This window comes from Oncorhynchus mykiss, chromosome 12, assembly GCF_013265735.2.
Source record: "Oncorhynchus mykiss isolate Arlee chromosome 12, USDA_OmykA_1.1, whole genome shotgun sequence".
NCBI classification, from domain to species: Eukaryota; Metazoa; Chordata; class Actinopteri; order Salmoniformes; family Salmonidae; genus Oncorhynchus; species Oncorhynchus mykiss.
The window spans coordinates 10,115,200-10,187,288 of record NC_048576.1 but is presented as its reverse complement, the minus strand read 5'-3'; the positions used below and the strand labels follow the sequence as shown (position 1 = coordinate 10,187,288).

Genomic DNA, 72,089 nt, shown 5'->3' with positions numbered 1-72,089 from the left:
TTGGAGTAACCCTGGGTAGTAAACTGTCATGGTCAAAACATATTGATGGAACAGTAGCTAAAATTGGGAGAAATCTGTCTATAATAAAGCACTGCTCTGCCTTCTTAACAACACTATCAACAAGGCAGGTCCTACAGGCCCTAGTTTCTACCTTCTTAACAACACTATCAACAAGGCAGGTCCTACAGGCCCTAGTTTTGTCGCACCTTGACCACTGTTTAGTCGTGTGGTCAGGTGTCACAGAATAGGACTTAGGAAAATAGCAATTGGCTCAGAACAGGGCAGCACGGTTGGCCCTTGGATGTACACAGAGAGCTAATATTAATAATATGCATGTCTCCTGGCTCAAAGAAGAGCTTGACTACATCTACTTGTATTTATGAGAGGATTTGACACACACAGCACACAGCTCGAACACCCATGCACACCCCACAAGACATACCACAAGAGGTCTCTTCACAGTCTCCAAGTCCAGAACAAACTATTGGAGACGCACAGTAATAAATAGAGCCACGACTACATGTAATTCCACATCAAGTAACTCATGCAACAGTGAAATTAGATATAAAAACCACCTTATGGATGCAGGGACTGTGAAGCAACACAAACATTGGCACAGACACATGCATACACACACACACACACACACACACACACGATAACATACGCACTATACATACATACACATGGATGTAGTACTGTAAATATGTGGTAGTGGTGGAGTAGGGGCCTGAGGGCACACAGTGTGTTGGGAAATCTGTGAATGTATTATAATGTTTTTGAAATTGTATAAACTGCCTTAATTTTGCTGGACCCCAGGAAGAGTAGCTGCTGCCTTGGCAGGAACTAATGGGGAGCTATAATAAATTCCAGGAAGAGAAGCTGCTGCCTTGGCAGGAACTAATGGGGAGCTATAATAAACTCCAGGAAGAGTAGCTGTTGCCTTGTCAGGAACTAATGGGGAGCTATAATAAACTCCAGGAAGAGTAGCTGTTGCCTTGGCAGGAACTAATGGGGAGCTATAATAAACCCCAGGAAGAGTAGCTGTTGCCTTGGCAGGAACTAATGGGGAGCTATAATAAACCCCAGGAAGAGTAGCTGTTGCCTTGGCAGGAACTAATGGGGATCCATAATAAACCCCAGGAAGAGTAGCTGTTGCCTTGGCAGGAACTAATGGGGAGCTATAATAAACTCCAGGAAGAGTAGCTGTTGCCTTGGCAGGAACTAATGGGGATCTATAATAAACCCCAGGAAGAGTAGCTGCTGCCTTGGCAGGAACTAATGGGGATCCATAATAAACCCCAGGAAGAGTAGCTACTGCCTTGGCAGGAACTAATGGGGATCCATAATAAACTCCAGGAAGAGTAGCTGCTGCCTTGGGAGGAACTAATGGGGATCCATAATAAACCCCAGGAAGAGTAGCTACTGCCTTGGCAGTAACTAATGGGGATCCATAATAAATACAAACATTTCCTCTTTCTTCCTGGTTATGTAACATGTTTGTCACATTGTATATCTAAATACTGTACATTAACTCCTCTTCATACATTCAAATAACTCCAGCCTGGTTGATATATTCTCTCTACCCCATGCAGTGACAGGGTTAAGTTGACAGAAGTGCTCCCTCCCTCCCTCCCTCCCTCCCTCCCTCCCTCCCTCCCTCCCTCCCTCCCTCCCTCCCTCCCTCCCTCCCTCCTGCAGCTGCCCACCCACCCACCCACCCACTCCCTCCTCCTGCTACAGGGTGGGTAGGATGTACAGTATGTTGAGAGAGGAGTTCTGTGAAACTGTGTAGGAGAGGCTAAGAAAAACATTCCGGCCTGGCAGCAATATCGTTGAAGAGGAGGAGTGGAGGAGGGGGAGAACAAGGGAGAGAGAGAGGGTCGAGTTGGTGGATGGAGGGGTGGGGGGGGGTGAGGCGAATGAGGGTGTGGGTGTGAGGTAATATATCTCTGGGAGAGAGCGTGTGGTTAGATCACATTCCTCTCCCTGTCTTCTCATGCCGTGGGTTGAGGGCCTGACTGGGAGGGAGGGAGGGGGGGAGAGAGCTGCTCGTGTGAACCAGTCCGACCGCTCCAGGGGCGTAGCCTTGGCATGGCCTCACTTAGAACCACGGACACGCAGCTCTATTTCGGCTCTATCTTACCTCTTGCTCTCTCCTTCCACCTCTCTCTCTCTCTCTCTCTCTCCCTCTCTCCCTCTCTCCCTCTCTCTCTCTCTCTCTCTCTCTCTCTCTCTCTCTCTCTCTCTCTCTCTCTCTCTCTCCCTCTACTTCTTTTGTGAGTGAGGTATTGGTTTCCTAGCCAGACTTTGCCTGTGGTGGGTGCCGGCTTTTGCAAGTTCTATGGAGTTTATGGTACATGGCACAATGTCTACGGTACATACCGATACATAGCGTTTCTTGGCAGAGATGTGAACTTGACTGGTTTCACCCCTACTCCAATAGCAACACACCCTGTAAAACGTTAGAGTTAACACCAAGTCACAGAACTCTCAGGGACAGGGAGTTCTTAGGGTGCGTTCCACTTGATTTGTGTATCGGTTAAGGAGGATTATGTGCTTTGTTATAACCAATACCAACTCATGAAAGACATAGCCTACCAACTTCAGAAAGACGGCCAACTTCTGAAAAACAACCCTGTTAACCTCTGAAAGACATTCTTAACAGACTGAAAAGTCTAAATCGTGTTTTTCATGAAATTGGATAAAATTTGGATGAAAAAAAGACCGAAGTGTGATGACTGTTGCTTCTACATTGATAAAGTTTGATCGTAAAGTGACTGGTCCCCTCCTCTGGGACAAACACTTAAGGAGACGGCATTATTAACCCCTGAGAATCGATTGGCGCACACACACAAAAAAAATCCATCAGTTTAAGCTAGAGATATCTGTCTCAATCCACAACATCCGTCAGTTTCACACTTCCGCATCTGTGGTGAAAGATGGCTAGAGTGGTGTTTGTCAGACCATGAGACATCCTGAAAATCGGTCTTCTCACGAAAAACGTCTGTACCGTCCAAACAGTTGAACCTACAATCTATTACTAACTATTACCACTCTATATACCACTATATTACCACTCTATATACCACTATATTACCACTCTATATACCACCCTATGGAAAGGAGAGACTCTCGTGAACACGACGGTGTTCTCCATTTTACTCTATGACCCCCACAGGGGTCACGGAACTTGTCTAACGGTAACCGGTACTGTTTTCTGTAACGAATGGAAGTATGAAGGTAGCTTTGTGCCTAGCCAAAAAAAAGGGGTTAATATGTGTAAATATATATATATAAATCTCTCTCTATATATATATACAGTACCAGTCAAAAGTTTCTACATTGTAGAATAATAGTGAATCAAATCAAATCAAATCAAATCTTATTTGTCACATACACATGGTTAGCAGATGTTAATGCGAGTGTAGCGAAATGCTTGAAGTGAAGACAACATAACTATGAAATAACACATATGAAATCATGTAAACTCAGCAAAAAAAGAAACGTCCCTTTTTCAGGACCCTGTCTTTCAAAGATAATTTGTAAAAATCCAAATAACTTCATAGATCTTTATTGTAAAGGGTTTAAACACTGTTTCCTATGCTTGTTCAATGAACCATAAACAATTAATGAACATGCACCTGTGGAGCGGTCGTTAAGACACTAACAGTTTACAGATGGTAGGAAATTAAGGTCACAGTTATGAAAACTCAGGACACGAAAGAGGCCTTTCTAATGAAACTGAAAAACACAAAAAGAAAGATGCCCAGGGTCCCTGCTCATCTGTGTGAATGTGCCTTAGGCATGCTGCAAGGAGGCATGAGTACTGCAGATGTGGTCAGGGCAATAAATTGCAATGTCCGTACTGTGAGATGCCTAAGACAGCGCTACAGAGAGTCAGGACGTACAGCTGATCGTCCTCACCGCATGTAACAACACCTGCACAGGATATGTACATCCGAACATCACACCTGCGGGACAGGTACAGGATGGCAACTAAAACAGCCCAAGTTACACCAGGAATGCACAATCCCTCCATTAGTGCTCAGGCTGTCCGCAATAGGCTGAGAGAGGCTGGACTGAGGGCTTGTAGGCCTGTTGTAAGGCAGGTCCTCACCAGACATCACCGGCAACAACGTCGCCTATGGGCACAAACCCACCGTCGCTGGACCAGACAGGACTGGCAAAAAGTGCTCTTCTCTGACGAGTCACAGTTTTGTCTCACCAGAGGTGATGGTTGGATTCGCGTTTATCGTCGAAGGAATGAGTGTTACACCGAGGCCTGTATTCTGGAGAGGGATCGATTTGGAGGTGGAGGGTCCGTCATGGTCTGGGGCGGTGTGTCACAGCATCATCGGACTGAGCTTGTTGTCATTGCAGGCAATCTCAACGCTGTGCGTTACAGGGAAGACATCCTCCTCCCTCATGTGGTACCCTTCCTGCAGGCTCATCCTGACGTTACCCTCCAGCATGACAAAGCCACCAGCCATACTGCTTGTTCTGTGTGTGATTTCCTGCAAGACAGGAATGTCACTGTTCTGCCATGGCCAGCGAAGAGCCCGGATCTCAATTCTATTGAGCACGTCTGGGACCTGTTGGATCTGAGGGTGAGGGCTAGGGCCATTTCCTCTAGAAATGTCCGGGAACTTGCAGGTGCCTTGGTGGAAGAATGGGGTAACAGCTCAAGAACTGGCAAATCTGGTACAGTCCACGAGGAGGAGATGCACTGCAGTACATAATGCAGCTGGTGGCCACACCAGATACTGACTGATTTGGACCTCCCCTTTGTTCAGGGACACATTATTCCACTTCTGTTAGTCACATGTCTGTGGAACTTGTTCAGTTTATTTCTCAGTTGTTGAATCTTGTTATGTCCATACAAATATTTACACATGTGAAACGCAGTTGACAGAGAGGACGTTTCTTTTTTTGCTGAGTTTAGTAACCAAAAAACTGTTCAACAAATTATAATATATTTTATATTTGAGATTCTTAAAAGTAGTCACCCTTTGCCTTGATGACAGATTTGCACACTCTTGGCATTCTCTCAACCAACTTCATGAGGTAGTCACCTGGAATGCATTTCAATTAACAGGTGTGGAATTTGTGGAATTTCTTTCCTTCTTAATGAGTTTGAGCCAATCGTTTGTGTTGTGACAAGGTAGGGTAGGTATACAGAAGATAGCTCATTTGGTAAAAGACCAAGTCCATATTAGGGCAAGAATAGTTCAAATAAGCAAAGAGAAACAACAGTCCATCATTACTTTAAGACATGGAACATTTTCAAGAACTTTGAAAGTTTCTTCAAGTGCAGTCGCAAAAACCATCAAGCGCTATGATAAAACTGGCTCTCATGAGGACCGCCACAGGAATGGAAGACCCAGAGTTACCTCTGCTGCAGAGGATGAGTTCATTAGAGTAACCAGCCTCAGAAATTGCAGCCCAAATAAATGCTTCAAGTAACAAACACATCTCAGCATCAACTGTTCAGAGAAGACTGTGTGAATCAGGCCTTCATGGTCGGATTGCTGCAAAGAAACCACTACTAAAGAACACCAATAAGAAGAAGAGACTTTCTTGGGCCAAGAAACACAAGCAATGGACATCAGACCGGTGGAAATCTATCCTTTGGTCTGATGAGTCCAAATTTGAGATTTTTGTTTCCAACTGTCGTGTCTTCGTGAGAGTCAGAGTGGGTGAACGGATGATCTCCGCATGTGTGGTTCCCACCATGAAGCATGGAGGAGAAGGTGTGATGTTGTGGGGGTGCTTTGCTGGTGACACTGTCAGGGATTTATTTAGAAATCAAGGCACACTTAACCAGCATGGCTACCACAGAATTTTGCAGCAATACGCCATCCCATCTGGTTTGGGCTTAGTGGGACTATCATTTGTTTTTCAACAGGACAATGACTCAACACACCTCCAGGCTGTGTAAGGGCTATTTGACCAAGAAGGAGAGTGATGGAGTGCTGCATCAGATGACCTGGCCTCCACAATCACCTGATCTCAACCCAATTGAAATGGTTTGTGATGAGTTGGACCGCAGAGTGAAGGAAAAGCAGCCAACAAGTGCTTTATCATATGTGGGAACTCCATTAAGACTTTTGGGAAAGCATTCCAGGTGAGGCTGGTTGAGAGAATGCCAAGAGTGTGCAAAGCTGTCATCAAGGCAAAGGGTGGTTACTTTGAAGGATCTAAAATATAAAATATATTCTGATTTCTTTAAAACTTCTTTGGTTACTACATGATTCCATATGTGTTATTTCATAGTTTTGATGTCTTCACTATTATTCTACAATGTAGAAAATAGTACAAATAAAGAAAAACCCTTGAATGAGTCTGTGTGTCCAAACTTTTAACTGGTACTGTAGGTGTTTCAAAGAGCTGCCAGTCAAGGCGAGCTCATGAATATAAGCTCCCCACCCACTCAGCCTCTCTATTCAAACTTTCTGGTCATTAAAACAATATATATGTTTTTCTCAAATGTTGAGCATTTATTTATTTATTTATTTATTAATATTGATATTGAATTACTCAAAAGGCTATTTTACATGGGAATCAGAATGCCTTTAGGGACCTTTAAACGTTTCCCAAACTTTTTGTTCAGTCTGTCATTTTACAAGTGTCTGTTGTGTGATCTCCAGAATTACTAAGTCTATAGAGAGGGAATAGTCAACCGTACCTGACCTGTATGTACACAACCATACTCTATTCCTCTCGGCTAACTGGACATTCCTTTCATATATACAGAGTTAGGTATATCAGCTTTTAGGGGGTGTTATGCCTCTTATTTGTGAAACAATCTTCAAAATGTTCTTAATTTTGATGTTTTGGTGCTTCTAGGACAATTCAGAAAGATGATTGAGGACCTTATTACTGATGAATGTGTTTGGTTTTATTGACTCTGTTTTTCTTTCTTTCTGTTTGCATTTTGTATTTCTATTTTGATTACCTAACCTGTGCCCCCACACATTGACTCAGTACCGGTACCACACTGTATATAGACTCTGTACCAGTACCCCCTGTATATAGCCTCCACATTGACTCAGTACCGGTACCACACTGTATATAGCCTCGCTATTGTTATTTTACTGCTGCTCTTTAATTATTTGTTACTTTTATTTGTTACTTTTCTTCAGGTATTTTTCTTAAAACTGCATTGTTGTTTAAGGGCTTGTAAAGTAAGCATTTCACTGTAAGGTGAATGAATACCTGTTGTATTCGGCGCATGTTACAAATACAATTAGATTTGATTTGATAAAATGACACGACACCTACAATCTTAACATAGTCAGACAGCCTGACACCACTTTAATTCACATAAACCTGGTTAATAGTTACAGTGAGACTAGATAAGAATGTAGGAATTAAAGTGGTGGCAGGCTGTCTGACTAGATAAGAATGTAGGCACAGCGCTTCACAGGTAATGCCATCCCAAAGGCCAGGTTGTCTGAATACAACCTGCAGTCAATATCAGGTAAGGCTAGGTGAGGAGGCAAGGTGGGACAATCTGCAGTCAGTCTCAGGTGAGGCCAGATGAGGCCAGGCGAAGGTGGGACAATCTTCAGGATCTCAGGTGAGGCTAGATGAGGCCAGGCGAAGGTGGAACAATCTGCAGAATCTCAGGTGAGGCCAGGGGAAGGTGGGACAGGAAAGCTGGCAGGTACAGTATGGGAATGAGGAAGGCAAGGAGCAGGATGTTTGCCTTGGGTGTGTCTGTCAGCTCGACAACCTCCTGAGGCTCAAGGGCCTAACCTCACCCACCCTTAACATATACCCTACAATGATCTACCCCTACGCTCTCCCTACCACTGACCCACCCTTAACATATACCCTAAAATGATCTACCCCTATGCTCTCCCTACCACTGACCCACCCTTACCTTATACCCTACCCTGACCCTACCCCTACGCTTTCCCTACCACTTACCGACCCATACCATATACCCTACCCTGACCCTCACCCTACCCCTACACTACCACTCAACCACTCTTACCGTATACCCTACCCTACCCCTACGCTCCTCCTACCCCTCACCCACCCTTACCTTATACCCTCACCCTAGCGGGGTGGGGGGGTATAACTGTGGCAACAAATCCCAAGCATGTGCAGACAATTAAAGAGTTTCTTTTCTCGTCTATAGGCTACACTCATTGCACAGAGTTAATAATAGTGTTCTTCACCAAGTAACATTAGCCTATGGAAAATGAACGATTACCCCTCTGAAATGAAATCAAAAGTTCAGTGCTATCTTACAACATTACAGAAAAACAGGCTTCATTTTTTTTATCAATATCATGCAAATCATTACATGTGGTAAAAGCTCATTGCTAGTGAAAATGTGGGTATTAGTGAATGCAAATCAAATGTTATTTGCACAGAATACAACAGGTGTAAACCTTAAGTGAAATGCAGAATACAACAGGTGTAGTAGACCTTACAGTGAAATGCTGAATACAACAGGTGTAGTAGACCTTACTGTGAAATGCAGAATACAACAGGTGTAGTAGACCTCACAGTGAAATGCTGAATACAACAGGTGTAGTAGACCTTACAGTGAAATGCTGAATACAACAGGTGTAGTAGACCTTACAGTGAAATACAGAATACAACAGGTGTAGTAGACCTTACAGTGAAATGCAGAATACAACAGGTGTAAACCTTACTGTGAAATGCTGAATAAAACAGGTGTAAACCTTACTGTGAAATGCTTACTTACAAGCACTTAACCAACAGGTGTAAACCTTACTGTGAAATGCTTACTTACAAGCACTTAACCAACAATGCTGTTCAAGAAATAAGGTAAAACTAAGGTAAAAAAAATATATATTTTTAAAAGTAACACAATAAAAAAATGACATAACAATAACGAGGTTATATACAGGGGGTACCGCCGGTCAATGTCAATGTGCGGGGTATAGGTTAGTCGAGGTCATTTGTAAATGTTGGTAGGGATGAAGTGACAATACATAGATAATAATCAGCGAGTAGCAGCAGTGTAAATCCATGGGGGGGTCAATGCAAAAAGTATGTGTGGCCATTTGATTAATTATGGCTTGGGACGTAGAAGCTTTTAAGGAGCCTTTTGGACCTAGATTTGTCGCTCCGGTACCGCTTGCCGTGCGGTAGCAGAGAGAACAGTCTATGACTTGGGTGACTGTAGTATTTGACCATTTTTGGGGCCCTCCTCTGACACCGCCTGGTATAGAGGTCCTGGATGGCAGGAAGCTTGGCCACAGTGATGTACTGGATCGTACGCACTTCCCTCTGTAGCGCCGTATGGTCAGATGCCGAGCAGTTTCCATACCAGGCGATGACGCAATCGGTCAGGATGCTCTCGATGGTGCAGCTGTAGACCTTTTTGAGGATCTGAGGACCGAAACCAAATCTTTTCAGTCTTCTGAGGGGGAAAGGTGTTGATGTGCCCTCTTCACTACTGTCTTGGTGTGTTTGGACCATGATAGTTTGTTGGTGATGTGGACCCAAGGAACATGTTCGGCTCTCATTTTCCTGTAGTCTGCAATCAGCTCCTTTGTCTTGCTCACATTGAGGGAGAGGTTGTTGTCCTGGCACCACACTGACATGTCTCTGACCTCCTCCCTATGGGCTGTCTCACCGTTGTCTGGGATTAGGCCTACCACTGATGGTGTTGGAGCCGTGTTTGGCCACACAGTCATGAGTGAACAGGAAGTACAGCAGGGGACTAAGCACGCACCCCTGCGGGGCCCCGGTGTTGAGGATCAGCGTGGCAGATGTGTTGTTGCCTACCCTTACCACCTGGGGGTGGCACGTCAGGAAGTTCAGGATCCAGTTGCAGAGGGAGGTGTTAAGTCCCAGAGTCCTTAGCTTAGTGATGAGGTTTGTGGGCACTATGGTGTTGAATGCTGAGCTGTAGTCAATGAACAGCATTCTCACATAGGTGTTCCTTTTTTCCAGGTGGGAAAGGGCAGTGTGGATTGAGATTGAGTTATCTGTGGATCTGTTGGGACGGTATGCGAATTGGAGTGGGTCTAGGGTTTCCGGGATGATGGTGTTGATGTGAGCCATGACCAGCCTTTCAAAGCACTTCATGGATACCGACGTGAGTGCTACGGGGCGGAACCACCAAGACTCTTTATAGAACTGGCTGCCCGGACAAAATGAGCAATCGTGGGAGAAGGACCTTGGTCAGGGAGGTGACCAAGAACCCGATGATTCCTCTGACAGAGCTCCAGAGTTCCTCTGCGGAGATGGGAGAACCTTCCAGAAGGACAACCAACTCTGCAGCACTCCATCAATCAGGCCTTTCTGGTAGAGTGGCCAGATGGAAGCCACTCCTCAGTAAAGGGCACGTGACAGCCCGCTTGGAGTTTGCCAAAAGGCACCTAGAGGACTCTCCATGAGAAAGAAGATTCTCTGGTCTGATGAAACCAAGATTGAACTCTTTGGCCTGAATGACAAGTGTCACATCTGGAGGAAACCTGGCACCACCCCTGAGGGGAAGCATCATGCTGTGGGATGTTTTTGAGCGGCAGCGACTGGGAGACTAGTCAGGATCGAGGGAAAGATGAACGGAGCAAAGTACAGAGAGATCCTTGATGTAAACCTGCTCCAGAGCGCTCAGGACCCCAGACTGGGGTGAAGGTTCACCTTCAAACAGGACAACGACCCTAAGCACACATCCAAGAAAACGCAAGAGTGGCATTTGGACAAGTCTCTAAATGTCCTTGAGTGTCCCAGTCAGAGCCCGAACTTGAACTCGATCGAACATCTCTGGAGAGACCTGAAATTAGCTGTGCAGCGATGCTCCCCATTCAACCAGACAGATCTTGAGAGGATCTGCAGAAAAGAATGGGAGACACTCCCCAAATAAAGGTGTGTCAAGCTTGTAGGGGCATACCCAAAAGACTCTAGGCTGTAATCACTACCAAAAGGTGCTTCAACAAAGTACTGAGTAAAAGGTCTGAATACTTATGTAAATGTGATATTTCGGAGCTCTATGGATAATTCCTTCGACTTCACGGCTTGGTTTTTGCTCTGACATGCACTGTCAACTGTGTGCCTTTCCAAATCATGTCCAATCAATTGAATTTACCACAGGTGGATTCCAATCAAATTGTAGAAACATCTCAACGATGTTCAACACAAAAAAGGATGAACCTGAGCTCAATTTCGAGAGCAAAGGGTCTAAATACTTATGTAAATAAGGTATTTCTGTTTATATTTTTAATAAATGTTTTCATTTTGTGTGTAGATGATGATGACATGTTTTCTTTATTTAATCCATTTAAAAATAAGACTGTAACGTTACAAAATGTGGAAAAGGGGAAGGGGTCTGAATACTTTCCGAATGCACTGTACATGTATACTTTCATATAATTATATGCTGCTACTGCACTGTACACTATTCCACTCCAGTCACATGGGAAAACAATGTCCATACAAAATTGTGGCTATTTTTTTAAAATGGTATTTTCAGTTATATGTTATATTTATATCTGCATGCCTCTTGTACTTGATTTAGTTCATGTTGTCCTTTTTATTAGGCCCTACGCTGTTATTAATTTACAATTTCACTTATTTGCTTGCTTTCCTGTGTTACTTATTTGATTACTTTGTCACCTTTGTCACCATTGCACTACTGTGTGAGAAGCCTGCAAGTACATGACAATAACATTTGATTTAGGTGGATTTGATTCGTCGTCACCAGTGGATCCACGTGACCAGGACTGGCCCTTGTTATCTGATATATTACACACATTAACAGTATTTTTCCACAAACCATTTTTAAATGGACATGGCATACAATGTATCTTAAATAATAAATATAAATATATAAGAAATAAGTGGTGTCAGGGTGTACGCATACCGCTGGCTTTGACGCTCCAACTGGCAGCTGTAGTGTACCCGGGAGAAGGGCGGCTGCCGCTTGACAAGTTGGCATATTCGCGGGCGCCCGGTGAACGTGAGGCGATGGGCAAAAAAACCTGGCGCCCGGCGCTCGACCACTTTGTTGGGATGCCGTTGTCCCGAGTGCTCATTGCAAATTGGGTCTTTGTCTGCTGTGTAAAGGGTTTTCATGTTTTCATCCTCCCAAGGGCCAGGAGTTTTTCCAGGAGTAAAAAAAAAACAACGTATGACCTGATTAGAAAAATTATCTGGTCCCATCATACATAGCCTAAATAAAACCTTTTTGTTTATTCCACTGATTTATGACTATGTCATAAGCTACAACTAGGGTCCAGAGTTGGTTTGGTTACCTTACTACCAGATCAGGAAAAACTCTGGGCACCAGGAAAATAATCCCCCCCACCGCTCTGGGACCTGTGGTACCACCTGTGAAATCAGAACACAATGTTTCAAATGAAAAAAACATATCCTATTTGTGATCTACATCAACAACAACAAAATGGTGGTGGAGATGGGCTTCCATAGTTCTACATGGCTCAGTGCAGCCAGCAGCTACTGCGACAATTTCAAAATGTAACAGGCTGTTACTGCAATTTCAGGTAAAAAAAACTAAATAAAACGAGTCTCAAATATCAAGAAAAGGTCCTTACATTCAGCTGTTTAAAAACACGACTCTACTATTTACCATTTACCATTACTTAGACATATATAGGTGCCCGGTAGCCTATTCATTTTAGGTGCCGGTAGGCTACTGTTTAAATGCACAGGAGCTCAAACAATACTTTTGAGGCTACAGTAATGGTCTATGAGGAACAGGAGCTCAGTAGAAAATTGGAGGTGCCGGTAGCCTACTCAGCTCTGGTAAACTCCGGCCTAAATCAAGCACTGCCATTTACGTATAGCCTACTGAGTGTTGGCTCAACATGACACAACTGTCGGGTGACACGACGAACTGTCGTGCGCTACCACAAGGTAGCGGTTGAGACCTAGCAAGTCCGCAAGTTTACATTTGAGTAATATGTGTAGCCGACGGTAGGCTATTTTTACGAAAAGTGTAGCAAGTGTGAAACGGCTCTGTCTTTCTGCCTCTCACCGCTGCGCATGCATATCAGCCAACCAGACCGAAAATTGATGATGTAGGCTAAATCAAGTGTTAATCGAACGTTATGCTGATGTGGCAGTACCGTTGATTTTTAAACTAGGTAGCTTGCTAGCTACACACACTCGACCGGTGACTGCATTTCTCAGACAATGCATGTTTGGATACCGGGCGCGCGCAATCTCCATACAAAGCAGACTGGGGAAAGGCGCAACCGGTCTCCCTGTCTCCGCAACCAACGGACTGGTGACATTTATACAACAACTATTATACCACCAACCAAAAGGGCACTTTGGAGACTGAAATTGCAATGGGGAATGTGCTCTGTACAGGTAAAGTCCAATCTGTGCACGTGCCTGCCCTACACCTACCCTCTCCCTACCCCTCACCCACCCACCCTTACCTTATACCCTACCCTGTCCCAACCCCCCACCTACCCTTACCATATATCCTCCACTAACCCTATGCCTACCCTCTTTCTGCACCTCTCCCACCCACCCTTACATTATACCCTATCATAATCCCCCTACCCCTGTTCTCTCCATACCCCTCACCCACCTTACCACTATCCTCACCCACCTTACCACTACCCTCACCCACTACCCTCACCCACCTTACCACTACCCTCACCCACCTTACCACTACCCTCACCCACCTTAACACTACCCTCACCCACCTTACCACTATCCTCACCCACCTTACCACTACCCTCACCCACCTTACCACTACCCTCACCCACCTTACCACTACCCTCACCCACCTTACAACTACCCTCACCCACCTTACCACTACCCTCACCCACCTTACCACTACCCTCACCCACCTTACCACTACCCTCACCCACCTTACCACTACCCCTCACCCACCTTACCACTACCCTCACCCACCTTACCACTACCCCTCACCCACCTTACCACTACCCCTCACCCACATTACCACTACCCTCACCCACCTTACCACTACCCCTCCCCACATTACCACTACCCTCACCCACCTTACCACTACCCCTCACCCACCTTACCACTACCCTCACCCACCTTACCACTACCCTCACCCACCTTACCACTACCCTCACCCACCTTAACACTACCCTCACCCACCTTACCACTATCCTCACCCACCTTACCACTACCCTCACCCACCTTACCACTACCCTCACCCACCTTACCACTACCCTCACCCACCTTACCACTACCCTCACCCACCTTACAACTACCCTCACCCACCTTACCACTACCCTCACCCACCTTACCACTACCCTCACCCACCTTACCACTACCCTCACCCACCTTACCACTACCCCTCACCCACCTTACCACTACCCTCACCCACCTTACCACTACCCTCACCCACCTTACCACTACCCCTCACCCACCTTACCACTACCCCTCACCCACCTTACCACTACCCTCACCCACCTTACCACTACCCCTCACCCACCTTACCACTACCCCTCACCCACATTACCACTACCCTCACCCACCTTACCACTACCCCTCCCCACATTACCACTACCCTCACCCACCTTACCACTACCCCTCACCCACCTTACCACTACCCTCACCCACCTTACCACTACCCTCACCCACCTTACCACTACCCTCACCCACCTTAACACTACCCTCACCCACCTTACCACTATCCTCACCCACCTTACCACTACCCTCACCCACCTTACCACTACCCTCACCCACCTTACCACTACCCTCACCCACCTTACCACTACCCTCACCCACCTTACAACTACCCTCACCCACCTTACCACTACCCTCACCCACCTTACCACTACCCTCACCCACCTTACCACTACCCTCACCCACCTTACCACTACCCCTCACCCACCTTACCACTACCCTCACCCACCTTACCACTACCCCTCACCCACATTACCACTACCCTCACCCACCTTACCACTACCCCTCCCCACATTACCACTACCCTCACCCACCTTACCACTACCCCTCACCCACCTTACCACTACCCCTCACCCACCTTACCACTACCCTCACCCACCTTACCACTACCCTCACCCACCTTACCACTACCCCTCACCCACCTTACCACTACCCTCACCCACCTTACCACTACCCTCACCCACCTTACCACTACCCTCACCCACCTTACCACTATCCTCACCCACCTTACCACTATCCTCACCCACCTTACCACTACCCTCACCCACCTTACCACTACCCTCACCCACCTTACCACTATCCTCACCCACCTTACCACTACCCTCACCCACCTTACCACTACCCTCACCCACCTTACCACTACCCCTCACCCACCTTACCACTAGCCCTCACCCACCTTACCACTACCCTCACCCACATTACCACTACCCTCACCCACCTTACCACTACCCTCACCCACCTTACCACTACCCTCACCCACATTACCACTACCCTCACCCACCTTACCACTACCCTCACCCACCTTACCACTACCCTCACCCACCTTACCACTATCCTCACCCACCTTACCACTACCCCTCACCCACCTTACCACTACCCTCACCCACATTACCACTACCCTCACCCACCTTACCACTACCCTCACCCACCTTACCACTACCCTCACCCACATTACCACTATCCTCACCCACCTTTTTTGTCTAAATGTTTTTATTGAACCTTTATTTAAGACATATAACACCCTCACCCAGGAAAAGGAGCTGCTTTATGTTCTGTGTGGACCCCAGGAAGAGTAGGTTCTTTATGTTCTGTGTGGACCCCAGGAAGAGTAGGTTCTTTATGTTCTGTGTGGACCCCAGGAAGAGTAGGTTCTTTATGTTCTGTGTGGACCCCAGGAAGAGTAGGTTCTTTATGTTCTCTGTGGACCCCAGGAAGAGTAGGTTCTTTATGTTCTCTGTGGACCCCAGGAAGAGTAGGTTCTTTATGTTCTGTGTGGACCCCAGGAAGAGTAGGTTCCTTATGTTCTGTGTGGACCCCAGGAAGAGTAGGTTCTTCAGGTTCTGTGTGTACCCCAGGAAGAGTAGGTTCTTTATGTTCTGTGTGTACCCCAGGAAGAGTAGGTTCTTTATGTTCTGTGTGGACCCCAGGAAGAGGAGCTGCTTTAGCAACAGTTAGTTGGGCTCCTAATAAAACACAGAAAAAAGTGAATGTCTTCCCTTTTAATGATCTATTCTCTTTCCAGTCATTGTCCTTGGTTTGTGATCAGAATGAAAAGGCCAACAGTAATTAGCCAGGCGTTTGAGACCTTGCTGAGGGGTTTTATGGTAATCAGTGTAGTAGTAGTGGCCACTGCTAATTGCATTGTTTTTAATCACTGTGTTGAGAGGGACTCATTACGTTTTCAATGATATTTCAAATTAAAATGACTCAACGTATGAATGTGTTTGTAGAAGTTAAAACAAGCAACAATTGTGTAACAGCATATTTCATTTGAAGCAGACATTCTTGTTTGTGTGCTATTCTATCACTAAGTATTTTAATAGTGCACAGCACACCTGTTTTCTAAGGCTGGTTCTTCACAAGCAATGAAAACCAAACATCCGATTTTGGGGCCATTTAATTGCAGTGCCCAACCTGATACTTGGGCCCCTCCCTTGTACGCCTCTGTGCTTTGGGAGGGTAATACTGGGAGACATAGATGTTGACAAATTTTCCAAAATAGTGGACACATTTACAAATTTGAGACAAAAATTAACAAGCAAGGAAACAAGAAAGATTTGTAGCTACTCTTTTAATACTGTACAGCTAAAAATAAGAAAAAAAACTCAGCAGGCCGTATGAGGTCTGAGGCCCGACCTTGATCGACCCAAAGAATATAGGTATGCAGTAGGTCTATACTTGGTAAGCATTGACATCACTGATTACACCTTTTCATTATGTTCTCAATACGAGTCTAAAGAGCCTTCACAATGATGTGTGTTTCTACCTGCCACCAGGTACCAACTGACACACACCAGCACACACCCAACGCGATCACACAATCAGATAGCCCACCACACCACAGCACACACCCTGACCCAACATAAAAAGAAAGATAGCCCACCACACCACAGCACACACCCTGACCCAACATAAAAAGATAGATAGCCCACTTATGTCATTGCCTTTCTTCACTGTTATTTGCCTTTGTAATATTATATGGCTTAATTCCTGGCAGCAAGGGCTTTGTATTGAGCCCCCACCACAACCCTAGACAACCCCAGTCCTAGCCCCAGTTCCAGAGCACCAATTTCAGCCTTAGCTCCAATCCCAAACCCAGTCCCAGTTCTAGAGACCCAGTCTCAGCTACTATTTCAGTTCCAGCCCCAGTCCAAACATACCCCAGTTCTATTCCCAGCCAAAGTCCCAGACCAAACCCACCTGGGTTTCAGAACCAGCCCTAGCCCCAGCTATTGTTTCAAACCTAAGCCACAGACCTGGCCAAAACAAATCCAGTTCTTGTCCCAGGCCCAGCCCCAATGCCATTACTGTGTGAGCAGGTTGATTTGTAGGCTTGGCCTGTGTGTGCGTCACTCTCCTACCCTCCACACAGCACAGGTGGACGTGTGGGGAACACTGCCAAATAGTTGGGCCTGGAGAGAGGGAGGGGTTTTGGTAGGTAGGTGGGTGGGTGTTCACGTTTTAACTGTTGGTAATGCTCAATTTCCCCACACTTCCTAAATCAGTGACACACCTTCAGAGCAAAGTCGAGCTCTTCTGTCTCTGTCTACCTCTCTTTGTTTCTCTCTCACTTTCGCATGCCTGCCACAGAGGACAGGACTCTGCTTCCTGACAGACAGGGACTGAGAGTAGCGTGAGAAGAAGAAACTGAAATCCAAAACGCCTATCTGCTAAAAGGTCAGTAACATCTTTCGTTCACACCAACTCATTAGTAAAGGTGTCTGTTGAAGTGAGTAGAGTTCAGTGTTCACATTATGATACATCCTCAGGGTTTATTTTACATTATAGGGTCTGCATGTACCCCACACTTACTGCCTAAACTGTGGCTGGTCTCATTTCAACAAGTCTCTCCTTTACTAGAAAGTCAAACTGTACAGAGGAAGCAGTACAATTGATGATGACTTGTTGACTAGATTGCAGTGCAGTCACTCTGTTGTGTGTTGGTAATTGTCAGAAGCATGTAATGTCTTAGTAATTACATCACAAAATCATACACATGAATGCACTTGTGGTAATATAATGCCTTGGCATGACAGTGACATCTCCTTGTTGTCTTGAGACTTCCTCAAGAGCATCTTCAATGGAATACTGGAACGGGTTTGAAAAAGGCTAACATAATAATAAAGTGACCGAATAGCACTTTCAAACAGTTATATCAGAAAATTATACAAAAACATTTTAGTAAATCTTACAGATTTTACATAACAGAAATGTATATATTTTTATTAACCACCCGCAACAACATTACACCCTCATAATCGTGTATAAATGTCATTATGCCCAGAAATAGAGACAATCCAGCGGGCCGGCTCTCAATGGACAAGGCTATATCAGGCTATATTAGGTTATATCATTCTATATCAGGTTATATCAGGCTATATTAGGTTATATCATTCTATATCAGGTTATATCAGGTTATATCAGGCTATATTAGGTTATATCATTCTATATCAGGTTATATCAGGTTATATCACGTTATATCAGGCTATATCAGGTTATATCAGGCTATATTAGGTTATATCATTCTATATCAGGTTATATCAGGTTATATCAGGTTATATCAGGTTATATCAGGTTATATTAGGTTATATCATTCTATATCAGGTTATATCAGGTTATATCAGGTTATATCAGGTTATATCAGGCTATATCAGGTTATATCAGGCTATATTAGGTTATATCATTCTATATCAGGTTATATCAGGTTATATCAAGTTATATCAGGTTATATCAGGCTATATCAGGCTATATTAGGTTATATCAGGTTATATCAGGTTATATCAGGCTATATCAGGTTATATCAGGTTATATCAGGTTATATCAGGCTATATCAGGCTATATTAGGTTATATCATTCTATATCAGGTTATATCAGGTTATATCAGGTTATATCAGGTTATATCAGGCTATATCAGGCTATATCAGGCTATATTAGGTTATATCATTCTATATCAGGTTATATCAGGTTATATCAGGCTATATCAGGCTATATTAGGTTATATCATTATATATCAGGTTATATCAGGCTATATTAGGTTATATAATTCTACATCAGGTTATATCAGGTTATATCAGGTTATATCAGGCAATATTAGGTTATATCAGGCTATATTAGGTTATATGATGTTAATTCAGGCTATATCAAGCTATATTAGGTTATATCAGGCTATATCAGGCTATATTAGGTTATATCATGCTATATCAGGTTATATCAGGCTATATCAGGCTATATCAGGTTATAGCAGGTTAATTCAGGCTATATCAGGCTATATCAGGCTATATCAGGTTATATCAGGCTATATCAGGCTATATCAGGTTATATCAGGCTATATCAGGCTATATCAGGTTATATCAGGCTATATCAGGCTATATTAGGTTATATCAGGCTATATCAGGTTATATCACTGACTGACAGATTCATATCAATGACTGACATATTCAATTATTCATCTAGCATTATTGTGCCCCCGTCACATTGCATAGACATCTGTTGTAGATGCACGCTAGTCTGAGATTTCCTTTCAAACCATAAGTGAGAATGGGTTTGGATCAGGGCTCCTTCATTCTCCCTACATGTCAGTCATTAGTCAATGATTGATATCTGATGATGATTACACCAGCAGACCCACCCTGCAGAGAAAGGTGTGTGTGTGTGTGTGTCAACACTCGAAAAGGGTTACTTAAGCAATATGGCCCGAGGGGGTGTGGTATATGGTCAATATACCACGGCTAAGGGCTGTTCTTATGAATGACACAACGCGGAGTGCCTGGATACAGCCCTTAGCCGTGGTATATTGACCATATACCACAAACCCCCGAGGTGCCTTATTGCTATTATAAACTGGTTACCAACTTAATTAGCGCAGTAAAAATACACGTTTTGTCATACCAATGGTATACGGTCTGATATACTACGGCTTTCAGCCAATCAGCATTCAGGGCTCGAACCACCCAGTTTATAATTGTGGATAGCCAACATGTGCCACCGTAGCGCACCACACCTCTGTCTATTGAATAAAACTACCAGGGCTCTTTAATTTCAGTCACTCACTGGGACAACAAGGTTTATCACAGTTGAACCTGATCCCAGAGGTTGTTTTGTTACAGCATTCCGGATACATTTACCCTGTGTGTTAACAATACAACCCAGGCACAGCCAGCCTCTTTCGCGTGTGTGTGCGCAGCAACAGGCAGTACAATGGGAATGCAACAGGTAGTACAATGCTCAGACAGGCATGTTTACAGTGGAGTACCAACATCCCACATGGCAACAACCCTGCCATGTCTCTTTCTACCCTCCCCTGCCTTTGACTCAAAACCACAAGTATGACCGCCGGGCACTTCAATCCATCCCGCAAGACATATATATATTTTTTAAATACTTATTTAATATATATATATATATATATATATTTTTTTTACACCTTTTTTCTCCCCAATTTCATGGTATCCAATTTGTAGTAGTTACAGTCTTGTCCCATCGCTGCAACTCCCGTACGGACTCGGGAGAGGCGATGGTCGAGAGCCGTGTGTCCTCCGAAACACAACCCAGCCAAGCCGCACTGCTTCTTGATAATGCCCATCCAACCCAGCCGCACCAATGTGTCGGAGGAAACACCGTACACCTGCCGACCGCGTCAGCGTGCATGTGCCTGGCCCGGCACAGGAGTAGCTAGAGCGCGGTGGGACAAGGAATTCTCAGCCTGCCAAACCCTCTCCTAACCCGGACGAAGCTGGGCCAATTGTGCGCCGCCTCATGGGTCTCCCGGTCACAGTCAGCTGTGACACAGCCTGGGATCGAACCCGGGTCTGTAGTGACGCCTCTAGACCGCTGCACTACTCGGGAGGCCCCTGCAAATTGATTTTAACTAACAATTGGTCCCCCAAAAAATGCGTCCCTCCGTTGAATTTCAAAATCCCAAAGTGGCCCTCGAGCCAAAATGTTTGTCCACCCTGATCTAGACGGTCATTTAACAATAACAGTACAAGCTACACGATAATCCATTCATACAATACTGAGGTGTAATAATAGCAGCTAAATTATCATCCATAGTCCCATAGTGGACAGATAAATTATCATCCATAGTCCCATAGTGGACAGATAAATTATCATCCATAGTCCCATAGTGGACAGATAAATTCTCATCCATAGTCTCATAGTGGACAGATAAATTATCATCCATAGTCCCATAGTGGACAGATAAATTATCATCCATAGTCCATAGTGTTATAATGCCTGCTGAGGCCCTGTCCCATAGTGTTTTAATGCCTGCTGAGGCCTTGTCCTATAGTGTTATAATGCCTGCTGAGGCCTTGTCCTATAGTGTTATAATGCCTGCTGAGGCCTTGTGGCCCTGTCCTATAGTGTTATAATGCCTGCTGAGGCCCTGTGGCCCTGTCCCATAGTGTTTTAATGCCTGCTGAGGCCTTGTCCTATAGTGTTATAATGCCTGCTGAGGCCTTGTCCTATAGTGTTATAATGCCTGCTGAGGCCCTGTCCTATAGTGTTATAATGCCTGCTGAGGCACTGTGGCCCTGTCCCATAGTGTTATAATGCCTGCTGAGGCCTTGTCCTATAGTGTTATAATGCCTGCTGAGGCCTTGTGGCCCTGTCCTATAGTGTTATAATGCCTGCTGAGGCCCTGTGGCCCTGTCCCATAGTGTTTTAATGCCTGCTGAGGCCTTGTCCTATAGTGTTATAATGCCTGCTGAGGCCTTGTCCTATAGTGTTATAATGCCTGCTGAGGCCTTGTCCTATAGTGTTATAATACCTGCTGAGGCCCTGTCCCATAGTGTTTATAATACCTGCTGAGGCCCTGTCCTATAGTGTTTTAATGCCTGCTGAGGCCCTGTGGCCCTGTCCCATAGTGTTATAATGCCTGCTGAGGCCCTGTCCCATAGCGTTATAATGCCTGCTGAGGCCCTGTCCCATAGTGTTATAATGCCTGCTGAGGCCCTGTGGCCCTGTCCTATAGTGTTATAATGCCTGCTGAGGCCCTGTGGCCCTGTCCTATAGTGTTATAATGCCTGCTGAGGCCCTGTGGCCCTGTCCTATAGTGTTATAATGCCTGCTGAGGCCCTGTGGCCCTGTCCTATAGTGTTATAATGCCTGCTGAGGCCGTGTGGCCCTGTCCTATAGCGTTATAATGCCTGCTGAGGTGTAGTGTTATAATGCCTGCTGAGGCCCTGTCCTATAGTGTTATAATGCCTGCTGAGGCCCTGTCCTATAGTGTTATAATGCCTGCTGAGGCCCTGTCCTATAGTGTTATAATGCCTGCTGAGGCCCTGTCCCATAGTGTTATAATGCCTGCTGAGGCCCTGTCCTATAGTGTTATAATGCCTGCTGAGGCCCTGTCCTATAGTGTTATAATGCCTGCTGAGGCCCTGTCCTATAGTGTTATAATGCCTGCTGAGGCCCTGTCCCATAGTGTTATAATGCCTTCTGAGGCCCTGTCCTATAGTGTTATAATGCCTGCTGAGGCCTTGTTCTATAGTGTTATAATGCCTGCTGAGGCCCTGTCCTATAGTGTTATAATGCCTGCTGAGGCCCTGTGGCCCTGTCCTATAGTGTTATAATGCCTGCTGAGGCACTGTGGCCCTGTCACAGTAACATGACGAGAAACTAGCTCATGGTCTGCGGGCTTTAAGGGGCTGTCTCTGCAGTGTGTGTGAGTGTGTGTGAGTGGTCATGTGTGAGTACCATCCTCTTCCACCTCCTCATCAGGTTGTGTTGTGTGTGAGTAAGCAGCCATCACAGAGCAAAGCAGCTGAACAGAGGAAGTAGGAGGATACTTGAAAAGGGTGGGAGGAGACTTGAAGAGGGTGGGAGGAGGCTTAAAGAGGGTGGGAGGAGGCTTGAAGAGGGTGTCGTGGGTGGGAGGTCTGATCACTGCCAAAAAAGCAAGTTTGGGGGATTTGTGTACTCTGTGTTACTCACGAACAAACGCTGTTTTCAAATCGTCAGGCATACACTCACACACCCAGAGGTCTCACCCTCCCTCTCTTTCTGTCCCTCTATCTATTTCTGCTCCTCACACACACACACACACACACACACACACACACACACACACACACACACACACACACACACACACACACACACACACACACACACACACACACAACCTATCTCTCTCCCCTTCTCTCTATTCAATTTAAATTTAGCTATCTTTCTCTCTCTCTCACTCTCACTCTCACGCTCTCCTTCTTGCCTCCTCTCTCTCTCTCTCTCTCTCTCTCTCCCTCTTGCCTTCTCTCTCTCTCTCTCTCTCTCTCCCTCTTGCCTTCTCTCTCTCTCTCTCTCTCTCTCTCTCTCTCTCTCTCTCTCCCTCCCTCTTGCCTCTTCTCTCTCTCTCTCCCTCTTGCCTACTCTCTCTCCTCAATTCAATTCAAATTGCCAAAGCAAGTGAAATAGATAATAAATAAGTGAAATAAACAATAAAACAATTAACAGTAAACATTACACTCACAAGTTTCAAAAGAATAGACACATTTCAAATGTCATCTCTCTCTCTCTTGCCTCTTCTCTCTCCCTCTCCATCTCACTCTCTCTCTCGCTCTCTCCTTGCTCTGAAGATTGAATAGACTGACATGCAATAGTGTATGGCTTAGTCAATCACTTGAGACAGTTTCCCTCCAATCCTGGTCCTCGACTCACACCGTCTTTCCCCCAATGCTAAAGGAATCTAAAATGACATACTGGTAATAGGCTAGTGTGAACCAAGTCTTTATACGGCCAAAAAACAACAACAAAAATATCATGGATCAGTTTAGGGATTTACAGTAAACTACTTATGATCATTTTATCTGAACTAGAATATCAAACCTCAAATATGAATGTTGTACAGTAATTGTCTTGAACACAAAGCATACTGTATGTGACATGATGGTGATAAAGTCCTTGAGAAGAGAATCTTTCTACTGTTAGTTATGTAGGAGTTTCCTGTGTGGACAAGCGAGCTCATCATAAATAGTCCTGGTAACCACTGGCAACCCCCTGAGCAGAGCTCACTTTCCACCTAGCCTCTCCTAGCCTGCACAGTCACGACTCTCAGACGATCAAGTGAAATGAACTCAAAGTAAATCAACAAGACAACAACAGACTGGAAGAACAGAAAATTAGACCACATCATTTGGTACGTCTTTCGAAGATCTGTGTTGAAGAAGTGGGTCTTACCAACCTGTGTGATGCGGGACATGGGGAGGGAAGGGATGTCCGTTTAAAGAAGACGTGAGTGTGTGGGCTGTAGTGTGTGCTGTACTTCGGAAGGCTGCAGTGATCTTCCCACCCACCCCAGACACACAGCAACTTGTATGGGTCTGGTTCATGAAAGCAGATTACTCTACAGTACATTCCCATGCTCAGAGAGACATGCTGACAAAACATTCCCATGATCAGAGAGACACAGTGACAGTCTGAAGATTGACACGGGACAAGGCTAGCCACTAGACTAGGATGGCCCAACCTGTACAGTATCTGATAGACACAGAGCACCTGCTACGGGCCAGACTGTGTGAGTGCATGTTTTAGAGTGTGGGTGGGGGCGCATTGTGCATACTTGTATACACGGATGTCTGTGTGTGACCATGTGTGTGCCTGTACTGTACTGTATGTGCCCACTTGTGTCTATCTCTGTCTGTGTGCATGTGTGTTTCTCGCTGTCTGTTGTGTACCGGTCTCTGTGTGCCTGCACTGTAAGTGTGTGTGTGCCTTGGCGTGACAAGCATCTGTCTGCCCTGCCCTACAGCCTGGCTGCTTTTAATTAGGAGGTGCCAGAGCGCCCCAGGGCAGACAGAGGCTCTCCGCCTCTCCCTCCTCTACTCTCGTCTCTCCTCCCTCCTCCCTCCTCTCCTCCCTCGTCTTCTCCTCTCTCTTCTACTCTCCTCCCTCCTTTCCTCTCTCCTTCCTCCTCTCTCCTCCCTCCTCTCCTCTCTCCTCCTCCCTCTCTTCTCTCCTCTCCTCCTCTCCTCTCTCCTCTCATCTCCCCTTGTCTCCCTCCCTTGTCTCCCTTTTCTGTCCTCTCCACTTCCTCCTCTATCCTCTCCCTTCCTCCTCTCTCCTCTCTCCTCTCATCTCCCACCTTTCATCTCTCCTTTCCTCTCCCCTCCACCCCCTTATCTCTCCTCCTCTTCTCTCGCTCCTCTCCTCTATCCTCCTCTCCATCCCTCCTCTCCCTACTCTCTCCTTTCTCCTCCTCTCCCTCCTCTATCATCCTCTCATCCCTCCTCTCCCTACTCTCTCCTCTCTCCTCCTCTCCCTCATCGCACTCTCTCTCTTCTCCTCCTGCCCCTCCCTCCTCTATTCCTCTCCCTCTTATCCTCCCCCTCCTCCTCCCCCTCTCCCTCATCCCACTCTCCCTCTTATCCTCCCACTCCTCCTCCCCCTCTCCCTCATCCCACTCTCTCTCTTCTCCTCCCCCTCCCCTCCCCCTCCCCTCTCTCCTCCCTCCATTCCTCAGCCTGGCCTCCCCCTCGTTATCATCAGCAGAGCCAGGAGATGTCCTCACTCACCCCACAGACCCACACACTGGAAGCACACACACACGCACGCACGCACACACACACACACACACACACACACACACACACACACACACACACACACACACACACACACACACACACACACACACACAACTACGACCACCTGTGAAATAAGCCAGCCAAAGTATAGCTATCTCTCTGTCTGGCTGGTTATACTCATATATGGTTGTGAATAGATTGTGTATTACAGTACATCTCTCCAGAACATGTATATTTCTGGTAATTAAAAAAAAACTCCCAACCAGATTAGGATGTTTAGAAACAGACAAAACAAGAGGAATAGTTTCAGTATGTCAGCAGAAAAACAGCTCTGAGCCTGAACTCATCCTGAATAGTGGGCTACTTAGAGGTGAGCTGGTCTAATGACCTTGCTGTGTGTGTGTCTACTGTACTGTACTGCCTGTAAGCTGTCCTTGGAGATGGTTTTTAAGGAGGTCTGTCTGTCTGGTCTGGCAGGTGGGAGATGCGGGGTCTATCTACAGTGGGCATAATAGCTGGCAGAGCTGAACTGTGTGGGGGGGGGGGGGGGGCTCTTCCCCCCCCCTGCCTCGGCCCACGTCTGCTTCTTTTCCACAGCAACCTTGTCCTCCAGACAACAAGAGCCACATGGTGTGGAGTGGGTTGGGAGGTTGTGGCAGGTGGGGTGGTGGGGGGCAAGATGGCTGGCCTCTGGGTTGGCCTACTCTTACCCATGAAACTGCACTAGCAGCAGAACAGCCCAAACCCACAAGCCTCATTGGTTTACTTTAAGTGGCTGTAGAACAGATTTCTTTCCCCTTTGACCCATACAGTACAAACAGTAACAACGCAAACAGAAACACACATTTAGGCCTAAAGGCCTTGTCTCCCTTCAAATCAGTTCAGCTGTCGATGATCGAGAGAGCCTTGTTTGCTTAACTAATTTTATGTAAGATCTATGCCAGTCTCTGTGCCAGTCTGCCCCTCCTCATGGGTAAGAGATTGAGAGCCGATCTGCTGCTGAGAGCTGAGTATGGCATGCTGGGAACACAGCGGGTGGAAGCAAACAGGTACTGCAGTGCCCAACACTTACTCAGACCCAGCCTCCTGTGCAGTGTGAACAGACTGCACGAACCCTTAAAGACAAGTCCAACTGAGATGGACCAGTATTTAACCCCTTGTTAGGGAAGCTCTTCAGAGATGGAGCAGTATTTAACCCCTTGTTAGGGAAGCTCTTCAGAGATGGACCAGTATTTAACCCCTTGTTAGGGAAGCTCTTCAGAGATGGACCAGTATTTAACCCCTTGTTAGGGGAGCTCTTCAGAGACTTGCGGAGAACAAACATTAGAAGATTATAGGAAATACTTGTTAAGTTTTTAAGCATTAAAACAAACCTCAGATATGTGTCGCTAGTAACTAATTTGACACATTTTAGTTATTTGTTTTAAAAATCTATACGCAGTGCCTTCAGAAAGTATTCACCCCTAACCATATTCAGCCTGAATTCAAAATGGATTAAATATACTTTTTATACTTTTATTATTTGTATTTATTTATTTTATTTAACCAGGAAGGGCTCATTGAGATTTAAAATCTATTTTTCAAGAGCGTCCTGGCCAAGATAAGGAGCACCAAGTCATTACAAAAATTACAGACAAACAACATGAAAAACTACAAGTAATCTAGTAAAAACCATAGAATTCTCACCCATCTACACACAATACCACATAATGATAAAGTGAAAACATGTTTTAGATTTTTTCGCAAATTTATTGAAAATGAAATACAGAAATATTGAATTTACTTAAGTATTCACACCCCTGAGTGTTAGCATCACCTTTGGCAGCGATTACAGCTGTGAGTCTTTCTGGGTAAGTCTCTAAGAGCTTTGCACATCTGGATTGTACAATACTTGCACATTATTATTATTTTTAAATTCTTCAACCTCTGTCAAGTTGATTGTTGATCATTGCTCGACAGCTATTTTCAAGTCTTGCCATAGATTTTCAAGCCGATTTAAGTCAAAACCGTAATTAGGCAACTCAGGAACATTCAACGTCATCTTGGTAAGCAACTCCAGTGCATATTTCTGTTTTAGGTTATTGTCCTGCTGAAAGGTGAATTTGTCTCCCAGTGTCTGTTGGAAAGCAGACTGAACCAGGTTTCCTCTAGTATTCTGCTTGTGCTTAGCTTTATTCCGTTTCATTTTTATTTTTCTTACTCCTGAGTCCTTGCCGATGACAAGCATACCCACAACACGATGCAGCCACCACCATACTTGAAAATATGAAGAGTGGTACTCAGTGATTTGTTGTGTTGGATTTGCCCCAACATAACGTTTTGTATTCAGGACATAAAGTGAATATATTTGCCACATTCTTTGCAGTATTTATTTAGTGCCTTGTTACAAACAGGATGTATGTTTTTGAGTATTTGTATTCTGTACAGGCTTCCTTCTTTTCACTCTGTCATTTACAGTAGGTTGGTATGATGGAGTAACTACAATGTTGTTATTCCATCCTCAGTTTTCTCCTCTACTCTGTAGCTTTTAAAGTCACCATTGGTCTCATGGTGAAATCTCTGAGCGGTTTCCTTCCTCTCCGGCAACTACCAATATTTGCCATTCTTTTCGAGGCATTGGAAAACTTCCCTGGCCTTTGTGGTTGAATCTGTATGTGTAATTCACTGCTCTACTGAGGGACCTTACAGATGTGTGGAGTACAGAGATGAGGTAGTCATTCATTATTGCACAGAGAGAGTTCATGGAACTTATTATTATGTTACACATTTTAAACTGCTGAACTTATTTAGGATTGTCATAACAATACTTATTGATTTAAAACATTTCAGCTTTTCATTTTTTATTAAAAAATAATAATAATTCTAAAAACATAATTCCACTTTGACATTATGGGGTATTGTGTGTTGGCCAGTGACACAAGATCTCAATGTAATTTTACATTCCGGCTGTAACAACAAAATGTGGAAAAAGTCAAGGGGTGTGAATACTTTCTGAATGCACTGTATGGCGTGATTATTCTACGTATATATTGATATACAGTTATCTAACAGAGAAATCTGCTGAGAGTTTATATGACAACAGCAGACAGAGAATTTGGATAAGCAGTCCTCCTGTGCAGGTTGTGATTGTTGCTTGACTCGCCGGCTGGTTGGTCTGCTAATATTTAGTGGCTTTCCTGTTTATATATACCAAGACTCCCTCTCTGTTTATATATACCAAGACTCCCTCTCTGTTTATATATACCAAGACTCCCGCTCTGTTTATATATACCAAGACCCCCTCTCTGTTTATATATACCAAGACTCCCTCTCTGTTTATATATACCAAGACTCCCTCTCTGTTTATATATACCAAGACTCCCTCTCTGTTTATATATACCAAGACTCCCTCTCTGTTTATATATACCAAGACTTCCTCTCTGTTTATATATACCAAGACTCCCTGTCTGTTTATATATACCAAGACTCCCTCTCTGTTTATATATACCAAGACTCCCTCTCTGTTTATATATACCAAGACTCCCTCTCTGTTTATATATACCAAGACTCCCTCTCTGTTTATATATACCAAGACTCCCTCTCTGTTTATATATACCAAGACTCCCTGTCTGTTTATATATACCAAGACTCCCTCTCAGTGTACTTAAACTCTCACAATGTGGGCTACAACACATTGCAACCACCAGGAATAAGGCTGTGGTCTCGCTAGACACTCCTAAGGGGACGTTGGCCTACGGTATGCATGAGGACAAGTCTATCTTGCTACAGAATGTGAGGAAGCATGTGAGCATTCAAGTACTAACATAACACATGTTCCTATAACGACACAATAATTCACTATAAACAGACCCATCTAGGTTTTGGCAAGAACATTTTGGGGATGTTGATTTGATTTAAACGATATAGGGTTGTTTAACAAGCTTTATTCTGCTATGCCAAACGCCAACTTGTACCATTTTAGTAGTGACCTTGACATGAGTAGAGGTCTATCATAGAGAATGGGGAGATCTGAGTTAAACATCCTTATGTAACTAACTCGTATTACTTGTTGTTATTGGCAGAGAGGTTTGAAACTCTCTTTCTTATTGGTCTACTAACTCATTTACCTCTTGGTGATGTCACCATGGAAGGCCGAAACTCCATCCCACCAAAACAGTCTGAAATTTCAAGCGGTCTTTTCAAACAGCTCTTACACTGAAAGGGCATTATCATCATTTTCACAATTTCACAGTATTATTCCAACCTCATAGTGTACATAAATCACAGGAAAATACATATTGTTTGACTGCACTGGGTCTATAATAACATAATAAACATATTTGTTTAACAAGATTCATTTGACTAAACCAAACTCTGGTACCACATAAAAACAACAACATTCAGAACCTGTTTAGATTCTAATTTTGATGAGCGAAATTGCAAGAATTGACCTAAATCCTATAATACTGGTCATTACATATTAAGCAATAGGGTTGATCTAGGAAATGATATCCTAATGGGCCAGTCTGTCAGTAACAGAAGCTATCCTGTGAAAGTGTCCTGTCATGGTAAAACAAGGGGCTTGTAAAATTCAGGAAACACTGGGAGAGAATGAGATCTACATTGTTATGTTTGTCCTGGCTGTGATGCCATAGACACCGAGCAGTGAGTTCATTGTTATGAGACAAGAAAAAATGACTTCCTTTGCCATCTCACTTTTTCTTTGCCTTAAAGTTCAGTGAAGCCCACCCCTCTGAGAGTGTGTGAGGTTTTTCAGTCTCTCTATTGCTCTCTTTCACTCTCTCTTGCCCACCTATCAAAGTCCACATGCCAGACAGATACTTTCCCTTTCTAAATTGAAGAAGCGGGTGACCACATCTTTTCTCTTTTTTTTCTGTTCTATGTCAACACCCTGGTCTTAGGAGTCTGTCCTCCACCTCTACAGACGGGCTGAGCAGTATAATATAGCTGAGCAGTATAATATAGCTGAGCAGTATAATATAGCAGAGCAGTATAATATAGCATATAGCTGAGCAGTATAATATAGCTGAGCAGTATAATATAGCTGAGCAGTATAATATAGCAGAGCAGTATAATATAGCAGAGCAGTATAATATAGCTGAGCAGTATAATATAGCTGAGCAGTATAATATAGCTGAGCAGTATAATATAGCAGAGCAGTGTAATATAGCATATAGCTGAGCAGTATAATATAGCTGAGCAGTATAATATAGCTGAGCAGTATAATATAGCTGAGCAGTATAATATAGCAGAGCAGTATAATATAGCTGAGCAGTATAATATAGCTGAGCAGTATAATATAGCTGAGCAGTATAATATAGCTGAGCAGTATAATATAGCAGAGCAGTATAATATGGCTGAGCAGTATAATATAGCTGAGCAGTATAATATAGCAGAGCAGTATAATATAGCTGAGCAGTATAATATGGCTGAGCAGTATAATATAGCAGAGCAGTATAATATAGCAGAGCAGTATAATATAGCAGAGCAGTATAATATAGCTGAGCAGTATAATATAGCAGAGCAGTATAATATAGCAGAGCAGTATAATATAGCAGAGCAGTATAATATAGCAGAGCAGTATAATATGGCTGAGCAGTATAATATAGCTGAGCAGTATAATATAGCTGAGCAGTATAATATAGCAGAGCAGTATAATATGGCTGAGCAGTATAATATGGCTGAGCAGTATAATATGGCTGAGCAGTATAATATGGCTGAGCAGTATAATATAGCTGAGCAGTATAATATAGCTGAGCAGTATAATATGGCTGAGCAGTATAATATAGCTGAGCAGTATAATATAGCAGAGCAGTATAATATGGCTGAGCAGTATAATATAGCTGAGCAGTATAATATAGCAGAGCAGTATAATATAGCAGAGCAGTATAATATGGCTGAGCAGTATAATATAGCTGAGCAGTATAATATGGCTGAGCAGTATAATATAGCTGAGCAGTATAATATAGCAGAGCAGTATAATATAGCTGAGCAGTATAATATGGCTGAGCAGTATAATATGGCTGAGCAGTATAATATGGCTGAGCAGTATAATATAGCAGAGCAGTATAATATGGCTGAGCAGTATAATATGGCTGAGCAGTATAATATGGCTGAGCAGTATAATATAGCAGAGCAGTATAATATAGCAGAGCAGTATAATATGGCTGAGCAGTATAATATGGCTGAGCAGTATAATATGGCTGAGCAGTATAATATAGCAGAGCAGTATAATATAGCATATAGCTGAGCAGTAAAATATAGCAGAGCAGTATAATATAGCATATAGCAGAGCAGTATAATATAGCTGAGCAGTATAATATGGCTGAGCAGTATAATATGGCTGAGCAGTATAATATGGCTGAGCAGTATAATATAGCAGAGCAGTATAATATAGCTGAGCAGTATAATATGGCTGAGCAGTATAATATGGCTGAGCAGTATAATATGGCTGAGCAGTATAATATAGCAGAGCAGTATAATATGGCTGAGCAGTATAATATAGCAGAGCAGTATAATATGGCTGAGCAGTATAATATGGCTGAGCAGTATAATATGGCTGAGCAGTATAATATAGCAGAGCAGTATAATATAGCAGAGCAGTATAATATAGCAGAGCAGTATAATATAGCAGAGCAGTATAATATAGCAGAGCAGTATAATATAGCAGAGCAGTATAATATAGCTGAGCAGTATAATATAGCAGAGCAGTATAATATGGCTGAGCAGTATAATATGGCTGAGCAGTATAATATGGCTGAGCAGTATAATATAGCAGAGCAGTATAATATAGCAGAGCAGTATAATATAGCAGAGCAGTATAATATAGCAGAGCAGTATAATATAGCAGAGCAGTATAATATGGCTGAGCAGTATAATATAGCAGAGCAGTATAATATGGCTGAGCAGTATAATATGGCTGAGCAGTATAATATGGCTGAGCAGTATAATATGGCTGAGCAGTATAAATAGCAGAGCAGTATAATATGGCTGAGCAGTATAATATGGCTGAGCAGTATAATATGGCTGAGCAGTATAATATGGCTGAGCAGTATAATATAGCAGAGCAGTATAATATAGCAGAGCAGTATAATATAGCAGAGCAGTATAATATAGCAGAGCAGTATAATATAGCAGAGCAGTATAATATAGCAGAGCAGTAAAATATAGCAGAGCAGTATAATATAGCTGAGCAGTATAATATAGCTGAGCAGTATAATATAGCAGAGCAGTATAATATGGCTGAGCAGTATAATATAGCTGAGCAGTATAATATAGCAGAGCAGTAAAATATAGCAGAGCAGTATAATATAGCAGAGCAGTATAATATAGCTGAGCAGTATAATATAGCTGAGCAGTATAATATAGCATATAGCAGAGCAGTATAATATAGCAGAGCAGTATAATATAGCTGAGCAGTATAATATAGCTGAGCAGTATAATATAGCAGAGCAGTATAATATAGCTGAGCAGTATAATATAGCTGAGCAGTATAATATAGCAGAGCAGTATAATATAGCATATAGCAGAGCAGTATAATATAGCAGAGCAGTATAATATAGCTGAGCAGTATAATATAGCTGAGCAGTATAATATAGCAGAGCAGTATAATATAGCATATAGCAGAGCAGTATAATATAGCAGAGCAGTATAATATAGCTGAGCAGTATAATATAGCTGAGCAGTATAATATGGCTGAGCAGTATAATATAGCAGAGCAGTATAATATAGCTGAGCAGTATAATATAGCAGAGCAGTAAAATATAGCAGAGCAGTATAATATAGCTGAGCAGTATAATATGGCTGAGCAGTATAATATAGCAGAGCAGTATAATATAGCATATAGCAGAGCAGTATAATATAGCAGAGCAGTATAATATAGCTGAGCAGTATAATATAGCTGAGCAGTATAATATAGCAGAGCAGTATAATATAGCTGAGCAGTATAATATAGCTGAGCAGTATAATATAGCAGAGCAGTATAATATAGCATATAGCAGAGCAGTATAATATAGCAGAGCAGTATAATATAGCTGAGCAGTATAATATAGCTGAGCAGTATAATATAGCAGAGCAGTATAATATAGCATATAGCAGAGCAGTATAATATAGCAGAGCAGTATAATATAGCTGAGCAGTATAATATAGCTGAGCAGTATAATATGGCTGAGCAGTATAATATAGCAGAGCAGTATAATATAGCTGAGCAGTATAATATAGCAGAGCAGTAAAATATAGCAGAGCAGTATAATATAGCTGAGCAGTATAATATGGCTGAGCAGTATAATATAGCAGAGCAGTATAATATAGCTGAGCAGTATAATATAGCAGAGCAGTAAAATATAGCAGAGCAGTATAATATAGCATATAGCAGAGCAGTATAATATAGCATATAGCTGAGCAGTATAATATAGCATATAGCAGAGCAGTATAATATAGCAGAGCAGTATAATATAGCTGAGCAGTATAATATAGCAGAGCAGTATAATATAGCAGAGCAGTATAATATAGCAGAGCAGTATAATATAGCAGAGCAGTATAATATAGCAGAGCAGTATAATATAGCAGAGCAGTAAAATATAGCAGAGCAGTATAATATAGCTGAGCAGTATAATATAGCAGAGCAGTATAATATAGCAGAGCAGTATAATATAGCAGAGCAGTATAATATGGCTGAGCAGTATAATATAGCTGAGCAGTATAATATAGCAGAGCAGTATAATATAGCAGAGCAGTATAATATAGCTGAGCAGTATAATATAGCAGAGCAGTATAATATAGCAGAGCAGTATAATATAGCTGAGCAGTATAATATAGCAGAGCAGTATAATATAGCTGAGCAGTATAATATAGCTGAGCAGTATAATATAGCAGAGCAGTATAATATAGCAGAGCAGTATAATATAGCAGAGCAGTATAATATAGCTGAGCAGTATAATATAGCTGAGCAGTATAATATGGCAGAGCAGTATAATATGGCAGAGCAGTATAATATAGCAGAGCAGTATAATATGGCAGAGCAGTATAATATGGCAGAGCAGTATAATATAGCAGAGCAGTATAATATGGCAGAGCAGTATAATATAGCAGAGCAGTATAATATAGCTGAGCAGTATAATATAGCTGAGCAGTATAATATAGCAGAGCAGTATAATATAGCAGAGCAGTATAATATAGCTGAGCAGTATAATATGGCTGAGCAGTATAATATGGCTGAGCAGTATAATATGGCTGAGCAGTATAATATGGCTGAGCAGTATAATATGGCTGAGCAGTATAATATAGCTGAGCAGTATAATATGGCAGAGCAGTATAATATGGCAGAGCAGTATAATATGGCAGAGCAGTATAATATAGCAGAGCAGTATAATATAGCTGAGCAGTATAATATAGCTGAGCAGTATAATATAGCAGAGCAGTATAATATAGCAGAGCAGTATAATATAGCAGAGCAGTATAATATGGCTGAGCAGTATAATATAGCTGAGCAGTATAATATAGCAGAGCAGTATAATATAGCAGAGCAGTATAATATAGCTGAGCAGTATAATATGGCTGAGCAGTATAATATGGCTGAGCAGTATAATATGGCTGAGCAGTATAATATGGCTGAGCAGTATAATATGGCTGAGCAGTATAATATAGCTGAGCAGTATAATATGGCTGAGCAGTATAATATAGCTGAGCAGTATAATATAGCAGAGCAGTATAATATGGCTGAGCAGTATAATATGGCTGAGCAGTATAATATAGCTGAGCAGTATAATATGGCTGAGCAGTATAATATAGCTGAGCAGTATAATATAGCTGAGCAGTATAATATGGCTGAGCAGTATAATATGGCTGAGCAGTATAATATAGCAGAGCAGTATAATATAGCATATAGCTGAGCAGTATAATATAGCAGAGCAGTATAATATAGCTGAGCAGTATAATATAGCTGAGCAGTATAATATAGCAGAGCAGTATAATATAGCTGAGCAGTATAATATAGCAGAGCAGTATAATATGGCTGAGCAGTATAATATAGCAGAGCAGTATAATATGGCTGAGCAGTATAATATAGCAGAGCAGTATAATATAGCTGAGCAGTATAATATAGCAGAGCAGTATAATATGGCTGAGCAGTATAATATAGCAGAGCAGTATAATATGGCTGAGCAGTATAATATAGCAGAGCAGTATAATATGGCTGAGCAGTATAATATAGCAGAGCAGTATAATATGGCTGAGCAGTATAATATAGCAGAGCAGTATAATATGGCTGAGCAGTATAATATGGCTGAGCAGTATAATATAGCAGAGCAGTATAATATAGCTGAGCAGTATAATATAGCAGAGCAGTATAATATGGCTGAGCAGTATAATATAGCAGAGCAGTATAATATAGCTGAGCAGTATAATATAGCAGAGCAGTATAATATGGCTGAGCAGTATAATATGGCAGAGCAGTATAATATAGCTGAGCAGTATAATATAGCAGAGCAGTATAATATGGCTGAGCAGTATAATATAGCAGAGCAGTATAATATGGCTGAGCAGTATAATATGGTCTCACTGCTGTGATCTCTGACTCAAACTGAAGAACCTGTCACCTCTCTGATCGTCCTAAGTAGACTTTGAATCACTTGCAGGAAGTCAAACAAGGGATCATATCATGAAATGTCATTTAATTAAATACATATGCAGTTCAAATCTTTAGTTTCTGTTTTGGATTTAGTCTTGCACAAAATGTATTTATATTTTTTACATACAAAATATTTATTAAAATATGTTATCGTACAACATCTTCTAAAAATGATCCAATAAATCCGAGTGAGCGACGTAGTGGAGTTTGACTAGACATTAATCAACAGGAAACAGACAGGTTGTTAAAGAACAGATTGGAGAGCTGCTCCAGATTATAAACTCAGATTAGCATAGTGTGTCTCCAAGCCCATAGTGAGCGTTTACGAACAGACTGAGTTTGTGGTGTGATGGAGCCACAAATAGAATATCCATTAAGGGTGCGAAAAGGTTGAATGACAGAAAATTGTTCGAATTGAGACCGTAGTCACTGAAGGGCTACAGGACTGTAATGTATCATGTCTTATTTGACAAAGTAAAACATACCATTCACATTTTGGGGTTTTAATCTTAAATCTTGAAGTTGTTGCTTCACCTCTGATCTCTACTCTGTTGCTTCATCTCTGATCTCTGTTGTAGTGACCAGTGGAGGTTCATAAATAGCATTTTTTAAATATAATTTTTTACATTTCTTTCCTTAATTTTTTTGTTATACCCTAAACCCTTACTGCTTCACCCCTCTCCTTCCATAATGCAATTCACTCTAACAAAACAACAAATTCATTTTGTCTGACCTAAATCAGAGGGTGTCTGAGCCATGAGTTTATAACACACTGTGCTTAACTTGTGTTGTGGAGGAGGGCTGGGGTATTATTATCTTTCAGCTACCCACCCTGCTATAAAAACTAGTGGTGCAACATCTCCACATAGCAGTAATGCTGCTCTGCTCTCCCTCCCTACTGTGAATCTGACAAGCCTGCCTTCCCTGCCTGCCGTCTCTCAACTCCTCTGTTGCTCTGCTCACCAGCCTGTTTACGTCTGCCAGGGACACACACACCTCTCTCCGCTCCGGTCCGGTCTGGCGGTCCACTGTTAACCTCCTTTAGCTGCTACTTGTCTTTGTATTTGGAAGTGTTGGATATTTCCTGGTTTTTGTGAATGGGCGGCCGATGCGAGGTGGCTGTGACTGTGAATGGACTGACTGTGTCAGCTCTGGGTACACTATTCTGAAGAGGCAATGTGACAGGTCTCTGGACACCACTGGTAGACTCTGAATTATAAACAAACGGAAAGAAAGGAATTAAGAAGGTAGGTAAATGAGGATTCCGTTTAGAATTCTAAGGATTCTTGTTTTTCAATTCTGCTGACTTGTGGCATGCTGAAAATTCTGTATCTACTTTGGATACGTTTGTGTTTGAGTGAGTGTGCCTGCTTATTGCTGCAGTGAATGAGTCTTTCTTTACTACAGTACATGTGTACAGTGCACCTGTTCAGTGTGTGTATGTGTTTGTGTGTGTGGAGTTAGGTATGTTTTAGGTGTTTAGAGCGCTGTCTGTTGTGTTGTATTCCTCCCAGGTGCAACACTCTGAAAGTGCCTCATCTCCAGGTGTGGATACATACATTTATGACTCACATAATTGTTTTGGATAGCACTATGAGACACCGTCTTGAGAAAATGAGGTTGCCAAGACCTCTTTCGCAATAAAAATGTGGAGACAACATGAACAGGAATTTATTTTACTGGGTAGAAGAAATGTTAAATACAGTATTTTGGCTTTAACATTTTAAAATCTTATTGTATTCTCCTGATGGGGTTTCATTTAATTCATTATTTAGTCAAAACACACACTTGCGCTGGTGGATTTGTGGCAAAAAAAAAGCTGAATAAAATGTGTAAGAGAATTTAACTCTTACATTGCACTGGGGCTAAGATATAACTCCTAAAACAAAAGTTTTTGTAAGTTGAAGTAGGAGAGTGTTGAGAGAATAAGAACTGAGGGGTATCGAAGATGACTGTTTGTGACACTCTTATCCCCTCAAAACATAGGGATTAGGCTAGCTTGTTTTACAACAACTGTTTCTTGTCTACTTTTTTTTAAATCATTGGAGTACTGTAAATATATATAAAAGAGATGTTGAAACATTCAAGTCAAATTAGCTACAAGGATTTGTTCTACGGAGAAGCAAATATGAAAATATATTTTGTAAAGCCATTATCCGTTGACAGTAGCCTCATCTGCTATCTGGTTGACTCTTAATGAGACTGTCTGAATTATAATTAATTTGTCATAAATCACTTAAACTCACAACAGGAGGACAGGTTGTGAGGATTGATCAAAGTGGTTGTCAAGGAGACACCAACAATTCTTTAAAAACGACCATCTCTGCCATGGGATCATCAATCATTTAATTAAAAGCATCAGTGGTCAAAATTGAACTCATTAATTTAAATATTGCATTATCATAAGTATATCATCAGTAAATTAATATCTATTCATGATTTATAATGGTTCTATAACTGAATAATAGTAGCCAATTAACTAATTATAAACCCTTTATTAATACAAACTTATTGTAAAGAATGATATCTTGCTAAATCATATTTAATAAAGTGGATACTCTTTTACATAAAAAGTTACCAGAATGGATTCAATGAAACCAAAGGTTGTCCTCTGAGACCTAATAAAGTACCAAAACAATGTATTGACTGGTGCAGATAATGGTGTGAACCTCGGGGCTCTCCTGGAGGCTCAGTGGATGGCTCCATAATAAACTCCTATAGGATTGGTCTTTATTTAAACAAACAAACTGTACGATTGGCTTATAGGTTTAATGAGCTTTCAATTCACTAGTGCAAAACATTGACTGTTTCTAGTACATTCTCATTACACATTCCATAATCAAAAATAAATTGTTGGAATTAACATAAATATTCATGTTGTCAATATTTTTTTCTGTAGCGCACCAGCTGATAATATGTATGTTATACTGTAGGTAAAAGTATGCATCAGAGATGTCTTAATATACAGTATACAGTATCAACTATTTATATCTTTATATTAATTTGTCCTCCCCAAAAATGCACTATTTCTATATGAACATTTTGTCTATAGAAAAAAGCCACTTCATCAACTGTATGTCACAGGTGCCGTCGATCCAGACGAGTAGTTTCATATCAATATCCTTTATATTCTGTGACTCTAGTAGTTTCTTATCAATATCCTTTATATTCTGTGACTCTAGTAGTTTCATATCAATATCCTTTATATTCTGTGACTCTAGTAGTTTCTTATCAATATCCTTTATATTCTCTGACTCTAGTAGTTTCTTATCAATATCCTTTATATTCTGTGACTCTAGTAGTTTCATATCAATATCCTTTATATTCTCTGACTCTAGTAGTTTCTTATCAATATCCTTTATATTCTGTGACTCTAGTAGTTTCATATCAATATCCTTTATATTCTCTGACTCTAGTAGTTTCTTATCAATATCCTTTATATTCTGTGACTCTAGTAGTTTCATATCAATATCCTTTATATTCTGTGACTCTAGTAGTTTCATATCAATATCCTTTATATTCTCTGACTCTAGTAGTTTCTTATCAATATCCTTTATATTCTCTGACTCTAGTAGTTTCATATCAATATCCTTTATATTCTGTGACTCTAGTAGTTTCTTATCAATATCCTTTATATTCTCTGACTCTAGTAGTTTCATATCAATATCCTTTATATTCTCTGACTCTAGTAGTTTCATATCAATATCCTTTATATTCTCTGACTCTAGTAGTTTCATATCAATATCCTTTATATTCTCTGACTCTAGTAGTTTCATATCAATATCCTTTATATTCTCTGACTCTAGTAGTTTCTTATCAATATCCTTTATATTCTGTGACTCTAGTAGTTTCATATCAATATCCTTTATATTCTGTGACTCTAGTAGTTTCATATCAATATCCTTTATATTCTTTGACTCTAGTAGTTTCATATCAATATCCTTTATATTCTGTGACTCTAGTAGTTTCATATCAATATCCTTTATATTCTGTGACTCTAGTAGTTTCATATCAATATCCTTTATATTCTTTGACTCTAGTAGTTTCATATCAATATCCTTTACATTCTCTGACTCTAGTAGTTTCTTATCAATATCCTTTATATTCTCTGACTCTAGTAGTTTCTTATCAATATCCTTTATATTCTGTGACTCTAGTAGTTTCATATCAATATCCTTTATATTCTGTGACTCTAGTAGTTTCATATCAATATCCTTTATATTCTCTGACTCTAGTAGTTTCTTATCAATATCCTTTATATTCTCTGACTCTAGTAGTTTCATATCAATATCCTTTATATTCTCTGACTCTAGTAGTTTCTTATCAATATCCTTTATATTCTTTGACTCTAGTAGTTTCATATCAATATCCTTTATATTCTCTGACTCTAGTAGTTTCATATCAATATCCTTTATATTCTGTGACTCTAGTAGTTTCATATCAATATCCTTTATATTCTCTGACTCTAGTAGTTTCATATCAATATCCTTTATATTCTGTGACTCTAGTAGTTTCTTATCAATATCCTTTATATTCTCTGACTCTAGTAGTTTCATATCAATATCCTTTATATTCTTTGACTCTAGTAGTTTCATATCAATATCCTTTATATTCTCCGACTCTAGTAGTTTCATATCAATATCCTTTATATTCTGCGACTATTCAGTTAAGAATAAATTTGATTTAAAACAATCAACAACAAAAAACACAAAATCATAAATGAAGCATATATAAGTTATGAACTTTGTTCGAGTGTATCTGTGGACGGCTCTGTGTTTACCTGTAGTAATATTATTGGGAGTCTGATAGTGTACGACAATCTATATATATATATTTTAAATCAGGGGTGGAAAAAGTAATCAATTGTCATACTTGAGTAAAAGTAAAGATACCTTAATAGAAAAAATGGCTCAGGTAAAAGTGACCCAGTAAAATACTACTTGAGGTAAAGTCTAAAAGTATCTGGTTTGAAATTAACTTAAGTACATTGGTGGAAAAAGTACTAAATTGTCATACTGGAGTAAACATTACAAGTTAATAGTAAATGCTATGTAAATGCTATAGTAAATGCTATGTAAATGCTATAGTAAATGCTATGTAAATGCTATAGTAAATGCTATGTAAATGCTATAGGAAATGCTATGTAAATGCTATAGTAAATGCTATGTAAATGCTATAGTAAATGCTATGTAAATGCTATAGTAAATGCTATAGTAAATGCTATGTAAATGCTCTAGTAAATGCTATGTAAATGCTATAGGAAATGCTATGTAAATGCTATAGTAAATGCTATGTAAATGCTATAGTAAATGCTATGTAAATGCTATAGTAAATGCTATGTAAATGCTATAGTAAATGCTATGTAAATGCTATAGTAAATGCTATGTCAATGCTATAGTAAATGCTATGTAAATGCTATAGTAAATGCTATGTAAATGCTATGTAAATGCTATAGTAAATGCTATAGTAAATGCTATGTAAATGCTATAGTAAATGCGATGTAAATGCTATAGTAAATGCTATGTAAATGCTATAGTAAATGCTATACATCAAATTATTTTATTGAGCAAACCAGACGGCACAATGTATGTTTTTTGTTTATTTTTACGGGCACACAGGGGCACACCAACACTCTGACTTCATTTACACACACAGTGTTTGTGTTTAGTGAGGCCGCCAGACAGGGATGACAGTTTACACACACAGTGTTTGTGTTTAGTGAGGCCGCCAGACAGGGATGACAGTTTACACACACAGTGTTTGTGTTTAGTGAGGCCGCCAGATAGGGATGACTGTTTACACACACAGTGTTTGTGTTTAGTGAGGGTTAGGGTTAGATAGGGATGACAGTGCTCTTTATTGGTATACATGTGAATTGGACCATGTTGCTGTCATGCCTGAGCATTCGAAATGGGACAAATACTTTTGGGAGTCATATTTTCTTCAGGAATAAGTTGTCAAAAATATAAATATTAAAGTAAAGTCCAGAAGTCCAGTCCCCCCCCAAAAATATGTTTTACTTTAAGTCCTTTACACCACTGAAACAATTAATAACCAACTCATTCTAAACACAGGCTGTAAGTAAGTTTGGCTCTAAATGCCATTGTACAATGTTCTGAGTTAACTAAGTCTCCCAGCTAACACATTTAATATGCTATATACGGCATAGCTCAGTCCAGACAAGTGTTTCCCCCAGACAGTGGAGCTTGGTGGCCCTTGGTAGCCTTTGGGGGAGCTTGGTGCCCTTTGGGAGAGCTTGGTAGCCTTTGGGAGAGCTTGGTAGCCCTGGGGTCACTAATCAGAGGTGGTGATGGGGAGTTTGGAACACAGAAAGAGAACTATGTTACTGTTAGCCCCTGTCTGTCTGGCCCCTGGCAGCCTCTAATGATGACACTGCCTGCCACAGCACTAGAGGTGAGCGAGGACACAGTGTCAGTGGTGATTTGGGATGGGGGGTACATAGTGACTGAGGGGTCGGAGGGAAGCAGAGGAGCTGTGGATCCTGGATAGACCAACCTGCTCTCTCATTGTGACATCCTCTTCTGCTTTTCAAAACCTCATGTTCTTCCTGCTCATTAGCAATGATATACAGCACTATTAGGATTATTATAATTCAAATCAGGTAAAAAAAATACATGTTTTAATCCAAAACAGTATGTGATAGTCTTTATTTATTTTATTTTTTTACATATTTGATTGTAATAGTTGCCTTGTAAGCATTACCTGGGACTATTTGACATTATCTGGGACTATTTGACATTATCTGGGACTATTTGACATTATCTGGGACTATTTGACATTATCTGGGACTATTTGACATTACCTGGGACTATTTGACATTACCTGGGACTATTTGACATTATCTGGGACTATTTGACATTACCTGGGACTATTTGACATTATCTGGGACTATTTGACATTATCTGGGACTATTTGACATTATCTGGGACTATTTGACATTATCTGGGACTATTTGACATTATCTGGGACTATTTGACATTATCTGGGACTATTTGACAAAGCATAGTGGAAAAGGTACTCTATGGGCTCTATTGAGAACAAACACTGGATTGATGCTGTCTTTCCATTGACTGACAGACAGACAGGACAGGCAGAGACTGCCAGAGCAAATCATACAAAAATAAGGGGTTATCAGGCCCTTTGACAAAAGTTTACAAATGTCCCCACCCTGAGGGAGGGAGGGAGGGAGGGAGGGTTAAATTAAGGAAGACGGTGTGATGAAACAGTGATCTATGCAGGACTGTGAGGTGGGAAAGCAGTGCTCTCCTCTCCCCTCCCCTCCTCTCCTCTCCTCTCCTCTCCTCTCCTCTCCTCTCCTCTCCTCTCCTCTCCTCTCCTCTCCTCTCCTCTCCTGTCCATGTGGCACATCCCCCTCAGATCCTCTCCAGGACATAGTAATTAGCCCGGGTGTGTTAGCGTTAGCTAGCGTTAGTGCTGGAGCAGAGAGAGAGAAAGAGTGGGGTGGAGTGTTGGCTACTGCCTGGCTAGCAGCCCATGTTCCCAGGGTGGGGGAGACAGGCTAAGTCCTAAACGGCACCCAATTCCCTATATAGGGCACCACTTTTGAGCAGGGCCCATTGGGTTCTGTTCTAAAGTAGTGCACTATAAAGGGAATAGGGTGCCATTTGAAAACAGATAGAGACCAACAGCGGCCTCCCTCCCAGGTCCTCTCAGGCCCCTCTCTTATCCACTCTGTTGTTCTAAGCGCCACACCAATTGTTTGACTTGGCTGGGTATTCCAGGGAGGGGCTCCTGGTCCTACACAGCGCTGGTTTTAATGCAGCCTGTCAGGGAGGGGCTCCTGGTCCTACACAGCGCTGGTTTTAATGCAGCCTGTCAGGGAGGGGCTCCTGGTCCTACACAGCGCTGGTTTTAATGCAGCCTGTCAGGGAGGGGCTCCTGGTCCTACACAGCGCTGGTTTTTATGCAGCCTGTCAGGGAGGGGCTCCTGGTCCTACACAGCGCTGGTTTTAATGCAGCCTGTCAGGGAGGGGCTCCTGGTCCTACACAGCGCTGGTTTTAATGCAGCCTGTCAGGGAGGGGCTCCTGGTCCTACACAGCGCTGGTTTTTATGCAGCCTGTCAGGGAGGGGCTCCTGGTCCTACACAGCGCTGGTTTTTATGCAGCCTGTCAGGGAACTTTGATGGTCATTCGATACCTTTTTCTCTCACTCTCTCTCTCGCTCTCTCTTTCTCGTTCTCTCTCTGTCCCCCCTCCTCTCTCTCTTTCTCTCTCTCTCTCTCTCTCTCTCTCTGTCCCCCCTCCTCTCTCTCTCTCTCTCTCTCTCTCTCTCTGCCCCCCTCCTCTCTCTCTCTCTCTCTCTCTCTGCCCCCCTTCTCTCTCTCTCTGTCCTCCCTCCTCTCTCTCTCTCTCTCTGCCCCCCTTCTCTCTCTCTCTCTGCCCCTCCTCCTCCTCTCTCTCTCTCTCTGCCTCCCCCCCCCCTCTCTTCCCTCTGTCTGTCCTCTGTGTTGAACGAATGCTGAGTGTTACACTTACGGAAATGTGGTGAAGTCAAGACCCTAAAGCCCACGAATCCGATCCCTCTTGTCTCCTTTCCTTGTATTGTTACAGAGCTGACCTTTGACCCTTTGACATGCCATCTCTTCCTTACCAAGACCTAGAAGATGATTAGGTCCCTTGTGTCAACATCAGCTGCTTCCAAGAATAATGTTAATATGGTACAGCAGATGAAAGATGTGCTAGACCTTATTGATCTAATGTCCATGAAGGTTATTAGTACTGTATGGATACATATTTTATAATGATGCAACTTGCCCTTTCTATGAACTGACAGAACAGAAACAATAATCTCACTGAATTCCACTTCGTCTTTTGTTTCAAGTTGCTCATCAAAGATTCTTCATCTTCCACTGTATAGCTGTAACTTATATATTCGCCTATAGGTCTTCCACTGTCTACATCTGTACCATAATCATAGCAACTGTTCCTTAGCAACAAGATCGAGAACACATTTGATTGGTAACTGAGCACAATGCCACCTGGAAATTAATTAAGGAGATGTTTTAAATATTTATCCCGTGTGACGTATAGAGAGAGTGTTAATATGGGGTCGGAAACTCATAGCGTACATACACGGATTCTTCTGTAATGTTAACTATGGACCATTGAGATCCAATCACACAATGCAGCTGTGGCAAGAAGCCATCTGAAAGCCTCTATCCACATACCCGTTCTAGAGGAGGAGAGGAGCGGACAGCTAAATTGAACCTCTATTCATAGACAAGACATGAATGGGCGAGAAACTGTCCCAAACCGTTTTTTTCACTCACTGTAAACATGACCTAGAATGAACAAGACCATTTAGGATAGCATTCAACACCACTTTGACTATAATCAAAAGACAATGAATGGATCGTTAGCCGTGGTCCGTGCAGCTCTGTTCTGTCTCTATGTGCTCTGAATGAACTTGCCTGGTGAAAGAATGTTTTATACATTTTATAAATTAAATTAAATGTTTACCTCTTTGCCACTGGGTTTCTGCTCCCTCTTTTGGATCTAGGCAGGGTTACTGTAAAGCTCTTTGGGATCTAGGCAGGGTTACTGTAAAGCTCTTTGGGATCTAGGCAGGGTTACTGTAAAGCTCTTTGGGATCTAGGCAGGGTTACTGTAAAGCTCTTTGGGATCTAGGCAGGGTTTCTGCTCCCTCTTTGGGATCTAGGCAGGGTTACTGTAAAGCTCTTTGGGATCTAGGCAGGGTTACTGTAAAGCTCTTTGGGATCTAGGCAGGGTTACTGTAAAGCTCTTTGGGATCTAGGCAGGGTTACTGTAAAGCTCTTTGGGATCTAGGCAGGGTTACTGTAAAGCTCTTTTGGATCTAGGCGGGGTTACTGTAAAGCTCTTTTGGATCTAGGCAGGTTTACTGTAAAGCTCTTTGGGATCTAGGCAGGGTTACTGTAAAGCTTTTTGGGATCTAGGCAGGGTTACTGTAAAGCTCTTTGGGATCTAGGCAGGGTTACTGTAAAGCTCTTTGGGATCTGGGCAGGGTTACTGTAAAGCTCTTTTGGATCTAGGCAGGGTTACTGTAAAGCTCTTTTGGATCTAGGCAGGGTTACTGTAAAGCTCTTTGGGATCTAGGCAGGGTTACTGTAAATGCTCTTTTGGATCTAGGCAGGGTTACTGTAAAGCTCTTTTGGATCTAGGCAGGGTTACTGTAAAGCTCTTTTTGATCTAGGCATGGTTACTGTAAAGCTCTTTTGGATCTAGGCAGGGTTACTGTAAAGCTCTTTTGGATCTAGGCAGGGTTACTGTAAAGCTCTTTTGGATTTAGGCAGGGTTACTTTAAAGCACACTTTTATCTAGGCATGGTTACTGTAAAGCACTTTGGGATCTAGGCATGGTTACTGTAAAACACTTTTATCTAGGCATGGTTACTGTAAAGCACTTTGTTATCTAGGCATGGTTACTGTAAAGCACTTTGTTATCTAGGCATGGTTACTGTAAAACACTTTTATCTAGTTATGGTTACTGTAAAGCACTTTGGGATCTAGGCATGGTTACTGTAAAGCACATTGTTATCTAGGCATGGTTACTGTAAAGCACATTGTTATCTAGGCATGGTTACTGTAAAGCACTTTGGGATCTAAGCAGGGTTACTGTAAAGCTCTTTGGGATCTAGGCAGGGTTACTGTAAAGCACATTGTTATCTAGGCATGGTTACTGTAAAGCACTTTGTTATCTAGGCATGGTTACTGTAAAGCACTTTGGGATCTAAGCAGGGTTCCTGTAAAGCTCTTTGGGATCTAAGCAGGGTTCCTGTAAAGCTCTTTTGGATCTAGGCATGGTTACTGTAAAGCACTTTGGGATATAAGCAGGGTTACTGTAAAGCTCTTTGGGACAACTGTTGCTGTAAAGAGGACTATAAATATGTAATAAATGTGATGTTTTGTCCCTGTGCTATAAATCAGAATATTGCCTGATTTAACAGAACTGTATACCTTCATACACTATTAGTTCATGTCTGTCTCCCTGTTCTGTAGATCAGTGAGAGGAGAAGGATGGGCCACAGTGAAGATGACCTGATTGGGATTCCGTTCCCCAACCACAGCAGTGATGTCCTGTGCTGCCTCAACGAACAGCGGCGCGCCGGGTTGCTCTGTGACGTGGTGCTCATCGTACGCGACCAGGAGTACCAGACCCACCGCTCGGTCCTCGCCGCCTGCAGCCTGTACTTCAAGAAGCTCTTCACCGTGGCCTCGGACGGAAGGGACAAGCACAGTGTGTATGAGATAGACTTCGTGGCCCCGGAGTCACTGACGGCCATCTTGGAGTTCGCCTACACATCTACGCTAACGGTGACGGCGTCCAACGTGAAAGAAATTCTTGGAGCGGCTCAGATGTTGGAGATCCCCTGCATCGTCACCGTCTGTCTGGAGATTATGGACTCTGGCAAGGGAGGAGGAGGAGAGGGAGATGAGGAGGAAGACGAAGAGGAGGAGGAACAGGAGGGGGAGGAGGAGGAGGAAGAGTCGAGGAAGGACGAGCAGGAGGTTCATGAGGAGGACAACGCCAGTGAGTGGTCAACGAGGTCGTCAGAGAGTCAGGACCAGGCCGAGTCGGAGAGAGGAGCACCACCCAGTACCTCTCAGTACCAGCACCAGTATGAGCTGCAGAGGAACAGGAAGTGCACAGACAAAGACTCTCAGTGTGAGAAACCCAGCCCGGAGCATGAGCGCATGGAGAGCCGAGCCCTCAAGGACTTTTCCATTGAGTCTCTGCTACAGGAAGGGCTGTACCCTAAACTGCCATCAGTCCTGGACAGGAGGGACAACTTTTCCCCTCTGCTCCCTGGCTTCTACCCTCCCATGTGGGCTGCAGAGTTCCCAGGATTCCCCCCGCAGGTCCTAGACCCCAGCCACCACGCCCAGACCCCGACCCTCCACCGTTCCTCCCACCCTTCTCAACTGGACAACCGACCCTTAGACCTGGCCGTGAAGAGAGAGGTCGTCAAGGAGGAGCTGAAGGAGGAAGTCCCTCCCAGCATGCTCCACAGTGACTTCCTGAAAGACTTAATGACCTCCGGCCTGGGAGTGGGGGTGGTACGGTCCGAGGGGCCTCACCTCCACCCGGGTCAGATAAAGCAGGAGGAAGACTTCCGCTCATACCTGAGCTTCCTGAGTGCATCAAGCCACCTGGGGGCACTGTTCCCTCCCTGGCAGATGGAGGAGGAGAGGAAGATGAAGCCCAAAGCATCCCAGCAGTGTCCCATCTGTAACAAGGTGATCCAGGGAGCAGGGAAACTACCCAGACACATGAGGACTCACACAGGAGAGAAACCATACATGTGCACCATCTGTGAGGTGCGCTTCACCAGGTATGACAAACACTCTTGATACTGTAGGTCTTACCATCTTCTGCAAGGAGATTATAAAAGCCAATAAACACAGTAACTGACACACACAGTATCCGTTAGTGATGCCACGAATGTGCATAAGTGGCTAAGTGATTAGGTAAAAGTGTTGCCTGATCATATTCTAAGATAATAATCAAAATGCCTACATGTAAAAAAAAGAATTAAAAAAAAAAAGATATCAATCATTAACACGTGATATTGAGAGGTTTTTTTTGGACAAAGATTATAGTATTACGGTAAGGGAGTGTTTTTGTGGTTAAGGCGTTTGATTTGTATCCTCTCATCTGAATATCATCCGAGACCTATAAAGTGGAAACCCCCTGTCTTTCTTTCTAGTCACTTCCTGCCTCTGCTCTGGCATGATTGTTTCCCCTGGCACATTTAATACATACCCCAGAGTATACCCACCAACAATGCTTTCATCTCTGATACATCTTTCAGAATACAGTTGAAAGGGCAACACATTGAAAATATATATTTTGACCTCAATGGGACAACCTGGTAACATAAAAGTGAACTAAAGTAAATAATATAAGCTTATATTTTTTCTTTTCAGGCAAGACAAGCTGAAGATCCACATGCGGAAGCACACAGGAGAGCGGCCCTACGTCTGCCTCCACTGCAACTCTAAGTTTGTCCACAACTACGACCTGAAGAACCACCTGCGTATCCACACAGGGGTGCGGCCCTACCAGTGTGAGCACTGCTACAAGAGCTTCACACGCTCAGACCACCTGCACCGACACATCAAGAGGCAGAGCTGCCGCGTCTCACGCCCTCGACGAGGCCGCAAGCCCGCCGCCTGGCGCTCAGCCAACAACTTCCTGCAGGGCCCTCCTGCCTCGGCCAATCACCACGAGGATGGCAAGGGCGGCTGCCGGCTTCTGCCCTCCTCCCATAGAGGCGTTAGAGGTCACGGTCTGGGCCTAGGGGAGAGAGAGAGACAGGCCCTGGGTGGTAAGGGCCTGGGCTATAAGGACTTGGACAGTGACAGCAGAGAGAGCCGGGAGGGCAGGGAGGCCAGAGAGGGCCGGGAGGCTAGAGAGGGCCGGGAGGGCCGGGAGGCTAGAGAGGTTCGGCATCACCAGTCAGACAGGAAGCATGTGGTTGACAAGGTGGAGCTGGAGAGACAGAGGGGCGTGTTCACCTTTGCCCTGGCGGGGCCTGGGGGGGAAGTCCTTACCCACCCTCCATTTTACACCCCGACCCCTGACCCCTGGACCATTAGACTGGAGAACCACGCCTCTCCCATCCCTGAGCCGACTAACTGACACAGATTAAAGATGTTAGAACAGAGACAGTGCCGGCCAACTGACACCTGAACAGAGAGAGAGCCGGCCAACTGACACCTGAACAGAGAGAGAGCCGGCCAACTGACACCTGAACAGAGAGAGAGCCGGCCAACTGACACCTGAACAGAGAGAGAGCCGGCCAACTGACACCTGAACAGAGAGAGAGCCGGCCAACTGACACCTGAACAGAGAGAGAGCCGGCCAACTGACACTTCCAACAGATAACTGATGCTTCATCTCAGACTTCTAAGAACAATACAGAACAGAAAGTTCTCTGCCTGATAGATGTTCCACCTGCTGTTTAGAGATACAAGGATATTAGGCTGAGGAGATGAGAGTTTGAGGGGAGTGATGTCTGGGAATATAAATGTATAGAAAACAGGGGAATTACTGGAAAACAGTTGATTTTAGACATATCAGATCAAAATCACAAGGATTTTTATAAAAACATTTAATTTGTAGAAATAAAACTGGATGAATAGATGTTGTATGTTGCAAAAGTACACACACACAAAATAATACTCTCAGGACATTATATAATTGTTTATCTTTGGATTGTAATTGTTTATCTTTGGATTCACTACAATCAATGTAAATGTGTAATTCATAGTATACTTAATATTAGCAATAGGTTGTTTCTCAAATTCACAGTCTACAAAAAAATAAACCGATAATATCAGCCGTTATTTATAAACGACAAACAGATTCCAAATCCATCCAAAGTTGTAGACCAACATCAGTTCTAATGGGCAGGGTAGTGTAAGCCAACGAAGAACATTCAAAACCAGGACAAATTATTCACTTGACTTAAAAACAAATATATATAATATAGATCCAAAACTTGTTTTCACCCTTGTATTGCCTTGTTCTCAGGTTTTGTAAATATCTACAAAATGTTTTAAAGATTTTGACCATAGTAATATTGAATATTGTTGTATTATATTTTTTTTTATCATCGATAACCCATCCAAAGGTGTGCCGTTTGATATTTCACACATTTTTCACAAGCCTTGTGTTACATATGATATCTGTGTTTCTTCTAAAGACCAAGACGTGTACGATTCGTTAGACTGATATACACTGAATTATTGCTTTAGCTATGCCCTGCTCCCGATTGGAGCGTTAAGACCTTGAAAGAGGATTCTACCCTATGTTCATATAGTGCTCTTAACTGATCTATGTACAAATATTGCTATTCAGAATTGTTTGAATTGAAATGAAATGGGAAACTATTTTCTTGCTATTTATGCATATTTAAATGAGCCTTGGCTATATTTAGCAAATATGTTGTTTTATAAAGACACTAAATGTTGTACTCTTGTGAGTCTAGGAGTCTCATTATCCTACTTTTCTGTTTGTGTGTGTGTGTGTGTGTGTGTGTGTGTGTGTGTGTGTGTGTGTGTGTGTGTGTGTGTGTGTGTGTGTGTGTGTGTGTGTGTGCGCGCGCCTTTGTTGCAAATCTTTCATAAATGTAAACATAATTTAGATTCCATTTTAGAGAACGGATATTTGACACACAATTAAATTAGGACTCTATTCAATCAGATCTGCTTTAGCTGACATCTGTATAGTGGCTGTTTTGGCGGTGTCTGAGGTGGAGCTGTCAAATCCACAATCAGCTCCTAGTGTCATAGCTAAAGCGGACAAGGCCGTTGGCTGCATGGAGTCACATTAAGAGAAATCCCATGCAGTCTTGTTTACAAATTGGAACACTGGAATGTGATGTAATCTACACCTCCATTAGGATGATAGATGTAATCTACACCTCCATTAGGATGATAGATGTAATCTACACCTCCATTAGGATGATAGATGTAATCTACACCTCCATTAGGATGATAGATGTAATCTACACCTCCATTAGGATGATAGATGTAATCTACACCTCCATTAGGATGATAGATGTAATCTACACCTCCATTAGGATGATAGATGTAATCTACACCTCCATTAGGATGATAGATGTAATCTACACCTCTATTAGGATGATAGATGTAATCTACACCTCCATTAGGATGATAGATGTAATCTACACCTCCATTAGGATGATAGATGTAATCTACACCTCCATTAGGATGATAGATGTAATCTACACCTCCATTAGGATGATAGATGTAATCTACACCTCCATTAGGATGATAGATGTAATCTACACCTCCATTAGGATGATAGATGTAATCTACACCTCCATTAGGATGATAGATGTAATCTACACCTCCATTAGGATGATATATGTAATCTACACCTCCATTAGGATGATAGATGTAATCTACACCTCCATTAGGATGATAGATGTAATCTACACCTCCATTAGGATGATAGATGTAATCTACACCTCCATTAGGATGATAGATGTAATCTACACCTCCATTAGGATGATAGATGATAGATGTAATCTACACCTCCATTAGGATGATAGATGATAGATGTAATCTACTCCTCCATTAGGATGATAGATGTAATCTACACCTCCATTAGGATGATAGATGATAGATGTAATCTACACCTCCATTAGGATGATAGATGTAATCTACTCCTCCATTAGGATGATAGATGTAATCTACACCTCCATTAGGATGATAGATGTAATCTACACCTCCATTAGGATGATAGATGTAATCTACACCTCCATTAGGATGATAGATGTAATCTACACCTCCATTAGGATGATAGATGTAATCTACACCTCCATTAGGATGATAGATGTAATCTACACCTCCATTAGGATGATAGATGTAATCTACTCCTCCATTAGGATGATAGATGATAGATGTAATCTACACCTCCATTAGGATGATAGATGTAATCTACACCTCCATTAGGATGATAGATGTAATCTACACCTCCATTAGGATGATAGATGTAATCTACACCTCCATTAGGATGATATATGTAATCTACACCTCCATTAGGATGATAGATGTAATCTACACCTCCATTAGGATGATAGATGTAATCTACACCTCCATTAGGATGATAGATGTAATCTACACCTCCATTAGGATGATAGATGTAATCTACACCTCCATTAGGATGATAGATGTAATCTACTCCTCCAATAGGATGATAGATGTAATCTACACCTCCATTAGGATGATAGATGTAATCTACACCTCCATTAGGATGATAGATGTAATCTACACCTCCATTAGGATGATAGATGATAGATGTAATCTACACCTCCATTAGGATGATAGATGTAATCTACACCTCCATTAGGATGATAGATGTAATCTACACCTCCATTAGGATGATAGATGTAATCTACACCTCCATTAGGATGATAGATGTAATCTACACCTCCATTAGGATGATAGATGTAATCTACACCTCCATTAGGATGATAGATGTAATCTACACCTCCATTAGGATGATAGATGTAATCTACACCTCCATTAGGATGATATATGTAATCTACACCTCCATTAGGATGATAGATGTAATCTACACCTCCATTAGGATGATAGATGTAATCTACACCTCCATTAGGATGATAGATGATAGATGTAATCTACACCTCCATTAGGATGATAGATGATAGATGTAATCTACACCTCCATTAGGATGATAGATGTAATCTACACCTCCATTAGGATGATAGATGTAATCTACTCCTCCATTAGGATGATAGATGTCATCTACACCTCCATTAGGATGATAGATGTAATCTACACCTCCATTAGGATGATAGATGTAATCTACACCTCCATTAGGATGATAGATGTAATCTACACCTCCATTAGGATGATAGATGTAATCTACACCTCCATTAGGATGATAGATGTAATCTACACCTCCATTAGGATGATAGATGATAGATGTAATCTACACCTCCATTAGGATGATAGATGATAGATGTAATCTACACCTCCATTAGGATGATAGATGTAATCTACACCTCCATTAGGATGATAGATGATAGATGTAATCTACACCTCCATTAGGATGATAGATGATAGATGTAATCTACACCTCCATTAGGATGATAGATGATAGATGTAATCTACACCTCCATTAGGATGATAGATGTAATCTACACCTCCATTAGGATGATAGATGTAATCTACACCTCCATTAGGATGATAGATGTAATCTACACCTCCATTAGGATTATAGATGTAATCCCCCATTAGGATGATAGATGTAATCCCCCATTAGGATGACAGAAACCCTCATTATTTTGTTTAATGATTTTAAATTTGAGCGTCATTATTTAGCCTTCACTTTCTCATTCTGAACTTCAAACAGGTGTGGCTGCTCATTCTACAGCTCCAATGTAGTTACGGTTTTGACACCTCCGAAACATCCGCTATGCGGGTTCAAAACAACAGTAATGTGAGTGCAAAACATCCGCTATGCGGGTTCAAAACAACAGCAATGTGAGTGCAAAACATCCGCTATGTGGGTTCAAAACAACAGTAATGTGAGTGCAAAACATCCGCTATGTGGGTTCAAAACAACAGCAATGTGAGTGCAAAACATCCGCTATGCGGGTTCAAAACAACAGCAATGTGAGTGCAAAACATCCGCTATGCGGGTTCAAAACAACAGTAATGTGAGTGCAAAACATCCGCTATGCGGGTTCAAAACAACAGTAATGTGAGTGCAAAACATCCGCTATGCGGGTTCAAAACAACAGCAATGTGAGTGCAAAACATCCGCTATGCGGGTTCAAAACAACAGTAATGTGAGTGCAAAACATCCGCTATGCGGGTTCAAAACATCCGCTATATGAGTGCAAAACAGGATCTTTGTGGATGCAAAACATCAGCTATGCGGGTGCCAAACATCAGCTTTGCAGGTGTCGGGTATCGCTGAATAATGCTTTGTTAGATTGAATCTAGACCTACAGTGCCTTGCGAAAGTATTCGGCCCCCTTGAACTTTGCGACCTTTTGCCACATTTCAGGCTTCAAACATAAAGATATAAAATAGTATTTTTTTGTGAAGAATCAACAACAAGTGGGACACAATCATGAAGTGGAACGACATTTATTGGATATTTCAAACTTTTTTAACAAATCAAAAACGGAAAAATTGGGCGTGCAAAATTATTCAGCCCCTTTACTTTCAGTGCAGCATACTCTCTCCAGAAGTTCAGTGAGGATCTCTGAATGATCCAATGTTGACCTAAATGACTAATGATGATAAATACAATCCACCTGTGTGTAATCAAGTCTCCGTATAAATGCACCTGCACTGTGATAGTCTCAGAGGTCCGTCAAAAGCTCAGAGAGCATCATGAAGAACAAGGAACACACCAGGCAGGTCCGAGATACTGTTATGAAGAAGTTTAAAGACGGATTTGGATACAAAAAGATTTCCCAAGCTTTAAACATCCCAAGGAGCACTGTGCAAGCGATAATATTGAAATGGAAGGAGTATCAGACCACCGCAAATCTACCAAGACCTGGCCGTCCCTCTAAACTTTCAGCTCATACAAGGAGAAGACTGATCAGAGATGCAGCCAAGAGGCCCATGATCACTCTGGATGAACTGCAGAGATCTACAGCTGAGGTGGGAGACTCTGTCCATAGGACAACAATCAGTTGTATATTGCACAAATCTGGCCTTTATGGAAGAGTGGCAAGAAGAAAGCCATTTCTTTAAGATATCCATAAAAAGTGTTGTTTAAAGTTTTAAATGTCGTTCCACTTCATGATTGTGTCCCACTTGTTGTTGATTCTTCACAAAAAATACAGTTTTATATCTTTATGTTTGAAGCCTGAAATGTGGCAAAAGGTCGCAAAGTTCAAGGGGGCCGAATACTTTCGCAAGGCACTGTAGATTAGGCCTATGGAATTATGGAAGTAAATAATGAATGTGCTCTGATCGTTTCTAATACTGCAAACCTGTTTATTAAATCACCACATTTTATTAAACACTTTAGTTAATGTTCCGTACATCAGATCTTCATCTGATTTAGATTTATATCTTTAAACTTTCCTCCATTCCTCCCATTTCTCCTCGCCCCATTTTTCTCAAAACTCATTGGGATCTTGGACGTTCTATGAGGAATCACAAAAATACAGATTGAGAAAGATCCAGTGAAGTGTTTTCATTTCTTTTTTTAACTAAGCTAGTCAGTTAAGAACACATTCTTAATTACAATGACGGCCTACATCGGCCAAACCCGGATGATGGGCCAATTGTGCGCCGTCCCATGGGACTCCCAATCACAGCCGGTTGTGATACAGCCTGGAATCAAATCAGGGTTTCTGTAGCGACGCCTCTATCACTGAGATGCAGTGCCTTAGACCTCTGCACCACTCGGGAGCCCCACAACAAGTGACCAACCAATTTGGTTAATTACATCATCTGCTTTTGGCAATCAGGTACAGTACACTTTCTGGTCTTGTCTTCCTAATGGACAAGCAAGTAGCGCTTTGTTAGGTTAGATTACTCATTGGTTATTACTGCATTGTCGGAACTAGAAGCACAAGCATTTCGCTACACTCGCATTAACATCTGCTAACCATGTGGTATGTGACAAATAAAATTTGATTTGATTATTTACAGACGCAGACAGTAATTTCCTCTCGCCAATTTCTAGACTTTCATCAATCTGTAGCTCTCCATTGCTCTCTACTGGATGATTGACTGTACTACAGTTTTAATACACGTTTATAAACTAGATCTCGCCCTGTGGTGCAGCTGTGCCCCATTAGAGGGTGATACTCTATCACTTTTGATTTGAGAATACAAAGCACAGCAAGCACTGCTAGGTCATAGGCTACACTCCGCTAAACCCCCAAAATAAGTTTTGCGAAGAAAAATGATATTGATTTGAATAACAATCATTTATGAATAAACGGTTTTAGCACTGTTTCTCAATTTTTATAGACATTGATGTTTACTTTACTCTGGCTGCAACAATATTAGCACCAGCATGTCATTTTGGTCGACCCCATCTTTAAAAAATGTTTTTTTTTGTTTGTTGGAATCACATGTATGGAATGATGTTATATCTTATCATATCATGTGGTACCAGAGAAGACTTTTGTGTATGCACGGTGAAACTAAACAGATACTATAGGAATACCAGTAGGCTACGTGTTGCTGTGAGGCTGACCCTATGGGAACAGAAACCACATCCTACCTGTGCTGCAGTTGATGTTGTTTTTTGAGCAACGAGGGTCTGCATTGGGGCTGTCTAAGACCTTTATCCTTGGTATTAATATTTTCAGTTAGAAAATAGTTTTGAAGCTATAATAGATTAATTACTGTTTTTTTTCTTGTTTTGTTATTCGCCAACAGCAAGCTCTAGTAACACTGGAATATATACTGAACAAATATATGTATAAACACAACATACAACAATTTCAAGCATTTTACTGAGTTACAGTTCATTTGAGGAAAATTATTCAATTGAAATAAATTCATTAGGACCTAATCTATGGATTTCACATGACTGGGAATACAGATATGCATCTCATGGTCACAGATACCTTAATAAAAAGTAGGGGCGTAGATCAGAAACCCAGTCAGTATCTGGTGTGACCACCATTTGCTTCTTGCAGCGCGACACATCTCCTTCACATAGAGTTGATCAGACTGTTGATTGTGGACTGTGGAATGTTGTCCCACTCCTCTTCAATGGCTGTGCGAAGAGCTGGATGTTGGCAGGAACTGAAACACGCTGTCGTACACGTTGATCCAGAACATCCCAAACTTGCTCAATGGGTGACATGCCTGGTGAGTATGCAGGCCATGGAAGAACTGGGACATCTTTAGTTTCAGCTCTTGGAACATGGAACCAATAATTTACATGTTGCATTTAGATTTTTGTTCAGTGTAGAATATTCTGTCCTTGAAAAAAAAAACACTGAAAGTATGGGATGTACTGTACAGTGTTCACAGGTACTTCCTGTCACGACTTCTGCCGAAGTCGATGCCTCTCTTTGTTCGGGCGGTGCTCGGTGGTCGACGTCACCTGTCTTCTAGCCATCATCGATCCATTTTTCATTTTCCATTGGTTTTGTCTTGTCTCCCTACACACCTGGTTCCAATCCCATTCATTACCTGTTGTGTATTTAACCCTCTGTTTCCCCTCATGTCCTTGTCAGAGATAGTTTGTTTTTTCATGTTCGTGAAGGTTGTATTGGTGCTCGATGGGTCCTGCTTTTATTATGTACTATGGTTTTGCAGCTGTGTTTTTGTTAAGTTATTAAACTACTCCATTGATACCAAGTTCGATTCTCCTGCGCCTGACTTCCCTGCCACCTATACACACAACGTGACACTTCCAGAGTAACTAATTCAAATCCTTTAAATACATGTTTTAATAAGAGAACATTTGAACAATATTGCTATTATTATTGTGTGGAAATTGTTGGTAACTTTAACACAGCGTCTTCACAGCCCGAAGTCTTCCCTCTAAAATAAGGAAAAGACATCAACTTTCCACCATTACACAGCTTTCCCCAAATTCCCCAAACCTACTTACACATGATTTGATAAGCCCTGTTCACATTCACAACGTTCAATACTAATCCATATCTTTATTGTCCAGGGGTAACCAGTCCAGACACTCGGCTTTAGACAAGTATGCCAACTACACAAAGCTTCTCCTTAGAAGTCTGTGTTCCAAATGGAACCCTATTCCCTATATAGTGCACTACTTTTGACCAGAGCCCTATGCACATAGTGCAATGTAGGGAATAGGGTGCCATTTGGGAGGCATGCAAAGTCATAACAACACCATAGCCTGACTGGGAAGACGGACGTCATTGAAAATAGAAACAAATGTTAAATAACTTGTCCGTTTTTGAGTATACAATGCATTCAGAAAGTATTCAGACCCCTAGAATTTATCCACATTTTGTTACGGCCTTCTAAAATTGCTGAAATAGTTTTTTTTCTGTGGTGTTGTCAGTCTACACACAACACCACATGACAAACAGGTTTTTAGAAATTTTTGCAAATGTATTAATAAGAAACTGAAATATCACATTTACACAAGTGTTCAGACTCTTTACCCAATACTTTGAAGCACCTTTGGCAGTGATTACAGCCTTGCTTCTTCTTGGGTATGACGCTACCAGCTTGACACACTTGTATTTGGAGAGTTTCTCCCATTCTTCTCTGCAGATCCTCTCAAGCTCTGTCAGGTCGGATGGGGAGCGTCGCTGGACAGCTATTTTCAGGTCTCTCCATAGATTTTTGATCAGGTTCAAGTCCGGGCTCTGGCTGGGCCACTCAAGGACATTCAGAGTCTTGTCCCGAAGCCACTCCTGCGTTGTCTTGGCTGTATGCTTAGGGTCATTGCCCTGTTGGATGGTGAACCTTAACCCCAGTCTGAGGTCCTAAGTGCTCTGGAGCAGGTTTTCACCAAGGGTCTCTTTCTACTTTGCTCCGTTCATCTTTCCCTCGATCCTGACTAGTCTCCCAGTCCCTGTCGCTGATAAACATCCCCACAGCATGATGCTGTCTCCACTACCATGCTTCACCGTAGGGATGGTGGCAGGTTTCCTCCAGACTTGGCGCTTGGCATTCAGCCCAAAGAGTTCAAACTTGGCTTCATGTTTTATTTCATTTTTTATTTCACCTTTATTTAACCAGGTAGGCTTGTTGAGAACAAGTTCTCATTTACAACTGCAACCTGGCCAAGATAAAGCAAAGTAGTGTGACACAAACAACAACACAGAGTTACACATGGAATAAACAAACAAGTCAATGACACAGTAGAAAAAAAATAAAGTTTATATACAGTGTGTGCAAATGGCATGAGGAGGTAAGCCAATAAATAGGCCATAGGAGCGAATAATTACAATTTAGCAGATTAACACTGGAGTGATAAATGAGCAGATGATGATGTGCAAGTAGAGATACTGGTGTGCAAAAGAGCAGAAATGTACATAAAAAAAATATGGGGATGAGGTAGGTATATTGGGTGGGCTATTTACAGATGGACTATGTACAGCTGCAGCGAACAGTTAGCTGCTCAGATAGCTGATGTTTAAAGTTGGTGAGGGAAATAAAAGTCTCCAACTTGAGCGATTTTTGCAATTCGTTCCAGTCACTGACAGCAGAGAACTGGAAGGAAAGGCGGCCAAATAAGGTGTTGGCTTTGGGGATGATAAGTGATATATTCCTGCTGGAGCGTGTGCCAAGGGTGAGTGTTGTTATCGTGACCAGTGAACTGAGATAAGGCAGAGCTTTACCTAGCATGGACTTGTAGATGACCTGGAGCCAGTGGGTCTGACGACAAATATGTAGCGAGGGCCAGCCGACTAGAGCATACAGGTCGCAGTGGTGGGTGGTATAAGGTGATTTGGTAACAAAACGGATGGCACTGTGATAGACTGCATCCACTTTTCTGAGTAGAGTATTGGAAGCTATTTTGTAGATGACATCGGTGGCGTAAGTGAAGGAGGCTTTGTTGTGAAATAGAAAGCCCATTCTAGATTTGATTTTGGATTGGAGATGTTTAATATGAGTCTGGAAGGAGAGTTTCCAGTCTAACCAGACAACTAGGTATTTATAGTTGTCCACATATTCTAGGTCGGAACCGTCCTGGGTGGTGATGCTGGTCGGGCGGGCGGGTGCGGGCAGCGAACGGTTGAAAAGTATGCATTTGGTTTTACTAGCGTTTAAGAGCAGTTGGAGGCTACAGAAGGAGTGTTGTATGGCATTGAAGCTCGTTTGGAGGTTAGTTAGCACAGTGTCCAAGGAAGGGCCAGAAGTATACAGAATGGTGTCGTCTGCGTAGAGGTGGATCAGGGAATCGCCCGCAGCAAGAGCGACATCATTGATATATACAGAGAAAAGAGTCGGCCCGAGAATTGAACCCTGTGGCACCCCCATAGAGGCTGCCAAAGGTCCGGACAACATGCCCTCCGATTTGACACACTGAACTCTGTCTGACAAGTAGTTGTAGAGGCAGTCATTAGAAAAACCAAGGCTATTGATTCTGCCGATAAGAATAAGGTGATTGACAGAGTCGAAAGCCTTGGCCAGGTTGATGAAGACGGCTGCACAGTACTGTCTTTTATCGATGGCGGTTATCGTTCAGTACCTTGAGCGTGGCTGAGGTGCACCCGTGACCGGCTCGGAAACCGGATTGCACAGCGGATTTGTGGGATTTGTTGATGTTGATCATTGCTAAAGAGCCGTTTTCAATTCTTGCCATAGATTTTCAAGCTGATTTAAACCGATTCAATGTGGTCTTGGTAAGTAATTCCAGTGTATATTTGGCCTGGAGTTGTGAATTCATCTCCCAGTGGAAAGCAGACTGAATTAGGTTTTCCTCTAGGATTTTTAGCTCTGTTCAGTTTATTTTTATCCTAAAAAAAACTACATTGTCCTTGCCGATGACAAGCATACCCATATCATGATGCAGCCATCCTTCCTTGTTTTCATTGTTATTAGGTTAGTATTGTGGAGTAACTACAATGATCCATTCTCAGTTTTCTCCACAGCCCTTAAACTCTGTATGTCACATGTGCTCCCTCTCCGGCCTCGAGGTGACCAGGTCGCTCATTATGGCGCACACCTGTCACCATAGTTACGCGCACCTGCACGTCTTTAGACTCACCTGGACTCCATCACTTCCCTGATTACCTTCCCTATATACAGTTGAAGTCAGAAGTTTACATACACCTTAGCCAAATACATTTCAACTATTTCACAATTCCTGACATTTAATCCTTGTAAAAAATCCCTGTCTTAGGTTGGTTAGGATCACCACTTTATTTTAAGAATGTGAAATGTCAGAATAATAGTAAAGATAATGATTTATTTCAGCTTTAATTTCTTTCATCACATTCCCAGTGTTTTCATACACTCAATTAGATTTTGGTAGCATTACCTTTAAATTGTTTAACTTGGGTCAAACGTTTCAGGTAGCCTTTCACAAGCTTCCCACAATAAGTTGGGTGAATTTTGGCCCATTCCTCCAGACAGAGCTGGTGTAACTGAGTCAGGTTTGTAGGCCTCGCACACGCTTTTTCAGTTCTGCCCACAAATTTTCTATAGGATTGAGGACAGGGCTTTGTGATGGCCACTCCAATACCTTGACTTTGTTGTCCTTAAGCCATTTTGCCACAACTTTGGAAGTATGCTTGGGGTCATTGTCCATTTGCGACCAAGCTTTAACTTCCTGACTGATGTCTTGAGATGTTGCTTCAATATATTCACATCATTTTCCTACCTCATGATGCCATCTATTTTGTAAAGTGCACCAGTCCCACCTGCAGCAAAGCACCCCCACAACATGATGCTGCCACCCCCGTGCTTCACGGTTGGGATGGTGTTCTTCAGCTTGCAAGCCTCCCCTTTTTCCTCCAAACATAACGATGGTCATTATGGGCAAACAGTTCTATTTTTGTTTCATCAGACCAGAGGACATTTCTCCAAAAAGTACCATCTTTGTCCCCATGTGCAGTTACAAACCGTAGTCTGGCTTTTTTATGGCGGTTGTGGAGCAGTGGCTTCTTCCTTGCTGAGTGGCCTTTCAGGTGATATCAATATAGGACTTGTTTTGCTGTGGATATAGATACTTTTGTACCTGTTTCCAGCATCTTCAAAAGGTCCTTTGCTGTTGTTCTGGGATTGATTTGCACTTTTCATACCAAAGTACATTCATCTCTAAGAGACAGAATGGGTCTCCTTCCTGAGCGGTATGACGGCTGCGTGGTCCCATGGTGTTTATACTTGTGTACTATTGTTTGTACAGATGAATGTGGTACCTTCAGGCATTTGGAAATTGCTCCCAAGGATGAACCAGACTTGTGGAGGTCTATATATCGTTACACTGTAGCTGTTATAAAGTCCCCATTTGGCCTCATGGTGAAATCCCAGAGCGGTTTCCTTCCTCTCCAGCAACTGAGTTATTTTATTTAACTAGGCAAGTCAGTTAAGAACAAATTCTTATTTACAATGACGCCTACCAAAAGGCCTCCTGCGGGGACGGGGGGTAAAAAAATAAAAATAAATCAGATGTAAATATAGCACTAACCCTAACCCTACATCACCCTACATTGGGGTGGCAATGGCGGCAGTGGCAATGGCGGCACGGTAGCCTAGTGGTTAGAGTGTTGGACTAGTAACCGGAAGGTTGCAAGTTCAAACCCCCGAGCTGACAAGGTACAAATCTGTCGTTCTGCCCCTGAACAGGCAGTTAACCCACTGTTCCTAGGCCGTCATTGAAAATAAGAATTTGTTCTTAACTGACTTGCCTGGTTAAATAAAGGTCAAATAAAATAAAAAATGACAAGAGAGACAACACTACACAAAGAGAGACCTAAGAGAACATAGCAAGGCAGCAAAACATGACAACACAGCATGGTAGCAACACAACATGGCCACAACATGGCAGCAACACAACATGGCAGCAGCACAACAAGGTAGCAGCACAGAACATGGTACCAACATTATTGGGCACAGACAACAGCAGGTAGAGACAACATTACATCACACAAAGCAGCCACAACTGTCCTTAAGAGTGATTGAGTCTTTGAATGAAGAGATTGAGATAAAACTGTCCAGTTTGAGTGTTTGTTGCAGCTCGTTCCAGTCGCTAGCTATAGCAAACTGAAAAGACGAGTGACCCAGGGATGTGTGTGCTTTGGGGACCTTTAACAGAATGTGACTGGCAGAACGGGTGTTGAATGTGAAGGATGAGGGCTGCAGTAGATATCTCAGATAGGCCTCAGAGGGAGTGAGTTTTATGAAGGATGCCTGTATCTTTGTTGTGTCTTGGTGTATTGATACACCATCCCACATGCTCAAAGGATATTCAATGTCTGTTTTTTTTTCTCCCATCTGCCAATAGGTGCCCTTCTTTGTGAGGCATTGGAAAACATCCCTGATCTTTGTAGTTGAATCTGTGATTGAAATTCACTGCTCAACTGAGGGACCTTGTAATGAACACGATGGGAGACAGAGAGCTGGTATCAAGAGCAGGGCGCAGCAGGTGTTTATTGTAGAGGACCACAGGAGGAGGCAGGTAGCTGGGTCCAGGGGCAGGCAGAAGGTCATACACAGGAGGAGGTAGGTAGCTGGGTCCAGGGGCAGGCAGAAGGTCATACACAGGAGGAGGCAGGTAGCTGGGTCCAGGGGCAGGCAGAAGGTCATACACAGGAGGAGGCAGGTAGCTGGGTCCAGGGGCAGGCAGAAGGTCATACACAGGAGGAGGCAGGTAGCTGGGTCCAGGGGCAGGCAGAAGGTCATACACAGGAGGAGGCAGGTAGCTGGGTCCAGGGGCAGGCAGTAGGTCATACACAGGAGGAGGCAGGTAGCTGGGTCCAGGGGCAGGCAGAAGGTCATACACAGGAGGAGGCAGGTAGCTGGGTCCAGGGGCAGGCAGAAGGTCGTACACAGGAGGAGGCAGGTAGCTGGGTCCAGGGGCAGGCAGAAGGTCATACACAGGAGGAGGCAGGTAGCTGGGTCCAGGGGCAGGCAGAAGGTCATACACAGGAGGAGGCAGGTAGCTGGGTCCAGGGGCAGGCAGAAGGTCATACACAGGAGGAGGCAGGTAGCTGGGTCCAGGGGCAGGCAGAAGGTCATACACAGGAGGAGGCAGGTAGCTGGGTCCAGGGGCAGGCAGTAGGTCATACACAGGAGGAGGCAGGTAGCTGGGTCCAGGGGCAGGCAGAAGGTCATACACAGGAGGAGGCAGGTAGCTGGGTCCAGGGGCAGGCAGAAGGTCGTACACAGGAGGAGGCAGGTAGCTGGGTCCAGGGGCAGGCAGAAGGTCGTACACAGGAGGAGGCAGGTAGCTGGGTCCAGGGGCAGGCAGAAGGTCATACACAGGAGGAGGCAGGTAGCTGGGTCCAGGGGCAGGCAGAAGGTCATACACAGGAGCAGGCAGGTAGCTGGGTCCAGGGGCAGGCAGAAGGTCATACACAGGAGCAGGCAGGTAGCTGGGTCCAGGGGCAGGCAGAAGGTCATACACAGGAGCAGGCAGGTAGCTGGGTCCAGGGGCAGGCAGAAGGTCATACACAGGAGGAGGCAGGTAGCTGGGTCCAGGGGCAGGCAGAAGGTCATACACAGGAGGAGGCGGGTAGCTGGGTCCAGGGGCAGGCAGAAGGTCATACACAGGAGGAGGCAGGTAGCTGGGTCCAGGGGCAGGCAGAAGGTCATACACAGGAGGAGGCAGGTAGCTGGGTCCAGGGGCAGGCAGAAGGTAATACACAGGAGGAGGCAGGTAGCTGGGTCCAGGGGCAGGCAGAAGGTCATACACAGGAGGAGGCAGGTAGCTGGGTCCAGGGGCAGGCAGAAGGTCATACACAGGAGGAGGCAGGTAGCTGGGTCCAGGGGCAGGCAGAAGGTCATACACAGGGGGCCCAAAAAGGCAACAGTACAGGCAGGGAAAAGGCTAGTAACGTAGTCTGGGAGATCAGGCAATAGGTTGATAGGCTAAAGTGCAGGCAGGGAATAGGCAGAAAGGCGTAGTTAGTGAGGCAGGCATAAACTAGCATACACGGGAGGCGTACACAGGAAACCCAGCGCTCTGCAAGACGTGTATCACAAAACAAACAATACCTCACAGTGATGGGGTGCAAAGAACTGAACTAAATAGTGTGTGATAATGACATACAGGTGTGTGAACAGGTGATCAGAATGCAGGTGATTGGGCTCTGGCGACTGAGCTGCGTTCAGGGGATCTAGATGTTTGAGAGTGTGAGCTGGAAGCAGACGTTGCAGACCTTACATATAATTGTACGTGTGGGGTACAGAGACGAGGTAGTCATTTAAAAATCATGTTAAACACTCAGTAGAGGTGCATGGGTAAAATCACAGGAGAAGTCAATCTAATCTAAAAACCTGGTAGTTCGTATGCCTTGACACCGTGATATATACGTCTAAGGCCAAGACAATAAGAAGACAATAAGAAGACACCGTGGCAGAATAAATAATAATAATAAATTCAACCACACCTTTGTTGCATCAGAAAGCCGGAGAGCAACATCTGTCCGGTGGAGTCCACAAAGCATATTGCATGTAACAACAGCTACATGACCTACAGCATGGTCAAGCAAGTTAATGTTTCCCACATTTTCAGACTCCTGAACAACTATTGATTTAGAACTACAGAGAGTTACCGCAAGGCACAAAGAAAACAGGATCTGCCTCCATTATTCCAGCACCATTTACACTTCAACATTTCAACATCATCTAATCACCTATGATTAGCTAACTCTGTGTCAATAGACCCACTGTGACCACCAATAACATGGCCTCTTGTTACTTAACCTCCTGCTCTCTGACCTCTCAACCTTTTGTTCTCTCTCACCACGTATGTTATTGTTGTTCCTTGTCGCGACTCTTGCCTTGCGTGCCTCTTGCTCTGTTAACAGGTGAAACAATACAATGTAGTCTGTCGTCAGTCGGTGATTGTTTGAGACTATGGACGGGTACAAGTAGTACTTGAAATATTTCAAACACTTTGAGAGTTTGCTTGAGCCTGAAGGGCCATATAGGCAGGTTAGGACATTCATGCTCAGTCAAGCCCAGCTAAAGTATTGGAAAGATTTCAAATCTTATTTGAACCCAGGTATTTCTAATAGATGGGGGGGGGGGGGGGGGGGTTATTTGAAGGTTTTAGCAGCGTTAACATGTCATTCATGAGAGACATCCTCTGAGGAAGCTACATCACAATGTCCCAGAGGGCTGCAGCTGAGGGGCACAGGCCATTTTTAGATGACAAAGTGTAGGACATTTTCTTTGGGGGGGAATTCTAGAATGTCACAGAGGAAACACCTTTCACAATGGGCTCTCTGGTTCTCACTCAGTTTCTCTGTCTGTGTGGTTTCAGAGAGAGGCAACCAGTTTCTGTATCATGCTCATCCACATGTGAAGTGTGTACATCTTTCTACGGGGTAATGTAACTTCCGATTAACTATTTTTTGCTCTCTCTCTCTCTCTCTCTCTCTCACTCTCTCTCTCTCTCTCTCTCTCTCACACACTCCCCCCTCTCTGTCTCTCTGTCTCTCTCACTCACTCCCCCCTCTCTGTCTCTCTGTCTCTCTCTCTCTGTCTGTCTGTCTGTCTCTCTCTCTCTCTCTCTCTCTCTCTGTCTGTCTGTCTGTCTGTCTGTCTGTCTGTCTGTCTCTCTCTCTCTCACTCCCCCTCTCTCTCTCTCTCTCTCACTCCCCCCTCTCTCTCTCTCTCTCTCTCTCTCTCTCTCTCTCTCTCACTCCCCCCCCCCCCCCCCTCTCTCTCTCTCTCTCTCTAACAAAATCAACCACAGATATAGGTGCCAGTATTTTTCCACCATGCAAATACATAACTTCAAACCCTGTGAAATTCTGATGGAAAGTAGAAAGGAGAATGGGCGGTTCTCTAGGGATTTAATCATTATTAATCTGGACCAATTGTAAGACTGACTGTCTACCATTTCCTGATCCAACTTAGAATAGGTATTACTCAACACTCTCTATTGTTTCAGACAATCATGAGAACAATTTAATAATAACACGTGAAGATTGGGTCCATTGTTACGCCTCTGGTGTGAGAACAGCTTGAACAAATTGCATTTATACACTGGCTTTTCATTAGTTCTGAGTAGGGCAATGGAAGAAGAAAACTTCAAAGAATCCACAGTACCAGTCAAAAGTTTGGACACACCTACTCAAAGGGTTTTTCTTTATTTTTTACCATGTTCTACATTGTAGAATAATAGTGAAGACATCAAAACTATGAAATAACACATATGGAATCATGTAGTAACCCCCCCAAAAAAAGTGTTACATTTGAGATTCTTCAAAGTAGCCACCCTTTGCCTTGATGACAGCTTTGCACACTCTTGGCATTCTCTCAACCAGCTTCATGAGGAATACTTTTCCAATAGTCTTGAAGGAGTTCCCAACATATGCTGAGCACTTGTTGGCTGTTTTTCCTTCACCCTGTGGTCCAACTCATCCCAAACCATCTCAATTGGGTTGAGGTCGGGTGATTATGGAGGCCAGGTCATCTGATGCAGCCAGGCCATCTGATGGTCAAACAGCTCTAACACAGCCTGGAAGTGTGTTTTGGGTCAATGTCCTGTTGAAAAACAAATGATAGTCCCACTGAGCGCAAACTAGATGCGATGGGGTGTCGCTGCAGAATGCTGTGGTAGCCATGCTGGTTAAGTGTGCCTTGAATTCTAAATAAAACACAGACAGTGTAATCAGCAAAGCACCATCACACCTCCTCCCCCATGCTTCACGGTGGGAACCACACAAGCGGAGATCGTCCATTCACCTACTCTGTGTCTCACAAAGACAAGATGGTTGGAACCAAAAATCTCAAATTTGTACTCATCAGACCAATGGACAGATTTCCACTGGTCTAATGTCTATTGCTCGTGTTTCTTGGCCCAAGCAAGTCTCTTCTTCTTAATGGTGTCCTTAAGTAGTGGTTTCTTTGCAGCAATTTGACCATGAAGGCCTGATTCACGCAGTCTCCTCTGAACAGAGATGGCCGCCTCACTTCGCGTTCCTAGGAAACTATGCAGTTTTTTGTTTTTTTACGTGTTATTTCTTACATTGGTACCCCAGGTCATCTTAGGTTTCATTGCATACAGTCGAGAAGAACTACTGAACATAAGAGCAGCATCAACTCACCATCAGTACGACCAAGAATATGACTTTCGCGAAGCTGATCCTGTGTTCTGCCTTTCAGCCAGGACAACGAAATGGATCCCATCCGGCGACCGGGGCCTTCGAAAAAGGGGGAAACGAAGCGGTCTTCTGGTCAGGCTCCGGAGACGGGCACATCGCGTGCCACTCCCTAGCATTCTACTCGCCAATGTCCAGTCTCTTGAGAACAAGGTTGATGAAATCCAAGCAAGGGTAGCATTCCAGAGGGACATCAGAGACTGTAACGTTCTTTGCTTCACGGAAACATGGCTCACTGGAGAGACGCTATCGGAGTCGGTGCAGCCAGCTGGTTTCTCCACGCATCGCGCCGACAGAAACAAACATCTTTCTGGTAAGAAGAGGGGCGGGGGCGTATGCTTCATGGTTAACGAGACATGGTGTGGTCATAACAACATACAGGAACTCAAGTCCTTCTGTTCACCTGATTTAGAATTCCTCACAATCAAATGTTGACCGCATTATCTACCAAGGGAATTCTCTTCGATTATAATCACAGCCGTATATATTCCCCCCCAAGCAGACACATCGATGGTTCTGAACTAACTTTATTTGACTCTTTGCAAACTGGAATCCATATATCCTGAGGCTGCATTCGTTGTAGCTGGGGATTTTAACAAGGCTAATCTGAAAACAAGACTCCCTAAATTGTATCAGCATATCGATTGTGCAACCAGGGCTGGAAAAACCTTGGATCATTGCTATTCTAACTTCCGCGACGCATATAAGGCCCTGCCCCGCTCTCCTTTCGGAAAAGCTGACCACGACTCCATTTTGTTGACTACAGACTAAAACAAGAAGCTCCCACGCTGAGGTCTGTCCAACGCTGGTCCGACCAATCTGATTCCACACTGCAAGACTGCTTCCATCACGTGGACTGGGATATGTTTCGTATTGCGTCAGACAACAACATTGACGAATACGCTGATTCGGTGAGCGAGTTCATTAGAACGTGCGTTGAAGATGTCATTCCCATAGCAACGATTAAAACATTCCCAAACCAGAAACCGTGGATTGATGGCAGCATTCGCGTGAAACTGAAAGCGCGAACCACTGCTTTTAATCAGGGCAAGGTGACCGGAAACATGACCGAATACAAACAGTGTAGCTATTCCCTCCGCAAGGCAATCAAACAAGCTAAGCGTCAGTACAGAGACAAAGTAGAATCTCAATTCAACGGCTCAGACACGAGGTATGTGGCAGGGTCTACAGTCAATCACGGATTACAAAAAGAAAACCAGCCCCATCACGGACCAGGATGTCTTGCTCCCAGGCAGACTAAATAACTTTTTGCCCGCTTTGACGACAATATAGTGCCACTGACACGGCCCGCAACCAAAACATGCGGTCTCTCCTTCACTGCAGCCGAGGTTAGTAAGACATTTAAACGTGTTAACCCTCGCAAGGCTGCAGGCCCAGACGGCATCCCCAGCCGCGCCCTCAGAGCATGCGCAGACCAGCTGGCCGGTGTGTTTACGGACATATTCAATCAATCCCTATCCCAGTCTGTTGTTCCCACATGCTTCAAGAGGGCCACCATTGTTCCTGTTCCCAAGAAAGCTAAGGTAACTGAGCTAAACGACTACCGCCCCGTAGCACTCACTTCCGTCATCATGAAGTGCTTTGAGAGACTAGTCAAGGACCATATCACCTCCACCCTACCTGACACCCTAGACCCACTCCAATTTGCTTACCGCCCAAATAGGTTCACAGACGATGCAATCTCAACCACACTGCACACTGCCCTAACCCATCTGGACAAGAGGAATACCTATGTGAGAATGCTGTTCATCGACTACAGCTCGGCATTTAACACCATAGTGCCCTCCAAGCTCATCATCAAGCTCGAGACCCTGGGTCTCGACCCCGCCCTGTGCAACTGGGTACTGGACTTCCTGACGGGCCACCCCCAGGTGGTGAGGGTAGGCAACAACATCTCCACCCCGCTGATCCTCAACACTGGAGCCCCACAAGGGTGCATTCTGAGCCCTCTCCTGTACTCCCTGTTCACCCACGACTGTGTGGCCACGCACGCCTCCAAATCAATCATCAAGTTTGCGGACGACACAACAGTGGTAGGCTTGATTACCAACAACGACGAGACAGCCTACAGGGAGGAGGTGAGGGTCCTCGGAGTGTGGTGTCAGGAAAATAACCTCACACTCAACGTCAACAAAACTAAGGAGATGATTGTGGACTTCAGGAAACAGCAGAGGGAACACCCCCCTATCCACATCGATGGAACAGTAGTGGAGAGGGTAGTAAGTTTTAAGTTCCTCGGCGTACACATCACAGACAAACTGAATTGGTCCACCCACACAGACAGCATCGTGAAGAAGGCGCAGCAGCGCCTCTTCAACCTCAGAAGGCTGAAGAAATTCGGCTTGTCACCAAAAGCACTCACAAACTTCTACAGATGCACAATCGAGAGCATCCTGTCAGGCTGCATCACCGCCTGGTACGGCAACTGCTCCGCCCACAACCGTAAGGCTCTCCAGAGGGTAATGAGGTCTGCACAACGCATCACCGGGGGCAAACTACCTGCCCTCCGGGACACCTACGCCACCCGATGTCACAGGAAGGCCATAAAGATCATCAAGGTCAACAACCACCCGAGCCACTGCCTGTTCACCCCGCTATCATCCAGAAGGCGAGGTCAGTACAGGTGCATCAAAGCTGGGACCGAGAGACAGAAAAACAGCTTCTATCTCAAGGCCATCAGACTGTTAAACAGCCACCACTAACATTGAGTGGCTGCTGCCAACACACTGACTCAACTCCAGCCACTTTAATAATGGGAATTGATGGGAAATGATGTAAAATATATCACTAGCCACTTTAAACAATGCTACCTAATATAATGTTTACATACCCTACATTATTCATCTCATATGTATACGTATATACTGTACTCTATATCATCTACTGCATCTTTATGTAATACATGTATCACTAGCCACTTTAACTATGCCACTTTGTTTACATACTCATCTCATATGTATATACTGTACTCAATACCATCTACTGCATCTTGCCTATGCTGCTCTGTACCATCACTCAATCATATATCTTTATGTACATATTCTTTATCCCCTTACACTTGCGTCTATAAGGTAGTAGTTTTGGAATTGTTAGCTAGATTACTTGTTGGTTATTACTGCATTGTCGGAACTAGAAGCACAAGCATTTTGCTACACTCGCATTAACATCTGCTAACCATGTGTATGTGACAAATAAAATTGGATTTGATTTGATTTTGATTTGATTTTGAGATGTGTTTGTTACTTGAACTCTGTGGAGCATTTATCTGGGCTGCAATTTCTGAGGCTGGTAACTCTAATGAACTTATCCTCTGCAGCAGAGGTAACTCTGAGTCGGTCTTCCTTTCCTGTGGCGGTCCTCATGAGAGCCAGTTTCATCATAGCGCTTGATGGTTTTTGTGACTGCACTTAAAGAAACTTTGAGTCGTTGTCCCAAATGGTCCCCTATTCCCTTTATAATGCCTGTAATGCCATGGAACACACTGTGGGACACAGTTGTATTG

At 43.1% G+C, this 72,089-nt stretch overlaps 1 protein-coding gene across 2 annotated transcripts; it reads left to right on the top strand.

Annotated features, from left to right (window-relative positions):
• The first annotated feature begins 17,613 nt into the window (after window positions 1–17,613).
• On the top strand, window positions 17,614–51,271 carry LOC110536943 (zinc finger and BTB domain-containing protein 7C). 2 transcript variants are annotated; one of them, XM_021622624.2, is made up of 3 exons: window positions 17,614–17,805; window positions 47,298–48,631; window positions 49,227–51,271. In XM_021622624.2, the coding sequence occupies exons 2-3, from the start codon at window positions 47,316–47,318 to the stop codon at window positions 49,939–49,941; spliced, it is 2,031 nt and encodes a 676-aa protein (XP_021478299.2). In that variant the 5' UTR covers window positions 17,614–17,805; window positions 47,298–47,315; the 3' UTR covers window positions 49,942–51,271. The 2 variants fall into 2 exon arrangements, with proteins under 2 accessions (XP_021478299.2, XP_021478300.2); XM_021622625.2 differs by lacking the exon at window positions 17,614–17,805 and adding an exon at window positions 36,929–37,526.
• Window positions 51,272–72,089: the final 20,818 nt, after the last annotated feature.

Coding starts and splice junctions, on each gene's coding strand:
- LOC110536943 (XM_021622624.2), top strand. CDS start 47,316: ATGGGCCACAGTGAAGATGACCTGATTGGGATTCCGTTCCCCAACCAC. Junction 48,632..49,226: donor TGTGAGGTGCGCTTCACCAG/GTATGACAAACA, acceptor TTTTCTTTTCAG/GCAAGACAAGCTGAAGATCC.